Genomic DNA, 70,209 nt, shown 5'->3' on the forward strand with positions numbered 1-70,209 from the left:
GCCTGTGACCTCCCTCCTTCATTGTAGGATTTGTTTCCCACTGGTCTGTACCTTTGAGTGTAGTGCTATGGAAAGAAAGCTAAATCTAGCGTGAAAAACCTGGATTGACTTTGAAAGACTTAAGGCAGTGGTCCTCAAACTTTTGTTTTCAGTATCATTATCCTATTAAAAATTATTGAGTCTCTCTCCAAAGCATTTTTGTTTATCTGGGTTATATTTATAGACATTTACCATATTGGAAATAAAAACTATTTTTGAATTTGTAGACCTTTTAAAAGGATTTTAGAGATCCCCAGGATTCTCTAGACCATACTTTGAGAACTACTGACTTAAGGACTCACTCAATGCAATGATCAGCCATGATTCCATAGGACCGCTGATGAAGAAAGATACTACTCATTTTTTTGACAGAGAGGGGCGGACTTACGTTTTGGGGGAAAAAACATATATATATATATATTATATATATATATGTGTGTGTGTGTGTGTATGTGTGTGTGTGTGTGTGTGTGTGTGTGTACACACATATACATGTGAAACTAACAAAAGAATTTGTTTTGCTTGATTATTCATATTTCTCACAAGAGTTTTATTTTTCATTATCTTTTTTTTCCCTCCAATGGACAGAGAGAAGAGATGGGCAGGAAAGAAAATGAATTTTAATTAATTGAAAAAATAAAATTAAAACATTGAATATATCTGGGTTGAAGTATTACCTCTGCTTCTTCTTTGTAGATAACTTTAGACCAGTGACTTTCCCTTTCTTTCTCAGTTTCCTCCCTCTATAAAATAACCTAAGTTGCCTCTGAATTACCTCTGAGTTACCTTCCAGCTTGAGCTCCATGCACAGATAAACTATCCCAAAGTCTTTGATTAGCAAAATCCTTCTCAGAGAGTCACGTCATTCTTCTTCTTTCTTCCTGTTCCTTCTCAGAGGTTGGAGGTTCCTTGCACCCTCACATAGAGTTTGGAGCTCATGTGCTCTGTTTTAATTCTTTATAGAGGCCAATGTCAACCATGGTGACAGAAAGCAGGACTTCTGTGTTGGATTCCTAGCTCTTCAGCACCAAGGTGATACCACCTTCATGAGAGAACTTGGAAAACCCGATTTTAACAATAGGATGAGCGAGCTATAGGGAAAACAATGTTTTTTTTCTGAATCCCCAAGGCCATCAACTCAGTGGGTCACCTTGGTTGAGTGTAGGATGTTTGAGAAATTGGAATCAACATTCCCTATGTTGGTTGGTGGCTTCCATACTTCCTAGCTGTGTGATCCTGGACAAGTCATCAGTTTCTGCCTCAGTTTTCTCCATTATAAATGGGAGATAATGATGCACAGTGCCTGCCACTTAGGAGATTCTTAATAAATGCTTATTCTCTTTCTTTCTCTTCCCCGCCTCTAGTATTCTGTGTTTAATGTATGATGGCTTCTTCTAGGACTGATATTCCATATGCTATAGCAAGTGTCATTATTATATTATATTAATTATATTATAAAGAGTTTGTATTGGGGGTCAGATGACCTGCATTTGATGTCATTTCTTATCTGTGTGAATTTGGACAAGTTATTTCCCTAAGTCATCTCTTTAACTAAGTCTTAGTTTTCACATCTACCCAAGCGGAGTCCTTGGTCAAAATCCCACAATCCAGAGGGTACTGGAAGGGTTTGTGTTGGTTACATTAACCAACAGAAATGTGAGTGTCCCTGAAAATGAGAAAGTTGGGAGAAGAGGTACCTGGAAAAACATCACAAAAAGGGGTATTAAGAGACATGAGAGGCAGAAATAAAATGCTAAGAGATAAGAGAAAGACAAACATTGAGAGAGAAAAAGGGGGCATATAATAGGAAAGAAGAGACCTGGAGACTTTGAGAAATAAGAGAATCAAGGAGAACAGAGAAAAGGAAAAATCAGATGGGGAACAAGGGCAGCAAGTGGGACATTGGAGAGGAGAAGACTTGCTCCCAGAAGGAAGGAAGGATCCTTGGGATCACATGCTTTGGGAATCATCCTATGAACCTCATCAGTCACACTACTGATGAATCGGATTTTAGATTTAGAGTCAGGGGGTCCTAAGTTCAAATTCTTACCCACATGTTTGTGAGCAAGTCACTTAACTTGTTTCAGCCTCAGTTTCTTCATCTGGACCTGGAGATAATTAGGCTCAACAAATTCTTTGCAAACCTTAAAAGCCTTATATGGCAGCTATATGGAGCAGTGGATAGAACATGGGATTTAAAGTAAGGAAGAGCAATGTTTGAATCTTGTCTCAGACATTTTCTAGATATGTGTTCCTGGCCAAGTCACCTCACCCTATATGTTTGTTTCCTTATCTGTGTGACGATCAAAGAATTAATCATTGTAAAGTGTTTTGCAAATCTTAAAATATTAAATAAATATTAGCTACCCTAAGAGGGAAAAAAATGAGCCAAAAAAGCCTTAGACTGGGATTTGAATAGGAGTATAATCAGTGAAATCAATCCTCTCTGCAATTCCATGTACAAATTCTGATGGGGATAAATAAGAGTCCAAGAAATGTCTGCCCTGCCAAGTTTATTAGTAAAAGCTGGGCTCAGGTGGGCCCTTGAAGGGAGAAAGGAAGGGTGAAGAAAGAGTTACTGTGCAGTATTGTGGTCCCAAAGCTGGTTGCTTGAAGGCAGGAAATGGGAAAAGGCAGCGTGGGCAGGCCTAGGGTGTTCTGTAGCATCGGAAGGTGGAGGCGAAGATTGGGGCATCAGGAGCCGGTCCTACCCAGTGATCCCTCCAAAGCTCAGGAGTTGGGGTCATACACACGGCCCATGAAGATGGGGAACTTGTACTTCTGGTGCCACAGCACGAAGATGAAGGGCTGCCTCACCTCAAAGATAGACATGGTGCGGGCTACGGAGACGGTGGAGGCTGCCGACGCCTCTACCCCTGCTTCATTCAGCTCTAGCATGGTCTGGTGATGGGCAGTGGATACCTGAATCTCTGGGTCATCTGTCAGCCCGCACAGGTTGAGGTCATAGGAGAAGTCAAAGAATTCTGGGAAGAGAAAGTCAGCATCAGTGACAGGTGGGAGAGCCAGGCACATCCCTACCCACAAGGCTTGCCTTGTGCTCTCAGCCCTGGAGAATGAAGTCACTCCGGCATTCCTACCTCCCATGGGCGGGAAATGAGCTCATAAAGTCTGCCTCCAACCTCCCTCCCAGCTTCATTTACATTCCAGCCTAATTGGACTGCTACCTATTTCCAGAACTTGACATTCTACCTCCTTCCATTTTATATTCACAAAAAGGTAGCTGAATCCCTCTGCCCCCAAAATACTCCTTCCTCAACTGGGTCGGCTCTTTCTTCAAGGACCAACCAAGGTGCTACCTCTTCCATGAAGCCTTCCTTGATGTCCATGGCTACAACTCTTCTCTTCTTCCTGCAATGTCCATAGACCACCTGGTCTAGGCGTCTCGATCACCCTTGTCACATAATGACTTCTATTATGCTGCTCTCTGAATGTTATATCCCACAGGAAACTGTACATTCATTGAAAAGCTATCACTATTTTTTTGTCTTTTTATCACTAATGCCTTTATCCAATAGGTGGTTAATCAATATTTCTTGATTTGAATTGATTTGAAATTAGTTCCCAAAATTCTTTGAGCACCTTCCAAAAAAAAAAATTAAAGTAATTGCTTCTTCTCATCATCAGCCTTTAAAGATCAACTTGTTTACTAGCCACTTCCACCAGGAAGCCCCCCCGGCTCCTAACAGAAACTTTCATTGGATCTCACTTTGTTAGAATATAGAATATACACTTAAGAGCAGAAATTCGTTGTTTGTTTTGTTCTCTCTCTCTCTCTCTCTCTCTCTCTCTCTCTCTCTCCTACTTTATTTTTCAGCTAAGAAGCTTCTCTTTCCCTTCTCTCCCACCCACTTCAAATGAGATAATATTTGTAAAAGTACTTAGTTCAGTATCTGGCTGAGACATTTAAATGCTCATTTCCTTCCTTCCATTCCCCAACTTAAAAGTAAAAAAAAAAAGAAAGAAAAAATGTAGAAATTGTTTCATTCTTTTATTTGTATCCCCAGTGCCTGGCATACAGTAAATGCTTAATAAATGCTTATGATTGAGTGATGGATTACTCTATTGTGCTTAAGAAATAGTATATTTTCTAGTTACCTCTGTGTGTGTCACTTGACTCCTAGACCATAAAGTACTTAAGGGCAGAGTCCTTATGGAAATATTGTGTCTCCCTCAGGATATTATGAATGGGGAGAGGTTTGTACACAGTAAACATGTCTGTTGCATATGTTGTGATCTATATAACTCAGTTCCTGTGCGTCACTTACTCCTGTTTTTGAGGCTCCCTCTCTTTACAATCTACAAACATTCCCATCTCCTCTATCTGGGAAAAACCTTCACTATAACCCTCTATCTTTCCCTTTCTTTCTGGCCAAACTCCTTTTTTTAAAAAAAAGATGCTTATTTTCCTGGCCTTTCCTCTTACTTTTTTCATTCTTTGCAAAATGATTTCTTGTCAGGGCACTCCAGTGAAAGCAATTGCTCCACTAATGGCTCAATTATTAAACTGAAAGTGACTTTTTCAGTCCTTATCCTTCTTCATCTCTCTGGGGTTTTGGAAACTGTTAATCACCTTGTTCATCTGGACTCTCTTCCCCTTGGGTTTTGGTGACACTTCTCTATCCCAAGATTCCTCTCTGTCCTTTCTTTCTCAGGTTATTTTACTGGCTCATGCAAATCAAGGGCCATAAAGGTGAGTGTCCCTCACCACGCTGTCTTAAGACTCACTCTGTTCTCTCTCTACATCTCTCCTGATGACCTCATCAATTCCCATGGATTTAATTTTCATTGCCATGTACATGATTCTTTAGCTCCTGCTCTGCTCTCATTTTGTGTTTCCAGTCACCCACTAAACATTTCAAACTGGTTGACTCATAGATACCTCAAACTCAACATGTTTCAAACACAATTCATTGTATCGTTCCCCCAAACCATCCTTCTTCCAATATTGTCTATTTCTGCCAAGGGCTCTTCCATGCTCTCATTCTTCCAGGCTTGCGACCCCAACACTCTCTCACCCTCCTAATCAGTCATCACATCTTGCTGTTTCTTCCTTCACAAGCTCTTCCATTCATCTAGTCCTCACTGTTCACACAGCCCCCCCCCCCCCCATCATTTCTTCCATGGATGACTGCTATGACCTTTTCCATTGATCTCTCTGACTCATGTCTCTCCTTTCTCCAGTTCAACTGCTAAAGTGGTTTTCCTTAACTACAGAGCTGACTACGATACTCTCCTACTCAATAAACTATAGTGGCTCCCTGTTGCCTCTAGGATAAAATAGATAGTCCTTTGCTTGGCTTTTGAAGCCCTTTATAGCCTGACTGTACTCTAGTAGTTTTCAATTTCATTATAAATGACTCTCCTTCCCACAATCTGCTGTCTAGACAAATAGACCTTCCTGCTGTTTCTTATGAATAACATTCCATCTTATTCCTTCAGACAGAGACTGTGGGCTTTGGAACCCTAGTGGCTTGTACAATGTCTGCCTTATAAAAGACTTTTTCTTTTGTAGGCAATTGGGATTAAGTGACTTGCTCAGGAGCACACAGTTAGGAAATGTCTGAGGCGGGATTTGAAAGCTGACTCAAGAACAAGGTGCTCTACTTACTGTGCCACTTAGCTGTCCTTCATAATAGATCTTTCTTTCTTTCTTTCTTTCTTTCTTTCTTCCTTCCTTCCTTCCTTCCTTCCTTCCTTCCTTCCTTTTTCTTTTTTCTTTTTGCTGAGGCAATCCGAGTTAAGTGACTTGCCCTGGGGTCACACAACTAGGAAAGTGTCTGAGACCAGATTTGAATTCAGGTCCTCCTGACTTCAGGGCTGGTGCTCCATTCACTGTGCCACCTAGCTGTCCCCAGATAATAGATTTTTAATAAATGCTTGTTGATTGACTGATTGACTGACTAGCATGAAAAGGGCTTCTTAGACACATCCTTTCCATTCCCCTGCAGGCAATACCTATTCCTGGGGGCTGGACCCAGTTCTGAAAAGCCGGGGGAACAGTCTAGAATGGACAATAGCCATCCATTCCTCCCAGTGTCTTTAGCACAGTGAAATGGAAAGAATCCTGGGCCTGAGACCTATGAGCCATAACTTCTAGTGCTGGCTCTGGCATTAATGTGCAATGTTTTCTTGACCATGTACCGAATTCTGAGCTTCAGCTTCCTCACCTGTCAAAGAGCATCATGGGATGAGAATTGGAAATGACTTTAGAGGTCACTGAGTTCAACATTCTGATTGTACAGATGAAGAAACTTAGGCACAAGGAAGTTACTTGCCCAGGACCATGCAGTTAGTATCTGAGCAAGGATTTGAATCAAACCTTTCTGACTCGAAGTCCAGAGCTCTTTCCACGCTACCATGTTACCCATTTGGGGGGATTGTCGTGAGGGCCAAATGAGACAGTTAAAGCACCGAAGAGAGTCCCAAGGCCTATGTAGATGGACAGCATTCTTACTCCCTTGCCACCCCGGTCTGTTCTCTATAAGGAAAGCAATGAGGTCACAGAGCTCACCCATCTTCTCCAAGATCTGGAGCAGGTCCTGGCTGGTGTTCACCTTGAGTCGAGGCATGGTCACCAGAGTCGCCTGACTTTTACTCTTCTCCAGTTTCTCCAAGATGGCGCTGAAGACCGGGCTGCTGAGTCTTAGCTCGACCTCAGCAAGCTGCACGCCCAAGTGCTGAGGCAGCAGGATCACCAGGCTCAGGTCATCGGAGAGCTGCAGGAGACCAATCTGGGGACCAAGAGATGGGGCCCTCAGCCTTCCCATTGCCAACTAGGGCTATCCCTGCTGAGTCCCAAGTTGCCTTGGGAGCCACAGGCTGAGAAAACCAGCTTTGGGAGGGACCTCCGAGGCCATTTAGCACAATTCTCTCACTTTTCACAAACTTGGGAAATTAAGTGATTTCCCAAAAGTCACCCAAATATCAGAGAGAAGACTCCAAATAGATACAAACTCCTCCTACAACATTAACTCTAAAGCTTTTGAGAATTCTAAAGGAATAAGAGGCCTGCAGTGTGAGCATGTTGCTCAGGCAAACATTTGGTGGCCACGAAGGTCAGCACATGGAATCTGGTTGTAGGAGAAAGTCATGAATTAGCCATTTGGTACTGGGCTAGTCACTCACTTGATGTCACTGAGGCTTAATTTCCTATGTGTAAAACGGAGATAACATTGCCAGTACCACCCACCTTACTGTGTTGTATTGAGGAAAGTGCTTTGTAAATCTACAAGGACTTGTATGAGTCTGAAAGACCCCACCTGGAAGTAGAGAAAGCCATGAGAGGGCGTATACTTGAAGCTGGTGGACAAGCCAGGATACCACGCTGTATCTTCTCTGACTCCACAGGAGGAACAACCATTTGCCAAGACTCACTTTGGGGCGTCATTCTTAGTCATTCTTCAGAAGCCATCTATGACATCCCTTCCTCTAGAACAGGGGTCCTCAAACTTTTTAAATAGGGGGCCAGTTCACTGTCCCTCAGAGTGTTGGAGGGCCGGACTATAGTAAAAACAAAAACTTTGTTTTGTGGGCCTTTAAATAAAGAAACTTCATAGCCCTGGGTGAGGGGGATAAACGTCCTCAGCTGCTGCATCTGGCCCTCGGGCCTTAGTTTGAGGACCCCTAGAAATTCATCTTTGATTAAATCCTGTCTTCCCTTCCCACTACACAGGCTCTCTCTCCACTGAGCCTCTCTCCTCATTTATAGGCTACTCCCTGCCCCAACACCTAATCACACCTTCAGTGTTTCTCCACTTGTGGGCAGTGGGGTAGTAGTGGTGGTAGAAAAGGCAATGGAAAACCTGGGTTTAATCTAAGCTCCAACCGTGACCATCTGCATGGCCATGAGCAACTCTCTGAGGCTCAGTCTCCTCATCTTCAAAATGGGGGTGATAACCTTTTCACTCTCTATTTCAACTGCTCATAATGAAGAAGTGTCATACAAGTGAAATACTCTGGCCTTGGGAGACAGAAAACCTAGTTTTGAATCCTAACTCTTGTACTTCCTGCCAAGTATGACCTTTGGCAAGTCTCTTCCTTTCCCAGACATGAGTTTCCACATCTATTAAGTGAGGAATTTGGATGCGGTCCCTTCCAGTTCTGGGTTTTGATTACCTGCAGGACTTGTCTGTATTTGGTCTATAAAATGGACACTGTCTTCTTGTTCCCTATTCGTGTGTGAATCTTGATTTCTCCAAGGGAAGGGAAGCTCCTCAAGGGACTAGGATTGTGTCTCATGCTTTCTTTGTATCCTGGATAGCACCTGGGACAGTGCTGGACACATAGGAAGTAATGAAACAGAACCCTCCAGGCTTTGAGATATGTCTCACCTCACCTCTGGTTCAGAGATACATTTGCCTTGTCCATCTCAACTATTTCTGAGGTTCCGTGTGTCTGTGGATGAGCGACTTCAAATTTTCTCATCTCCAAAATGAGAGTGATAATCCTTCATCTCATAGAGGGAAAGTGCTACCTTAAAGGTCTGAACCGTTCTTGCTAGTCTCATTCTATTGAGGAATTCACCATCCACATGGACACACATATGTATCCACATGTACCACGTAGATACAGAATTTTCTCAGCTTTCTGGGTTCCCTAATGGTTTGGCCAAAAAGGGATACTGAGTCTCAATGTGGCTCGTGTGAACTCAATTGCTGCTGGAGAGGGAGTACAGAGGTCTCTGTCTTCCTCAGGGAACTACTGGAGAGAAGAAAGTTATAAAAAGCAGAGTAAAAAAAAAGGAAAAGGAGAAAGAGGAAGAGTGGTTGGAGTAGAAAAGATTCTTCTGTGTTTATGAAAACGAGAAATCCAGAAAGGATCCCAGGTGGTGACTGAGGATCAAGGTGGCTGCTGGCAAGACCCTTTGTACTCACCCTGGCTTTCAAGTTGGGGTCTGTGAAATGGGTCACTGGATACTTCTCACTCCTCATCATGGGCACCTTCACCTTTACCTTGGTGGATTTGGGGTAAAAGTTCTCCAGATAAGTTTTTTTGGGGTCAAAGGTCATCTTCCATTTGGCTGAAGGAAAGAAGAGAGTGTGATGATGGCAAGACAGAGGCAGGAAGACAAAGGCCTTGTGTTGGAGAAAACTTTCTAATAGCTCAAATTTATATCTTATTTTCAACTTTCTAAGTGTTTTCTTCATCACGACAAAAGAGCAAATGTTTATTAAATTCATAGTCCATGGAGAAGTTACTTAAAATTGTTAAGTAACTTTTAAAATCAAACTAAATAATTCATTGGCTTCAATGATTAAACAAATCGATTAATTAATTGTTGCATTTGATTGATTGATTTGCATGGTTGGAAATAATAAATCACTGAGTTCAAGTTCACAGCTCTACCAAAGTTCAAACATGGAGAAAGTAAGACTCAGAAAATAAAGCTGCCCATAGTCACAAGCTCATAAATGAAAGAGTGGAGACTCTTGACTCCATACCCAGCTGTTTCTGGAAGTCTTTTAGGCTTACTAGAAGGTCTGGTAGAAAGTAAACTGTTAGTTCTGAGACTAAGTCTGGAAAATTTTGAGGAAAGGATGAACTCGTGGACAAGTTCTAGTTCAGGAAGGTTGCCCCTGGGGGTCCAGCTCATTCAAACTTCCTGAAAGCCAGGAACACAAGGTTATAAAAAGACCTAGAGGTTTAGGGATTTTATCAATATAGAGAACTCTTGGTATGGGTATTTTCCCACAAATCCAGATTTCCATCCATTTGTGACTAAGGATAGAAATGAAATGACTTGCTAGGATCACACAATTAAAAAGACTCAGAGGAGTATTCGATTCCAAGTCCAGTACCCAATCCAGTGCATCAATGGCCTCTTACGGCAGGCAACGACAAAAAGTTGCTATTTAAATCAAACGGAAATTAATCATGAGTTTTACATGAATTCTCCTCCCATTTGATTTCTTACCATTAAGGTAGATAGTATTGACTAGGACAAGCCTGATGTCCGATGGCAGGCTCTTCAGGAGGTTGACGATCTTGTTATTGGTCCTGTTGGCCACCCACGAGTTGATCAAAGCCAAGTTCACCTCGCTGTCGTTGCTCAGAACCGTGGGCTGGTTGCCATACAGGGCCTGGGAGGCATTCACAAAGTCCTTCTTTAGAATCAGATCTGGGAGAATGATAATGGACAAGTCATGGTGAGAGGAGAAGAGGGAAGCTCCCCAGCTCCTTGCCAAGATGGCTTTTAACTTTACATGCATGGGCCAATCTACCCTTTCCTACTCCAGAAAACCATAGAAGCTGGAAAGGGACCTTAGTCTACCTTTCATTTCAGCAGTGAGGAAACAGAAGCCTAAGGCATTTGCCAGAGTGAATCAAGTTAGGAGCAGGGCTGGGCTAACAATAACAACAGTAGCATTATCCTTTTCTTATACATGAGGGAACTGGTTTAGGGACAAAAATCTTCCATGGGCAGAATCTGAATGGAAGTCTTCCTTCATCCAAGTTCAATTTTCCTGACCCTCCCCGTCTCTGAATTAACTTCATGTCTCACCAAGGTTTGGCTTACAAGATCTCCTCACTTTTAGTCTAGTGCTTAGCTTAATAATCATCCCTTTGGGCTCAAACCCAGTCTTGCTAATGTATTCTACGAGCACCTTGGCAATCTTCCTGCCTTGCTGTGCTGATGCTTCTGTGCCCTCAAACTGGAGACTATGCCCTGGAGGAGTTAAGCCACTCAGCTCTGGATCTCCCTTCCGGGGGCCTTCATTGATGAGAGCCCATTCTAGCTAGCTGGCACCCAATCATGCTTCTTTCCATCTATTTTCCCGCTATGCTGTGTTCTGTACCTGGCTTCTGCCCCTTTTTCCTTTTACTCTGGGAATGGTAATCAAATGAACACTAAATTGGTCTAGAAAAGAGTATACATGGCAACTGGTTGCCCTGTGACTCTCCTCCTTATGATCCCCCAGGCCAAATTATCCTTTCTTAGCCACCTCTTCTCAATACATGTTATCACTTACCATTAAAATGTAAGCTCTTCAAGGGAAGTTCTCTTTTGTATTCCTATCATCAGTCCTTATTACAATGCTTAGGACATAGAAGGCACTCAATAAATGAGCATTCATTCATTCATTCATTCAATATCATACACAGTTCTAAAAAAGTCCCATACTCTGGTATAACAATTCTTATCATATCTACACCTTCCCATCCTTTCCACTTCTGGATCTCAATAGCCAATCAGGATCAATGGCAGTTGAGAACCCTTAGGGCTCCCTTCAGAGATGGGGAGGAGGTGACTTGTCAGCCCTTGCAGATAGCATCTCACCAGGACTGTGGAAGATCTGAGAGGTTGAGATAAAGCCACTGGTGGATAGGTTCTTCAGGGTCTGGTGAACACAGTCAAAGTCCTTGGGGTAAGAGAGAACATCTTCCAGGTTTCTTTTGGTGGTGTTTCCAGCCCCTGTGGAAGATGAAATGGGGTTCAGAGTTAGTAGCTTCAGATTGGAGTCAAGGCTGGGATAGCTACCAAAGAGGATTTATTTTCATGTTGTGGAGGTTTCTTGTTGAAAAACCCTGGAAAAGGTCAAAACCTGAGGCTTCTCCCTTCTCAATCCATATTTTTCCCTCCGTCTCTCCTCAGTGCTCCAATGACCTACTTCCAACTAGCTATTGAAGGTTTCCAGGTGAATGTTCTGTTGAAATTTCAAACTCAGCTTATCTAGAGTCAAGCTCCTTCCTTCTTACACTGATCTCTCCTTTTAACTCCTCCAATCCTGTCAACAATTTTCATGTATCCAGCTACTAGAATTGCAATCTTGGAATCAGCTTTGACTCTTTTTTTCCCCTCAATATTTACATCTAGTTAGCTGTTGAGAAGGCTTATTCCTATTTTGGCAATATCTTCTTCTTCCATTCCCTGATTCCACCCTGCTCTTATACATCCTCATGTTAGGCGTAGAGAACCTTTTTTTCTGCCAAGGGCCATTTAGATATTTATAACATCATTTGCAGGCCATATAAAATTGTTGACTTATAAAACTCAAGCAGTGGGAGGATATTGTATCTAGCTTTCAACTCATCATTTCTTGGGGATGCCTTAGCAGATTTTTGTGGGTCTTATATGGTCCATGGGCTGGACATTTCCCACCCCTCACTTTAGCACTGTTATGATCATACTACTCCTCTATTCAGAAGTCTTTGGTGGATCCCCATTGCTTAACAAATAGAATAGAAATGTTTGATCTTGTCATCCAAGACCCTCTTTGAGCCAGTCTCTATTACTTCCTTTAAGACTTGACTAAAGTTCTATTTTCTTATGAGAAGCCTTTCCTGAGGCCCCCAGCTCCTAGTGCCTTCCCATCAAAACCACCTTTTATTAATATAGACCTTGATTCAGACAAATCTTTAGCTAAACTGTAGGTTTCCTCAGCTAAACTATAAGCTTCTTGAGGGCAGAGACTACTTTCTCTTTTATCTTCAGATTATCAGTACCTAGGACAGTGCCTGACATGTAGTAGGTATAATCACAGCTTGTTGATCTATCCCATATTATTCTCTTCATGAAATCAAAATTCCAGTCAAGCTGAACTGTTTTTTCAACTCTAGAAGAAGACACCTTTATAACAAACACAAAAAGCACCGTAAAGTACTAAAAAAGAACAAACCATGTATGCAAATATGTGTCACTCCCTAGAATCCATGAACTCTCTGCCAAGAAACAGGAGACATGCTTCCCTAATCTTTCTCTGGAGTATAACTATTCTCCATCCTTCATCCTGCTCCCGCTCTGGCTTTGTTCACCTTAGCCATCTTTAAGACTAGAATGAACATCTACCCCTTTATTTCTTTATTTCTAAAGTCCCTCCCTTTCCAGATGCCACCTGCTCCATAAAACCTTCCCTGATATTCATCTTTGCCTCATCCTCAACTTTCTGGACTGTGTCTTTCTGCCCATGGTTTCCCTTTCATTGTAAACTCCTTAAAGATAGGTTCCATGTACTATGTTACTCCTGTAGTCCCAGAGCCAAGTACAGCATCTTATAAACAGTTCGTACTTAACAAAGGCTTGATGAAATAAAATCAAAATCAAATGTTATATAGCTATAATTACCCAGTTTGACCCCAAAGAAGAAATATAAGATGGGACCTATGGGTGTGAAACACTTTATATAATGTCAGGCTTGGTCTATATGATGGTTTGTTTTGATGAATAACTCCCATCCATCATCTTCTTATTTTCTTTTTTTAATTCTTCGTTATAAGAAATGGCTTTTGGGTGGGGATGAGGAAGGCATCTATTGGGAAATGAAGGTAACAATCTCTCATGGGACTTAAAAAAAAAAGTTGCAAAGCTGGGATTTGAACCCATATGCAGCACTCTTTCCCTCTATATGATCTTCTCTCTCTACTCCACATCTGTCTTTATTTAAATTTTCTTCTTCCTTCCAAGTCTAGCAATAGTGTTTCGTTTTTCAAGAAATAGCCCTCGCCAATCATTCATTCTTCTCATCTCCTATAATATTCTATCCCACTTACAGTGTACCACTATATATAGTATATATATGTATACATACATACATATATACACACACATACTAGTGTACTTGGCTTTTCTCCTCTACTAGACTGTGGGATTCTTAAGGGCAAGGACAACATTTTGGCATCTTGGTATATCCTTGCACCTCCCACACAGGTGATTCTCAAGAAACTAGTCAGAAGAATAAAGGGATGAGCAGGAATAGGTTAGCACCTGGTGCAGTCACCATTATCTAGAAGCTTTCTTCTTGGAGCCATATTGTTCTGGCAGTAGGGAGCGTAAGCCCATTTAGTGTGGCTGTCATCAGGACAGTCATGAGGACACGAGGGGCAGCTATGATGGGAGTACACAGGGAAGACCCTTACCTAAGAGGATGTTGGTGAGAAGGCTTGCAATGCTGAATGGGGAAAAGACCATATTGGAGTCTATTTTCTTCACTTCTGAGAAGGTCCGGTAAAGCCTCAGGGAGAAATCTGTCAGGGCTGCTCCCAACATGCTCTCTGCTTCTTGAGTTTTCATCTCAGAGCAGGAAGTGTCAGGAATCAGGCAAGTAGGCTCAGGAGGGGCCTGAGTGGTTGGCTGGGAAGTTGGTTGAGTGGAGAGCTCTGTAGGGGATTGAGTAGGGAGCTCTGTAGGGGATTGAGTAGTTGGTTCAGTGGCAGACTCTGTGGGAGAGTCTGTTGGTGGGTGAGGGTTTTTATCTTTTACCACTTTCTGGGATGTGATGTGGCTTTGGGGATTATCCAGCTCAATCTCGGATTCATTCTTTCCACTTGGCTGAGCCAATAATGTTTCATTCTTAGTCGTCTGCTCCTCTCTGCTACCATGGTCCACCTTCAAATATCCGGAAGAAAGGGAGAAGTTGAGAATTAAGCACAAGGTCCTGGAGATGATACCACTTAAGTCATGGAAAGACTCATAGCATCAGGCTCAGAGCAGGCAAGGATTTCAGAGACCTTCTAGTCTAATTATTATCTAAACAGGAAACCTCAGAGATGTGACACCTCCAAAAATGGACAAGTAGCTTTTGTTTGAAGACTTTAAATGAGGGACCACCCTCTATCTTCAGAGGCAACTTATTCCACTTTGAAATGATTCTCATTGGTAGGAGTTTAGTCCTGACATCAAACCCAGAAGCACTGGTTTGAAATCAGACAATGGGAGTCCAAGTCCCAGCTCTATCACCTGTGTGACCTCAGCCGAGTCATTAACCTCTCTGGACCATAGAATCCTCATCTACAAAATGAGAGAGGGTTAGATCAGGTGACCTCTCTGATCCCCTTCATCTGGGCGTCCATGGGCTTATGTCTAAATTTGCCTTTTTGAAACTTCCAAGGAGAATGATGGGCCAGGATGGGCTCGTTAGTGAGACTACTCTCCTAAGCTCTGGAGGCCTGAAGGGGAGGACTGGGTCCTACTTGAAACAGGACTCCATAGATCAGCCTGACCCTACAGAAGGTGGGCACTGAGAATAATAGGCATTGAAAGTGAGAGGGAAGGGGCTCAAAGCCCCAGAAACCAACTTCAATAAATGTTTTTTTTTTTTCTATTAGAAATTAAATTTCCTTCCAGGTCTTAATGGTCCAGGGGGCTCTATCTGACCTGTAGTTCCCATCCCCCTTTCAGCTCTGGCCCCTCACCCCGCATATGTTCAGGAACCAGCCACCTTAAGGGGCCTGTGTCAGGAAAGGTCCGAAACCACACGTCCTGGCCCATGTTTTTAATGCTCCTCGGACCTCTCAGATTAGGAACTGGGAATCGGTCGGGTTTTATTTTGTTATTTTTTCTCCCCATGGGACTTGTCCAGGGTCACACAGCTGTCGGGGTCAGACTTGAACCCAGTAACTTAGAGAGCGTGAGGGCTGGGGCGCAGTGGAAAGAAAATCAGCTTTGCTGGTTTAAGGGATGGGTCCGAGGCCCTTCCCCTCCCCGGGCCGTAAAACCAGGGGCTCGGATGAGGTCAGAGAGAGGGGAGCTAAGGTTCGGTGCAGTGGAGCTGTCTAGGATCCCCACAAACGGGGCACGTTTTGGGCTGCGCCAAAGTAAGCTCTCGCCGCTGCGCGCAAAGGGTTAATTCCGTGCCCTTCTTCTCTAGCCCGCCTCCCTCCCCGCGCCCCCGCCTCCCGAGGAGTGTGTGTCGGGTGGGGGCACTTACGTCGGCCCGGGCCGCTAGAAAGAGCAGCAGCAGGGTCAGCAGCGGGGTCAGCCGGGCTGCCATCTGGGCGTCGCTGTCCGCCTTGACCTGCTGAACCAATGCCGGGGGGGTCCCGGGTCAGTCCCCTGCCCGCTGAGACCCAAGGGGCGGGCTCCGGGCCTGGGGGACGGGGGCGTAGGGGTGGGCCCCAGGCAGCCTCTGCCCTCCTTTCTCTCCCGATCCGCTCTCGCCCGGCCTTCCCCTCTCGGGCCCCTCCCCTCGGTTTTGTTTTCCTGTAATCTCTTCCATTTCCCAGCACAGCTGTCCTTCCTTCTCCCCTACCCCCCGCACCTCCCCTCCTCCTCCTCTCGCCCAGGCCTGGGTCTCTGTCCATCTGTTCAGCGGAAGGGGTCCGGGCTCTGGCAGAAAACAGAGAGAGGGCAGCAGGAGATGGGGCCCTGGATTAGGGGAGGGGGGGAGGAAGGGAGGCCGAGGGGCCCGAGGGGCACCGGGGAGGTCTAAGGAGCAGTGGAGAAAAGTTCCCAAGAAGAGCCCCAAGGGTCGGTGGGAATGGGATGGGATGGGGGCCCGGGGTGATCATTAAGCACCAGGAGCCCATCTTATTCTCAAATCCAGCACACGGTACCCTTCCCCACCTTTGCCCAGCACCAAACCTGCTCCCCGACTCCTGATCAGTGAGCAGCTTCAGAGCAGAGTGACCCCAGAGTCCAACCCAGATGGGGTGGAGAGGAGGGCCCGGCCCTGGGCCGGCCCTGGCCATTGGCCTGCCTGTTAAAAATTAAGGATGATTGATTCTGCTGTGATTTCCAGTAAATCAGACCGGGCCGAAGGAGGACCGGGGGGAGCCCCAGATTGTAACCCGCTGGCTCAAGGCCAGCGATGCAGCTAGGACCCCTTTGGATTGTGCAAAGTCAGATACACACCCTCCCCACCTTTTACAGGAAGTTTGTTTTTCTTTGCCAGAAATTCAGTTAGTAGAAAGGACACTGATTTTGAAGTTGGGAGTTCTGAGTTCAAATTCTAACCCGGCTTTTTAGTTTTATGAAATTAATTTCTTTAGTCCTCAATTTTCAAGTCTGAAAACAAGATACTTGGACCAAATGATCTCTTGACTCTTTCCCTCTTAACTGTGTGATTTCCTCATTCTACTGGAAAGGGAAACTGAAGCACAGAACCATGGGTGAGTTTGCTTTGTGTTGAATCAGCTAATCAACCCTCCAGGGTTCTGACTCTTGGATCTCACCTCTATTTAGCCCCCAGATGCAGGAGGAGATGCAAACAAAATGATGAGTTCCCCAAGATCACCCACAGAGTCTGGCTTAATGTCAGTGAATGAACTAAGGGGCCAGCTGAGCTTCAGGGAGCTGATCCATTCCTCTGGAAGACATCTGCCCCGATGGCCACTCTGCCTTCCATTTAGTCTCTGGGTATCTCACCTCCATTTGAGAAATGGAATGGGAACCACTATATATGGCCTATCTGTCCCCAATATTTTAGTAGAGGTGATGCTTTTAGCCAGCCAATATTAATTCAGTACCTCCAAGATTTGTCACTCTCGACGACCCTTACTCACTCATTCCTGGTGATTCCTGTGGGGACAAATGTTATTATCAGGAAGAACACAGAAATCATTGCTGAGGATCAATAAGCTTGGGTTAAAACCAAAAACCTTAGGGAAAACAGTGGCTTTTTTCATTATCGTTGTTATTATCATCATAATTATCATCGTCATATTATTATTATAATATAACATTATATTATTATCATCATCATCATCATTGTTATGGAAGGGTGGTGGTTCAGAATAGGAAGGCCGGCGTGGGAAGTGAACAGCAAGTTTAAGAAGATGGCATCTGAAGGTAGAAATTAGATTTCTGGATCGTAGTTAGTTTAAAATTCGGGAATAATAAACATTAGACCTAAAATTAAGTCTATCAAGAAACAGTCTGTCAAAATACTTATCAGGGGACTTTCTAATCTGATTAAGAGAATTTTTCATGGAAACAGGGAAGGGAAGGAGAAAATTGCCCACATATATCTCCAGAGCTTGGTACCAGAGATCAGAGTAAGTATAACATAGGGAGACCTGTAAAAGACGAGAGCTATTAATTCACAGAGGGACAACAACTAAGCGTCCCAGCGATACATGAATTGCCTTATAAGTCATGGCTCTTCCCTACCTTCCAGTTTCCTTATCTGTAAAATGAGAGGGTTGGATTAGGTGACCCCTGTGGACTTTCCTACCTCTAGATCCAAAATACTATGATAACATGAGATAATTTGCCTGATTCATTTGTATGCTGACATACAAATCCACAAATGCACGTAGGTAGAACTGGGTGAATTAGAGATCCCAGTGCAAGGAAGGAAAGTTGCTTATGAGCATTAGTGTGCCTTGTTGGGAAGAGATTCAAGTGGAATATCTGGAAGGATATATCGCAAAGAAATAAACAAGATAAAAAAGACAGGGAAATAATAGCATAAAATATGAAAGGCGAAGAAAATCCAAGAACTAGAGGAAAGCACAGGATGTTTGGGGGAGAAATCAGCATGGGAAGAAACAAAAATTATTTTGTTAAAGGAATGTACTACAGAATGTTTGAACAGAAGGAGAAATTAGCTGAAGACTTTGACGAACAGATCAGAAGTCTGGAACGAAGGTGTGATATAATGGTAGGAAGACTTGCCTAAATATTCTTTAGCTCTTTCTTCCTGATGAAAGCCAAGCCAACCAGCTTAGAAATTCTTGACTTGCCTAGATTTGGTTGTCTATATAAAAAATGGCAGAAGTGCCAAAGAGGACTGGACTGTTAGTCTGAATCTAGTTCTGACCAGTAAGGAGGAAATAGTTCCTGGGATGGAAATGGAACTTTGGGGGAAATTGACAATTCCATCATGAGAGAAGAGAAGAAAGCTAGACACCAGCTGTTATTGGGAAAGCTGATTTCAAAGCTCAGGAAAGTGATAGATAGGATCCAATGGTTTGATAATCTGCTGATTCCTGGAATCCTGATTCCTTTCCTTTTTCCTTTTTCCCTCCCTTGGGGTATCTATTAAACTACACTGACCGACCCCCAGGTTTATGAGGACAAGCTGATAAAAACCATTTATGAAAGGTAAACATGGTAGTAGGTTAAGAAGATTGACAAGACAACTCTCTCTTTAAGTGCTTTAAGGTCAGTAAAACATCTTTCTCACAATAACCCTATGAGACAGAGAATGCAAGTATCATTCTCATTTCTTAGGTTAAAAAAAAAAAGAGATTTATAGAGGGGAAGTAACATGTCTAAGATTATATAACTAATAATTATATGAACTGGAATTTGAACCCAGTGTTCATCACTAGTTCCATTATTCTGTGTTAATTTCCCTTTGTCAACTGCCAGATAGCTGTTCACCAGGCCCCAGATTCCAATCCTACCATCCTTCATATCCCCCTCCTTTTTAAAGCAATTCCTACAGTGAGTCCAGTAAACATGGAGCCCTCCCAGATGTGTTTCTCATAGAGTGTCCTTATCAGCTTTAAGTATCCTACTAACCACCACTCTCTTTAACCTGAAGGTGTTGAGCACACTTTCCTCAATCTGAGAAAGAGTGAGCCTTTCTCTTGATGTCATGGTCTTTTCAGAAAGCCATTTATACTTTCGCTTTGAGGATCTGGCAATTATGTTCCTTTTTTTCAATTTACAAAAAATTATTATTTTTTCTTCCCCATACTTTCCTGTTATTTGGAGTGGGGAGAGATGGGGAGTGAGGGAAAATCAAAACCATTGCAACAAATCTGCATAGTAAAACAGAACGAATTCTCTCATTGTCTATGTCCGAAAATATATGTCTAGTTCTCCATCTTGAGTTCCTTATTTCTCTTTCTGGAAGTGGACAGTATGTTTCATCATCAGTCCTCTGCAATTTTAATTAGCCTTTGCACTGATCATAGTTTTTAAGTGTATAAAAGTAATTAATCTTTATAATTTTTTTCTTACTCAAAAACCCTGAAGGATCTGAGAAGATCTTATAATGTAGCCCTCTTAGAAAGGAAGAACGGTTGAAAGGTGACTGTTTCGCTTATTTTAAAAGGTTTCCATAGAAGGAAGTAAGCAAAGAAGTCCAACCACTTTCTTTTCTGTGCCAGTGTTTAGTCGTGATGATAGACAAAAGTGCTTCCTCATGTCTAAGACTCTCAATGTAACATAAGCCCACTTGTTCCTTTTTAAAAGTGTTTTTTTTATTTAAAAAATTCATCTTTATTTTTATTTGCAAGTTCTTTCATTTCCATTTTCCTTTTCTTATCCACTGAGAAGACAAGAAAAACAAAACCTATTAGAAATATGGAAAGCAAACTAAATTCCTACATTAACCATGTCCAAAAAGAAAAAAAAATCTGTATTATGAGACCATCTGCTCTCTATCTGGAGGCACAGTACCTGGCATAGAGTAGGTGTTTACAGTATGTTGATAGATTGACTGATCAGTTAGCATAATTTTATCATGAATCCTTTGTGATGGGTCATTGTATTGATCAGAGTTTCTAAGTCTTTAAACATTATCTTTACAATATTATTGTTAATGTATAATTTTTCCCCTAGGTCTAGTCATTTCACTTCGTATCTGTTCATATAGGTCTTCCAGGTTTCCTAAAACCATGGCCCTCATCATTTCTCATAGCATCATAGTATTCCATTACATTCACATATCATAACTTGTTTAGTCATTCCCCTATTGATGAAAGTCGATTTGCTCTTATCCAGAGCTTTATTGAGACAAAGGGCAGGGCCTGAGGTTATAGCCACCATAGATGCAGTGTGTCTTGGTGGACCAAAGAGCCGGTAAGATTTATTTTATTTATTTGTTTGTTTGTTTGTTTATTTATTTATAAGACTTAGATTTATTTATAAGACTTATATTTAAATCTGCCTTATATACTTACTAACTAGGCAACTTTGGTCTCAGTTACAGAATCTATAAAATAAGAAGGCTAGAATCAACCTGAATCAATCAATGAGTATTTATTAAACACTTACTGTGTGTCCAGCATGGGGTGAGGTGTTGGGAACACAACTCTAAGGAATGAAACAACTCCTGATCTGAAGTATTTTCCTTGTAATAGGGGAGAAAATAGATAAATACAAAACATATACAGTACAAATATAAATTAATAATACAAGTATAAATTACTTATCTTTATAAGAAAAAAAGTGAAGTTCAAGGAGTTTTGAGAGGGAAAGCACTATCAGTTGGGGGAGGGGGAAAAACCTTCATGCATAAGATGAAAAAACTAGAATTTATATAGTACTTTAATATTTTCAAAGCACTTTACAAATATTTTATCCTCACATCCCTATGAAGCAGGTGCTGCTATCATCTCTATTTTACAGATTTTATAGATGAGGATCTGAGGAGGACAGAGATGGAATGATTTATTGTGATAAGCATCTGAGGCTGGATGTGAACTTGGCTCATCGTAACTTCAAGTTCAAACTTCAAGCAAATCTTAAAAAGAAAAAGGGAACCCTATGAAGTAGAGATCGGGAAAGAATCCACTCCAGGCATATAAAACTTCTAAGATCCCTTCCAGTTCTCTCATCATCCTTCATTTGTCTAATAATGGATGTTTTCCTTAGCTTTCTCTTCCTCCAGTTGAATAATCTCAAATCCTCTCTCCTGTCCACATAGAATTTATTTTTCATTTCTTATCATTTTGTTTTTCTCTCTTAAACTTCTCATTTTTTTTTAATTTAAAAAATGTGGCACTCTACATATGTCTGTACACCGACTATATACAATGTTCCGATAAAGTTCTGACCAATGACAAGTATAGTGGAAGGATCAGTTCCTGGCTTTGATACTTCGTGTTCCATGAGTCCATGGAGAGGGGCTCTGAAAGGGCAATGATCCAAGAATATTACCCACTTAATTCGGGGTTGCCTTTTAAGAACTCCAGTCTCTGTGACTTCCAAGGCCCCACAGTAAGTTGGGAGATTCTGGAAAGTGGGTCCAAGATGTAAAAGCAGTTCATGAACCATGGCCATGCTGAGCCTCTGTAGGTTGGTTTGTTTAAGTTGGATAGGTGTGGAAGAGATGTTTTTCCCAGTACAGATAGGATCACTGGATTCATGTTTATTTTACAGCTAACTTCTTAGTCATGTCTGAGAGCCAGAAAGGACCCAAGTACCACTGGAACTGGCAGGAATCATTAGGTCACATGCCCTTCTGTTGAAATCAACCCACGGACAACTTTTTTCAGTAGGGTGTCTTTGATGTGTTCAGCAACTTTACCTCTCCGGACAGAGCCATCCTCATATTCAGAACATTTATGTTTTCTTAGTCTTTTGAAGTCTTGGAGGCTGGAGTTGAGGTTGGGGTTGATCACATGATACTTACAGGATTTCTTCCCAGGGATCTTCTCTGATAGTTGATGAAATCTGACCCATGAATGAAGCTTATCTCTCAGATCAATGAGATCAATGCTGCTATAATGCAATAAGTGTATTCCTAAAGACTACATAATCTTGTGTAATAAGCCATGGGGAAAATGGGGATAGGGCTCCCACACTAAAAACTTCACCAGTGACACATAAAAAGGACAGGAACTTATTTAAAATGTCAGCATGGTTTGGATACATGTCATGTGATTAAGCAATACATAAATAGATAAAGTGGGGTCCACATCCTTGGATCACTGCTGAGCCTTTATCTTAGTTTTTTTTTTTTTAAATAGGGACCCACTGTTCTGCGTCAGAAGAAATGCACTTTCATTGACAAAGATTTGAAGGTCTCACGCAGAAGTGGGCTTTCCGGCGGTTGCAGTTTACTGTGAAGCAGTAGAAGGGGAAGCTGACCGGGAAGTTGTAATACCAGATGTGGATGGATGCGGCTCGATGTCCTCCAGGCGCCTCTTCCGTACCACCTTAAAATAGATATCCAGTTTCTGCTGCTTTGCTAACCTTCTCCTTTCATACAGAAGCTGCCTGTATGGTTCCAGGTTGGTGCGGATGCCGTGCACGACTATCCTGCTCCTTTCAGCGTTGTAGTCATTATCTTCCAGCCACTGCAACTGTTTTTCAATAACGCTTAAAACACCCGATAATTGTGAGGTATCGAGCTGTCGTGGAGTCACCTTCTGGATTTCGTTATCATCCTCATCCTCATCGTCATCATCTTCCTCATCTTCGTCTTCTGCTTCCGCTTGGCCATCGGCAAGCTGTTGTAAGTCTTCCGTGGTTAGATCGTTAGAGTGAAGCTCCAGCAGCTTATCGATGTCTTCGTCTTCGACCTCCTCAAACCCCACCTGTTTCGCCAGCTCCAGGCAACTGGTTTTGATTTGTTTTAATTGCTCCGAAGGTTCAAATTCTTCAAAATCGTGGATCAGGTTAGGGAGCATCTTCTTCCACGCTCGATGCAGACACTCTTTGGTGACATCGTTCCAGGATTCCACAATGATATCGATGGCCATTTTGATGTTGCATCTCTTCCAAAATTCGAGGGCGGTTTCCGCATTCTCACCTCCGGTAGCCGCAATTAGCATCTTCAGGGTTCTCTTCAGGTAGTAGGCCTTAAACAGGGCCATGATCCCCTGACCAAAGGGCTGGATCAGAGGGGTGGTTTCTTGAGGCAAAAAGACGAATTTGACTTTGGGGTTGAGTTCGGCTATCGTCGGAGGGTGGCTCGGCGCGTTGTCGATGATGATGAGAATCTTAAACGCCAGATTCTTTTTCTTGCAATAATACTCTATAACGGGGAAGAATTCAGCAAAAATATCGATGCAGATCTGAGCGGTCATCCATCCTTTCTTGCTATATCTGTAATGGACACCGAGACTGGCCTTCACGATGCCTTTTAAGGCCGGCGGGTTGTCCGAGCGATAAACTACCACCGGTTTGAGCTTCAAGTCTCCACTGGCGTTGGCTCCGAACATCACAGTTAAGCGATCCTTTGAAGCCTTATGTCCAAGGGGGGATTTTCCCCCCCTTGGGATGTGGTAGTTTCCAGGTATGCGTTTATAATAGATAATCGTCTCGTCGAAATTGAAAATCTGATCCAACGTGTAGCCTTCTTCTTTAATTAATTTCTGGACCACCGCTGGGAATTCCCGGGCAGCTTTGTGCTCCGCGCTAGAGCTTTCGCTAGAGAACTGAAGGTTATGGAAATTGTAGCGATGCTTGAAGCCGCTGAACCAGCCACAGCTGGCCCTAAAAGGGGCCACTTCCGCGGGATTGGGTGATTTACGCTTAAGGTCCGCGTAGATGGAGAGCGCTTTCCCTTTGACTGTGAGAAAGGTGGTTTTCGATTTCTTCCCTTCGATCCATATGCTCAGCAGCCTTTCCATCTCGGCTATTTCTTTAGGCCTGATTCTCACCGACTTGGAAGAAATCGTGGTTATCCCCGTCATAGAAGTCTCTTTGATTTTCACAGCGTTGTCCCTGATGGCCCTCAACGTGGACTCCTTTATGCCCGTTGCTCTGGCGATATCACATGTTCTCTCATTTCTTTCAAAACGCTTTATTATTTCAAGCTTCTCCTCAATACTGAAAGTTTTTCTTTTGCATCCATGGCCTGATGGGTTTGAGTCAGGACGCTTAGACTTAGACATGGTTGGGATGTAGAATGAGTGTTTTTATATATATATATATATATATATATAGGGAGAGAAAAGTTCACAAATAAAGAAAAAAAAACACAGCAAAAAACAACCTTATAGGATAACACACAGTGAACTGAAGAAGCTGATAAGATGTGTGTGTTTTGTTCCTCCACGGTTCAGTTCAGCTGGATACAGTTTTCTGCATTTTGCCTTTTTATTTTTTCATGGATCAAATTGAGCATGAGCAAGTTCAAATTAGTATTATGCTCAAATTGCTGCCTAATATTTCAATCGTATTGGTACAAACTCCCATTTTCAAAACAAGAGTTCTAGCAGATCTGACTGTATATATGGTTTTGCTCCAGTGTGGGGGCTTTGACATTTAATGTGTAGTATGATGAGTAAGGCTTTTCCCACACTGGAGGCATTTATAGGATATCTCTCCCATGTGGATTCTCTGGTGGGTAAGGAGGAACTGCTTCACACTGAACCCATCTCCACACTCAGTGGAATTTAGAAAGTAGGATTTCTTGCCCCTTTTGTATGTTTCAACTTTGGAGTTCTCACTAAAGGTTCTCCCACTCTTGGGGCTTTTTATAGGGCTTGGGAGTTTTCCTTCCTCCCTGCCAGGAGATGTTAACTGTACAAATATCTGTCAAGTGAACCCTTTTCTACAATCCACACCCTTGTAGCATTCTCCCCTGAAGGGATTTTGGGATACTTTTTTAGGATTGGAATGCTGACGGAAGATTTCCCATATTCACTAAAGACAGAGGTTTTCTCAAAACTTGATCTAGTTTTAGGGTCACTTACAATGAGGTTCCCCAGATCCCTTATCTTGGGGATGGATTTGTTCTGCCTGTTTCCTAACTGCTGCTTTTTGCCCTGCTGCTTTTCTGAAGTGCACTGACTCACATGGGTCTTTCCATTAATCCAGGAAGTTTCTTCTCCTCTTGGGATCTTCCTGTGCACATCCCTTGAGAGTACTCACACTCCAGACCTTTCAGCTCATAACCATTCTCATTTTTCTCCAGTCTTCAGCTGGAATAAAGAGATGAATAAATTGAGATACGTAAACTCATGAATGCCACCAGATAATTGCTAGTCAGGAGAGATTTAAAAAAAGAGAAATACTACATCCCATCTCCTTTTCAGACATGGTAAAGGACAGAACCTTCCCAGATTGATCAGTATGAGTGCCTGGAAAAATGATCTATTTAGTGTTTGAGGATTTGAGTTTCATTTCAGCTCTACTTTTTACTACTGATATGTAAAGTAATTATGAGAATTTTAAATAATTATAAGAATTTTAAAAGTCAAGTTCTTTTTCTTGCAATAGTACTCTATACCAGGGAAGAATTCAGCAAAAATATCAACGCATATCTGAGTGGTCATCTATCCTTTCTTAATATATCTATAACGAGCCCTTGGGAAAATCCCTTAATTTCATTGAACCTCAATTTCCTCATCTGAAAATGAAGGAAATTAGATTTAATGGTTTATAAACTCCTTTGTAGCTATAAACATATAATCATACGGTCAGAAGAGAGTTTCTTGTTTCCTTAGACTTGCTGGGTCTAGACCTGAAACTCTCAAGGACACTTAAAAGATTTTAAACTAATTTTTAAAAAATCAAGGCTCTCCCAGTGTTTATCTTTACACACTAACATATAACTACGTCTCTCCCTTCCCCAACTCCTTACCCAGTAGAATTCTTTCTTATAACAAATATATATAGTCAAGTAAAACCAAATCAACACAAAGGCCACGTCAGAGAATAACTCCTGTATCACTTAGTACACCCATTCTTTGTTCAAAGATGTGATATATTTCCTCTTCAGTCTTTTACATTCATGACTGATTACTTTTGGAGGGCAGAGTCCTGATTGCTTTCAAAATTGTTTTTCCCAACATCCTTTTTATGATCATCACATACATTATTCTCCTGGTTCAATTTCACTCAGCATCAATCTAAGCATAGCTTTCCAAATTTCTCTGAATCCATCATATCTATCATTTCCTATGGCACACTAAAACCCCATTGTGTTTATCTACCCCATAATTTGCTCGGTCATTCCTCAGTTAGTGGACACCTATTTTGTTTTCCGTTTTCTATTACAACGAACAGTGTTGTGATGAATATTCTTTTTATTTAATTTTTTCCCCTACATAATTAATATTCTTAGACATATCCATTTCTGTCATCAACATCTTTAGGGTACGTAGTTAGCAGCACTATTACTAGACTAAAAAGGGTATAGACAATTTAGTGGCTTTGGGGGTATAGTTGCAGTCATAGTTCCATTTGTGCCTGGAATTCTTTCTCTCTCTTTCTTTGCATCTTCCTTGGACTCCTTAAAATCCTGCCTTTCGCAAGACATTTTTCTTAATCATCCCTTAATTCTGGTTTTTCTCTCTGTGATTATCTGTAACTTATCCTGCATATATCCTCCATTATATTATGGGTTCCTTGAGGGAAAGAACATTTTTTTTTGCCTTTTTGTTTTGTTTTTGGATCCCCAGTATTTAGCACAGGGCCTGACATACAATACAAGCTTAATTAATTTTTATTGTCTTCTCTTGACAGTAATTTAGTCTCTCTAATAATGGCTATTTTTCTTCTTTTATCAATTTTGACAATCTGATGAGTATGAGCTGTTGCTTTGATGTTTATTTCTCTTAGTAATTTTTAATAGTTGTTGATAACTTGAATTTTCTCCTTGAAAGTTACCTGTTCATAGCCTTTGACCATATTATCTATCGAGAGATGGCTTTTATTCTTTTATATCCTAAGCCCTTTTTCTGGTCTCTATCCAAGGATGAATTATCCCTATTGCTTACCTCAAACAGACATTCAACTTTGGGTGGTCTATGACATAAATGCTTCAACACTGAATTCTTTCTTACTTTCACGTTTGTATTCTGCTGTTTGTGTGTTGTACCCATAGCAAATGTATATTTCTTAATTAATAAACCTACTGGGGGGCAGAGACTGTCAGTTGTGCTGTCTATCTATCTATGGAGCTATCCCTAATGTTTGTATGTATCATCTTTATCACATCTTTTTTTTTCTTTTAACATCATAGGCATTTAGGGGATTGATGCTAGAACTGATGATTATTAGAGTCAGAAATCATATGAAAGACCAATAACATATAATCAGAGATCTAGATCTAGAAAGGACATAGAAGACCATTAACATATAATCAGATATCTAGACCTGAAAAGAGCATGAAAGACCAATAACATATGATTAGAAATCTAGAACTGAAAAGGGTGTGAAAATGATAATGTATAATCAAAGATCTAGACCTAGAAAGGGCATGGAAGACTGATTACATATAATCAGAAATCTAGAACTGGAAAGGGTGTGAAAATGATAACGTATAATCGAAGATCTAGATTTAGAAAGGGCATGGAAGACTGATTACATATAATCAGAGATCTAGATCTGGAAAGAATGGGAAAGATCACTAACATTTCATCAAAGATCTAGATCTGGAAAGGCTATGAAAGACATATAATCAGAGACCTAGATCTGGACGTCATCTAGTTCAAACTCTTCATTTTATAGATGAGGAAATCAAAGTCACACAACTATGACCTCTTATGATTCTCTAGAGCACACAACTAATTTCTTATTGATTATATAGAAATGTACATTTGGATCCTATTGTGAGTCCTTGAGAAGAGGGATTGTCTTTTGCCTCTTCCACAGTGTCTGGTATATAGTAGTTGCTTAATAAAAATCCTCAAGGACAGCAATTCTAACAAAGGAGACAACATGCACATACAAGATTATATATATATATATATGTATATATATGTATATACATATATAATCAATGAAGGCAATCTGAAAAGAGAAAGTATAAGCATCTGGGAGGACCTGGAAAGGCTTCCTGCACAAGGTAAGCTATGTCAAGTCTTGAAGGAATCCAGGGAAACTGAGAGGTAGAGATGATAAGGGAAAGTGTTCCAAGTTTAAGGGATACTAGTGCAAAGACTTGGAGATTGAATGTCATATTTGAGGAACTCCCAGTAGATGAATGTAACTAAATCATAAAATGTATGGAGAGGAGTAATATATAGAAAAATTGGAAAGATAGGAATGAGTCAACTAATGAAGAGTTTTAAGTGTCAAAGATATATGTTTATATTTGATTCTAGAGATGATATGGAACCACTGCCGCTCATTCATTAGGGAGATGATGTAATTATATTTATGTTTAGAAAAATCACCTTGACAAATGAAAATTGAGTGGATGCCCAATTGAGTGACTGAATAAATTATAATATATGACAGTAATAGAAAATTATTCTTTTCTAAGAAATGAGCAGGCTGATTTCCAAAAATCCTAGAAAGAATTACATGAACTGATGTTGAGTGAAGTAAGCAGAGCCAAGCAAACATTGTATACAGCCACAACAAGATTATGTGATGATCATCATCAAACTATAATGGACTTGGATCTTCTCATCAATGTGATAATTCAAGGCAATTCCAGTAAACTTGGGATGAAAAATGCCAATCACATCCAGAGAGAGAACTGTGCAGACGGAATGTGGACTAAAGCACAATATTTTCATGTGTTTGTTTATTTTTTTCTTTGTTCTGATTTGTCTTGCACAACATGACAAATATGGAAATACGTTTAAAAGGACTGCACATATTTAACTTGTTATCAGATTGCTTGCTGTCTTGGAGAGAGAGAGGAGGTAAGCGAAGGAGGGAGAAAAATAGAGAACACAAGTATTACAAAATTGAAGGTTGAAAACTATCTTTATATGTATTTGGAAAAATAAAACATTGGAGGAAAAGAGAAAAATCGCTTTCACAGCTGAATAGAGGATAGATTATAGTGGGAAGGACATAGTAGGGAGATCAGGAGATCAGGAGACAACTGCAGTAGCCTGGTTGAGGAGTGATGAGGTTCTGAATTAGCTATGTGAAGGGACAGAAGAGGATGTGTAGGTGAAAGATGTTGTGAAGGTAGAAAGGATAAGTTTGGCAATGTATGTGGGGTAAAACTGAGGAATCATGTTAAAGGTATGAACCTCAATAAATAGGAAGATAGTGACACTCGATATTCATGAGAATTTAGAAACAGGGAAAGTTTGAAGGAAAGGGAATGAGTTCTATTTTGCACATGTTTAGTTCGAGATGATTATAGGATGTCTGAGGCAACTGGAGCTGTATGACAGTAGTTCAGCAGAAAGACTAGGGCTAGATGTATAGGCTAAGATCATCCGCATAGAAAGGATAATTACACCCATGGGAGCTAACAAGATCATGTATCTAAATAATATAGAGTAAAAATAAATAAATAAATAAATAAATAATATAGAGTAAAAAGAGAAGGGAGACTACAAGATCTTGGGTGATGTCCATGCTCAGTGGAAATGAGATTAATGGAGGAGCTTTAAATAATGCTTACAAAGCAGAGAATATACACACAAATGTGTGTGTGTGTGTGTGTGTGTGTGGAGAGAGACAGAGACAGAGACAGAGATAGAGACAAAGAAATAGTCATTACACCTTCCTAATTGCCCACCTCATAAAGTTTTCATTTCTCAGCATCCTTTCTAAAATGTGTAACTGAGAATTGAATACTGTAGAATAGAATACCCTCCTGCTTCCTCCTAATCCTATGGTAGATCCAAATTATGCATCCTCTTTATATGAGAAAAAAAAAACCACCTCATTTTGCCTGAATTTAATGGGAAAGTTTGTGAATGGGAGGCTCTTTGTAATAGTTGGTCTAGGCCACTTAGAATCTGAGATAATAGTGTTTGACAACAGGTGGATGCGAGACTCAGAAGGGAATACTTGGGGATTTACTAGGACTCACCTGGTCTCCCAAGTTCTGTTCCAGCTGGGGAGTCCCTTGGGAGCTTTTGTTCTTTTGGCACCTTCCCAATTCCATGTTTTTTCACCTTTCTCCATCTGAGTGATGAAGTCTGATTTGGGGAGAGATATCTACAAATGGAAGGAATAAACTATTAGAAATAATAGTTGGAAAGCAATATGGAATTATGTAAATAAAGTGGCTAAAATGTCGATAGTCTTTGGCCCAGGGATTCATTGCTAGGTATATATTCCAAGGAGATCAATGTCAAAAACAAAGGTTCTGTATAAACCAAAATAGTTTTAGCAACGCTTTTTTTGTGGTAGCAAAGTATTGAGAACAAAATAGATGCTCATGGATTATGGAATGGCTAAACGAATTGTGATTCATGAATATCATGGAATATCATGGAATAAGAAATGATGAATGTGAGGAATACAGGAAATCATAGAAAGACTACCGTGAAATGATGTAAAATGATCAAAGGAAAACGATATACACAATGACTACAGTAATGGAAATGTAAAGAACCACAATAAAAAAAAATTTTAATGAATACTGGAAAATTAATTTGAATTTTTATATTTAAGTGAATATTTAAAAGTTATTTGAGTTTGTTATGGCAATGAATATTCCTTTGAAATTTTAAATGGCAATGAACATTGAAAAATATCATTTGAATTTTTAATTGAAGATCAAATTTTGGTTGAAAATTAATGTTAGGACATTATAAGGAACAATCTTGACCCCCAAAGAAGAGATATGAGAAGAGATCTTCTCCTAATTAGTTTTATAGAAAGAAGATGGTCCAGATATAGAATTTTGCCTGTGATGTGTTTGTATCAGTATTTGGTGATTTTGCTGAATTTTCTCTTTTTTTCTTTCTAAATAAAAAAAAAAATCTTTGTTTAGAAGGGTGGTTCTTTGCTATCACAAGAATAAACTGTCTTTGTCAGATATATCTTCCTAGATCTTAAGGTTCTTAATCTTTTTTATGTGTCATGGATCCCTTTGGCAATAAACCAAGATCTAAGAACCTTCAGGCAGTCATCCAGTAAACATTTATTATGCAACTGCAATGTGCCAAGTACCTTGATAAATGCTGAGGATGCAAAAAAAAAGCAAAAGTCACTCTCTGCCCTCAAAGGGTTTAATCTAACAGAGATACAACAAGCAAACAAATGTATACAAATGCACTATTTATAGAATAAAGAGGAAATAATTAATGGAGAGAAGGCACTGGAATTAAAAGGAGTTGGGAAAGATTTCTTGTAGAAGGTGAGATTTTAGCTGGATCTTGATGGAAGGCGGGGAAAGCAGGAGGGGGAGAGGAGAAGCATTCCAGGCAAGGGGGACAACAGCCAGAGAAAAATGCCTGGGGCCCAGAGTTGGAATGTCTTGTTCTTGAAATAGCGAGGAGGCCAGGGTCATTTGATCAAAGAGAATTGTTGAGGCATATAATGTGTAAGAAGCCTGGAAAGATGGTGGGTGGGGGGCAGGAGTGAGGTTTGGGGTTTTGTATGATGGAGAAACGATTTTCTATGTGATCCTGGAGGTGACAGGAAACCACAGGAGTTTATTGAGGAACTAACATAGTCATATCTGTGCTTTCAGAAAATCACTTTTGGAGAATGGCTTAGAGTGGGAAGAAACTGGAGACAAGTTAAAATATGTAAATTAGGACATGTGATATTATAAACAAAATCAATTATATTGAAATACAGTTATTAAAATATTTTCCAGGAAACAAATTCATCGATGTGTGATGATCAGTTATGAAAGACTTGGTTCTTCCAGCTACACCCAGCAAAAGAACTCTGGGAGATGACTATGAACCACTACATAGAATTCCCAATCCCTCTATTTTTGTCTGCCTGCATTTTTGCTTTCCTTCACAGGCTAATTGTACCCTATTTCAGAGTCTGATTCTTTTTGTACAGCAAAATCACTGTTTGGACATGTATACTTATTTTGTATTTAATTTATATTTTAACATTTTTAACATGTATTGGTCAACCTGCCATCTGGGGGAGGGGGGGAGGGAAGGAGGGGAAAAATTGGAACAAAAGGTTTGGCAATTGTCAATGCTGTAAAATTACCCATGCATATAACTTGTAAATAAAAAGCTATAAAAAAAAAAAAAGAGTAAAGGGTAAAATTTGAAAAAAAAAAAAAAAAAGAAAAAAAGAAAGACTTGGTTCTTCTCAGTGGTTTAATGATCCAAAGCAATCTCAATACTTTGGATAGAAAATGTCATCTGCATCCAGAAAAAGATCTATGGAGATTGAATGTAAATCAACATGCCATGTTCACTTCTTTTTTTCTGGTTTTTTCCTCTCTTCAATGATTTTTCCTTTTTCCTCCACTTTTTCTCTCCCAACATGATTCAAAAATTTGTATTAAAAATTAAAAAAAAGAAAACAAGTTCATTGTTCTGAGAGTTAAAATTTTTACCCTAGAGACTGGTTATTTTTTTCCAAGGAGCTATTCCTTTAATTCTAATAATTGTAATCAGGTAGACAATGAGTCTCTTAGTTTCTTTCCCAAGCATTATTTAATCAATCAAAAAAGATCTATTAAACACCTATCAATACTATAGGCCAGGCATATTGCCGGGTGCTTGGGGATACAAGAACAAAAACCAAAATAATCCCCATTTACAATAAGCTTTTATATTTAAGAAGAATGTGAGAGAACATACTGGATGAAACCATTGGATTTGACTTTTTCTAGAGAAATATATACTAACTTTGTGAGAAGAAAAATGTGAATATCAATTAAATGCTAATTACCTACATTTACGACTCAAGTATGAGATGAAAGAAAATTTAAAGAAATTAAATATGAAATCATAGATACTTTCTCTTTAATCACAACTTTAATTCTTTTTTAATTCTTTAATTTTTAAAATTCTTTTTTTAATTCTTTTAATTTTTTTTAAATTTATTTAATTTTTTTTAATTCTTTAATCTTTTTTCTTCTTTACTTAATTTATCCTACTCCTGGGTTTGCTTTCCAAAGCTAAGCAGTAAGCTTAGCTAAGCTAGCTAAAGTTAGCTGCCTTTGAAATCAACCAAAATCATTTCTCATGATCACATGCTTGGTCAGATAAATAAGCTTCTCCTTGAAGTTCTAGCCATGGTTCCAGGCTCTGAACACATTCTGGCAACATTTCATTTCAAAATCTGCCTCTTCAGCTTGTTCTGTTCCAGCCTTCAAAACTTTAAGGATCAAGATTTTTTTTTTTCCTTATTGTCCCCCCAACCCAAAGGCATCTGTCTTCTGTTGTTATTTCTAATTATCTCATAAAAGTCAGCTATCTATTCCTTTACTAGACTTCTAAATTGGTTCTTTAACTTTGATCTTTCTTCTTTACAGCCGGGGCAGAAATTATGGGGAGGGGGACATAAAGGGAGGCATGGGACAGCGGGGGGACCATCTATGCTAGGTCTCATTCTCTCTGGTCTGTTACAGTTTCTTATAGTGGGCATGGTAACGAGTGACCACAGACAAAGTTAAAACACACATCCACACACAATTTTACAGTTGTTAAATTACTCATTAACTCATTTTTACAGCTGCTATAATTTTATAAGTTATTTGGCACTCTCTGCTTAAAGGGTTTCCTAGGATCCCTCCCCTCCTCCCAACTCCACAATTTTTTCTTCCTTAATGCTTTCAGACATCTGGAGCAGAACAGGACAGCTTCTTATACACAATTTTACAGCAGTTTTTTTCATTGACTAATTTTTTTTTTCTGAGACAATTGGGGTTAAGTGATTTGCCTAGGGTCACACAGCTAGGAAGTGTTAAGTGTCTGAGACCAGATTTGAACTCAGGGCTGGTGCTCTATCCACCGCGCCACCTAGCTGCCCCTTTTATAGACTATTTCAGAAATTTCCTTTTTAGGGGAAAAGAAAGGTTCATCTATAGGAAATTATCTGATGGAGAAGAAGGTACAGACCTAGTGGAGACCAGCCTCATCCCTGGGCTCTCTTTGGTTTTTGAGTGTGTTCTTGGGGAAGAAGATGTAGATTGGACTGGGGAAAGGGATACCAAAGTTCTTATCTGCCCCCCAAATTATGTTAGCCGGTAGGTAAAATGAAGTTCCATTACTGAGGAAGACACCACCTCACCCAAACACAGAAGGATTTACTAATGCTCCTGCATAACATCCCTGTGGAAGTCTCTTTAAATTGTGATCTGCTGTGGCCATTCCTCCTCCGAGAGGTGCACGGTTACATCCTCCGATTTTAGCATCGTCAGGGAAAGTGGGCCCAGTATCTAGGGAAGGATAGAGAAAAAAGACAGGAGTAAATGAATCAAAGTCAAGGAGAGAGTAAGGGGGCATAGGGAGGTCAGGAAAGAAGAGAGAACAAAGGTCGAGATGAGAAAGAAGAAAGGAATGGTCTATAAGGAGACAATGTGGAGAAGGGGATGTGAATGGCAACATTTTGTATGTAGAGCAAAATAATTCCCATTTTACAGATGGGAAGACTGAGGCATAGAAAACTTAAAATGACTTCCTCGAGGTCATGCTAATTAGTGAAAGTTGTACCCAGGTATCCTAATCCAGAACTGTAAAAGCCCAGTGCTTTTGAGAGAGAAACCATGTGGTTTTGTAAAGAGAGCGTTCCATGAATCATCGGGCAATTCGTTTTTGTTCAGCCATGTCTAGCTCTTCATGACTTCATCTGGAGTTTTCTTGGCAAAGAAATGGCTTGCCATTTCCTTCTCCGGCTCATTTTACAGATAAGGAAACTGAGGCAAATAGGGTGGAAGTGACCTGCTCAGGGTCACACAATTATTAAGTATCTGAGGTCAAATTTGAACTCGGCTCTTCCTGACTCCAGACCCAGTGCTTTATCCATTGCAGTACCGCCTAATGGCCCTGTCAGACAATTTGGGTTGAAATCCTAGTTCTGATGCTTGTGAGCTCTACAGCCCAGAGTAAATCACTTCTTTTTAAGCCTCAAGTTTTCTAATTATAAAATGAGGGGGTTGAACCTTCAACGATTGCTGAGTTTCCTTCCAGTTCTGGTCGTCAATGTATTATAAAGTCCTTTCCACTCTGGACAGTCTATTTCTATGTTTTAAGGATTCAGTTTTTAAACTTTTTATTTTATTTTTTGGGTGTCAGATTATTTTAGCCTAGTTAATTTAGCCTAATAATTTTAGCCTAGTTAATTTAGCATAGTTAATGTCTATGGGCTTCCTTTAACAATCATACTTTTAAGACAACACTAGATTTCAGTTAAAATCAAGATGTAGATATTTTTCCCTAATCATGTATATAGACTCTAGAACAACTCTTCAGAATATCTATAGATCCCCGTTCTAATGTCTCTTCCAACTCTTATTCTATGCCCTAAAGTTTTTTTCTAGCACTAACATTTCATTTTGTAAAGTTCCGCTTGACTTTGATATTCTATGGTCCCTCCCCAACACTGACATTTCTAAGATTCTGGGTTCTAGGTTCTAAAGTCCTAGTTTCTGTGTTCTAAGGTCTCTCTTCCAGCTCTTACATTCTGGGTTCTGCGTTCTAAAGTTCCTCCTCCCAGCTCTGACATTGTTTTTTTTTTTGTTTGTTTGTTTTGTTTTGTTTTTTAATCTCTGCCATTCTGGATCCTCTGTTCTAAGGTCCCTCCCCAGCTCTGCCATTCTGGATCCTCTGTTCTAAGATCCATGCCCAGCTCTGCTTTTCTGGATCCTCTGTTCTAAAGCCCCTCCTCAGCTCTGCCTTTCTGGATCCTTTGTTCTAAGATCCATGCCCAGCCCTGACTTTCTGGATCCTCTGTTCTAAAGTCCCTCCCTAGCTCTGCCATTCTGGATCCTCTGTTCTAAGATCCCTCTTCAGTTCTATCATTCTGGATCCTTTGTTCTAAGGCTCCTCCTCAGCTCTGCTATTCTGGATCCTTTGTTCTAAGATCCATGCCCAGCCCTGACTTTCTGGATCCTCTGTTCTAAGGTCCCTCCCCAGCTCTGCCATTCTGGATCCTCTGTTCTAAGATTTCTTCCCAGCTCTGCTTTTCTGGATCCTCTGTTCTAAGATTTCTTCCCAGCTCTGCTTTTTCTGGATCCTCTGTTCTAAAGCCCCTCCTCAGCTCTGCCTTTCTGGATCTTTTGTTCTAAGGTCCCTCCCCAGCTCTGCCATTCTGGATCCTCTGTTCTAAGATTTCTTCCCAGCTCTGCTTTTCTGGATCCTCTGTTCTAAAGCCCCTCCTCAGCTCTGCCTTTCTGGATCCTTTGTTCTAAGGTCCCTCCCCAGCTCTGCCATTCTGGATCCTCTGTTCTAAGATCCCTCCCCAGCTCTGACTTTCTGGATCCTCTGTTCTAAGCCCTCCCCAGCTCTGCTATTCTGGATCCTTTGTTCTAAGATCCATGCCCAGCCCTGACTTTCTGGATCCTCTGTTCTAAGTCCCTCCCTAGCTCTGCCATTCTGGATCCTCTGTTCTAAGATTTCTTCTCAGCTCTGCTATTCTGGATCCTCTGTTCTAAGGCTCCTCCCCAGCTCTGCTTTTCTGGATCCTCTGTTCTAAGGTCCCTCCTCAGCCCTGACTTTCTGGATCCTCTGTTCTAAGGTCCCTCCCCAGCTCTGCCATTCTGGATCCTCTGTTCTAAGATTTCTTCCCAGCTCTGCTTTTCTGGATCCTCTGTTCTAAAGCCCCTCCTCAGCTCTGCCTTTCTGGATCCTCTGTTCTAAGGTCCCTCCCCAGCTCTGCCATTCTGGATCCTCTCTTCTAAGATCCCTCCCCAGTTCTGTCATTCTGGATCCTTTGTTCTAAGGCCCCTTCCCAGCTCTGCTATTCTGGATCCTCTGTTCTAAGATCCATCCCCAGCCCTGACTTTCGGGATCCTCTGTTCTAAGATCCATCCCCAGCCCTGACTTTCTGGATCCTCTAAGTTCCCTCCCCAGTTCTGCTTTTCTGGATCCTTTGTTCTAAGGCTCCTCCTTAGCTCTGCTATTCTGGATCCTTTGTTCTAAGGCTCCTCGTTAGCTCTGCTATTCTGGATCCTTTGTTCTAAGGCTCCTCCTTAGCTCTGCTATTCTGGATCCTCTGTTCTAAAGCCCCTCCCCAGCTCTGCCTTTCTGGATCCTCTGTTCTAAGGTCCCTCCTCAGCCCTGACTTTCTGGATCCTCTGTTCTAAGGTCCCTCCCTAGTTCTGCCTTTCTGGATCCTCTGTTCTAAGGTCCCTCCCCAGCTCTGCTTTTCTGGATCCTCTATTCTAAAGCCCCTCCTCAGCTCTGCCTTTCTGGATCCTCTGTTCTAAGGTCCCTCCCCAGCTCTGCCATTCTGGATCCTCTGTTCTAAGATCCCTCCCCAGTTCGGTCATTCTGGATCCTTTGTTCTAAGGCCCCTTCCCAGCTCTGTTATTCTGGATCCTCTGTTCTAAGATCCATCCCCAGCCCTGACTTTCTGGATCCTCTAAGTTCCCTCCCCAGCTCTGCTTTTCTGGATCTTTTGTTCTAAGGCCCCTTCCCAGCTCTGCCTTTCTGGCTCCTCTGTTCTAAGATCCCTCCCCAGCTCTGCTATTCTGGATCCTTTGTTCTAAGGCTCCTCCTTAGCTCTGCTATTCTGGATCCTTTGTTCTAAGGCTCCTCCTTAGCTCTGCTATTCTGGATCCTCTGTTCTAAGCTCCCTCCCCAGCTCTGCTATTTTGATCCAGGCTGCTTTCCTGTGGCTTTATTAAGTGGATCTATTCCTGCATGCTTTGGTACAAGGAGCAAGGCTGGGGGTCTGGGAGTCCAGAGCCCAGGGTTCCACGAATGAGCTGTGTGAGCGGAGCCAAATCCCTGAACAATGAGAGGCTTAGAGGGGACGGGCAGTCAGGGCCCCTCGGAAAAAGGATGGGAAGGGCCCGCCCACCGCTGCCTTCTGGTCCTCCTGCACAAGGACTCGCCTCCGGCCCGCTCTCCACCCCCTCGGCCCCAGCTGCCTCGGGGGCTTCTGGGCCGGCCCTAATCTCCCTCTGCCCAGCTCAGGAGCCATTGCTTACCGCAAGGGGGTAGCGGGGGAGGAGGCAGAAGGAAGGGAGTCCTCTAAGTCTGGGCCCCCGGGAGCAGATAAAGGGGATGCCAAAATCAGCCCCTGAGCAAGAGCCTCCGATGCTGTTATCGGCAGCGGGAGCTGGAAACAGGAAATGCTCTTCTGCATCCGGTCGCCTGGGTGGCCTCTCTGGGATGTGGGGAGCAGGAGAGGGATGGGATGTGGAGAAATTAACTCTGCAGCTCCCAGCATCGAGGCGGGGGTCTGCACATCCTCCCGGCGAGCCCTCCCACGAGGCTGCTCTTTCCTGGGAGAAGGGAGGGAGGATGAGCAGGAGAGAGGCGGGATCTGGTGCTGGGGGACCCGGTTCTTAAGCGCTTGAGCAAATGATCTCCCCCTTCCCTAGCATAAGCACCTTCTCCTGTGACAAAATGATCAGCCCAGTTTCTCTGGCTCCCCCTTTTGTACCACTGAGCAATGATAGCTCCATTGATTCCCCAGTTACTGTTCTTTCTTTCTCCATTGAAGGGAAGCAGGTGCATTTATTTTCTCATCTTTTCTTTATGAGAAAATTTTTCTTTAAGTATTTATTAACTGTATGTGCCAGATAGACTTGCTGACTGACTGACTAAGTATTGGGGGCACAGAATAAAAAAAAAACTGTCCCCTATCATATGAACAGACAATTTTCAGGTGAAGAAATTAAAACCATTTCTAGGTATATGAAAAAATGCTCTTAATCACTATTGATCAGAGAAATGCAAATTAAGACAACTCTGACCTCTCAGATCGGCTAAGACAGGAAAAGATAATGACGAATGTCCCAGGAAAACTGGGACACTAATACATTGCTGGTGGAGTTGTGAACCATGCAACCAAGCTGAAACTGTGCCCAAAGGGATATCAAACTATGCATACCCCAAAGTGGATCAAAAGTCAGCAGTGTCTCTACTGGGTCTGAATCCCAAAGAGATCATAAAAGAGGGGAAAGGACCCACATGGGCAAAAATGTTTGTAGCAGCCCTTTTTGTAGTGGTAAGAAACTGGAACCCGAGTGGATGCCCATCAGTTGGGGAATGGGTGAATAAATTATGGTATATGAATATTATGGAATATTACTGTTCAGTAAGAAATGACCAGCAGGAGGATTTCAGAGAGACCTGGAGAGACTTATACGAACTGATGCTAAGTGAAGTGAATAGAACCAAGAGAACATTGTACATGGCAACAATAAGATTATATGATGATCAGCTCTGATGGACGTGGCTCTTCAACAATGAGATGATTCAGGCCAATTCCAATAGACTTGTGATGGAGAGAGCCATCTGCATCCAGGAAGAGGATTGTGGGAAATGAATATGTATCATAACATAGTATTTCACCTTTTTTGTTGTTTGCTTGCTTTTTTTTCTTTCTCATTTTTCCCCTTATCTGATCCGATTTTTTTTGTGTAGCATGATCATTGTGGAAATATGTATAGAAGCATTGCACATGTTTAACATATATTGGATTACTTGCCATCTAGGGGAGGGAGTGGGGGGGGGAAGGGAGGGAGAAAAAAATCTGGAACACAAGGTTTTGTAAGGGTAAAACTAGAAAACTATCTTGGCATATATTTTGAAAATAAAAAAAGTTTTAGATAAAAAAAAATCTCTTGAAAAAACAAAACAAAACAAAAAAATCTGTCCCTATCCCCTAAGAGATCACACTATATTGAAGTGATGAAGGGGGAGGTGCAGAACAGTTCTTAAGAGAAGAAATTAAACTTATCATTAATCATATAAAAAAGAGCTCTGAATCACCAATAAAGCAGACAAGTGTAGATGAAAACATCTCTGAAGTTCTTCCTTGGTGAAGTTGACAAAAGAGATAAATGAGAGAGAGACAGAAAGACAGAGAGATAGAGAAAGAGAGAGAGAGAGAGAGAGAGAGAGAGAGAAAAGAGAGAGACGGAGAGAGAGAAAAGAGAGAGAGAGAGAGGAGAGACAGAGACAGACAGAGAGATAGAGAGAAACAGAGAGATAGAGAAAGAGAGAGAGACAGAGAGACAGAGAGAGAGAGAGACAGAGAGAAGGGAGGGAGGGCGAAGAGAAACAGATATATAGATATAGATATAGATATAGATAGAGAGAGACAGAGACAGAGAGACACACACACAGAGACAGAGAGAGATTCATTATTGTCCTTTGTTCTCGAAGAGGACCAAAATGACATCACCACGATAGAGCTGAGTTACAGTGTGTCCTTCTGTGGCCGATCAGACCAATACGAGCTCAGAATGCTCCGCCACAGGTCAGACAGAAATAGTCCCCATGAACATTTGGGGGTGTGTGTGAGCATATATACATACATTTGCATATGTAACAGCTCAATTATGGTGGTAAAGGCTAGAAATTGATAGGGTGTTTATCAACAGGGCAATGAATGAACAAGTTACATTGCATGTATTATTGTGCCATAAGAAATGATGAAGGGGATAATCTCTGAGAAACCTGGGAAGACTTATGTAAGCCAATTTATCCGACAACAGCAAGAGCAGAAGATTTCAGAACTCTGAGTTACAATGATTTCCAGAGCACTGAAGCACACTAATCACCGAGACAGAAAGGGAAAGGACTCGTGTGCAGAAGAAGACGGACGTACCTTTGAGGTATGGCCAGTGTGGGGATTTGTTTTATCTGACTGCATATTTGTTGCTAGTTTTCTTTTTCAATTGGAGGACAGAGAGAAAAGAAATGCTTTTTAATTTGGAAAAAAAAAAAAACACCCAGTCAGAACTTTTTTTTTTTCTTTTCTTTTTTTGCTGAGGCAACTGGGGTTAAGTGACTTGCCCAGGATCACACAGCTAGGAAGTGTTAGGTGTCTGAGAGCAGATTTGAACTCAGGTCCTCCTGACTTCAGGGCTGGTGCTCTATCCACTGCACCACCTAGCAGCTCCAGAACTTATTTTTTTAAAACAAAAAAAAAATGTTGGATTTAAAGCAAGTTGAAGCCTTGCTCTTCTTACTCAATGTGCAAATGATCTTAAGTTCCAAGAACACAGGAAAATGGGCTCAAGTCATTTTTCTCTGGTTTCTCATTATCCCAAGGTATAAGGACATTGGACTAGACTACTAGATTGGTTCCTTCCATTTCTAATTATGAGTTAGGGAGCATACTATTTAATATTCCTATTTTACAGATGAGAAAACTAAGACTCGGAGAGCTACGTGGGCTTTTTGCCCACAGTCACACAGTTAAGTGTCAGAAGTGGGTTTTATGAAAGTTTCATTTTCACCTTTTATGCTATGATGGATCTTTTTTCAAAACACTTTTGCCTGGAATAACTCAGTGTAGTGCTGTGGGAAGAGCACAGGTTCTGGGAGAGAAACCTACTTCCCATCTCTCTTGGGAGAGTAACTCAACTCTCTTAGTTTGGGATTTCTCACTGGAAGAGATGGCATGCTTTCCTATCCTGCATTATTAGCAAGGGTTTCCAGTTTGGGAGACATGGAATAACTGATAACTATTTTGGGATGAGGATATAGACTGGACCTGGAATTTCACTAGTCTGGAAAACTCAGTAATAAGGAAATTCCCTCCACAATTGCAAATCAACTTAGGATTTTAGGAAGTATCCTGCAGCACTGGAAAGTTAAGGGACTTATTCATCCGGGGTTACATGGATAATATTTTTCAGAAGAAGGACTTGAACCCCATATTCCCTGCTTCGGAGGCCAGCTCCTTATCCACATACTACTCTGCCCTTCAAGAACTATGATATACCATTAAAATATTTCAAAAGTAGTAGTTAATGGGAAAAGTTTGTGGATTGGATAAACTGATAAACACCTAACTTGATGATACAAAATGTTACCTATCAAATAAAGACCACTTTAATTTCTATTTTATTTCTTATATATATGTTCATGACAAACAATAGAATTTATTTATTTTTCATGTTGAATAGGAAGTTTTTGCTGAAATCCAAAGAAGACAGGGACTAAAATTGTTAAAAACCCTTGGAAAAGAATTCTGAATGTGGAGTCCAGTTTGGGATGATGGGACCTCAGAAGTAATATGATCTAACCTCCTCCTATCACAGATGAGAAAACGGCCTCACACAGCTGAAGTGATTTGTACAAAGTCACATAAGCACAAAGTACACAGAGAGAGTTTGAAGGCAGATTCTTTGACACTGACAGCTGAGCCACAATAGGTTTGGGTTTGAATCTTGCTTCTCTATCTTGTAACCCTGAGTTAGTTACTTTATATATCTTAGCCTCAGTGTCCACATCTGCAAAATGATATAATAATAGCTCCTGTATCACAGAGTTATGGGAAGATCCAGGGAGATGATCTGAGATATTTTGCAATCCTCTAGATGCCCCAATGGGTCTAAAACATCACAGCATAATATCCACCCTACTTAACTCTAAGGTCCATTGGGAGAATAGTGCTTTGGGAAGAGATGAAGAAATGGAAGTTATTAAAACCTCATTATCACAAGGCCCCCATGAGGTGTTAGAACTTATTGTCAATATTTTGCAGTCTTGGAGAGCTTAAATGATTTGCACATGGCTACCAAGTAGCAGAACCAGAATGATTGTATTTATTTTTTTTGGTACAATTTTTTTTATTATAGCTTTTTATTTGCAAGTTATACGCATGGGTAATTTTTCAGCTTTGACAATTGCCAAACAATTCCCCCCTTCCCCCCACTCCCTCCTCCGGATGGCAGGTTGACCAATACATGTTAAATATGTTAAAGTATAAGTTAAATATAATATAAGCATCCATGTCCAAACCATTATTTTGCTGTACAAAAAGAATTGGACTTTGAAATAGTGTACTATTAGCCTGTGAAGGAAATCAAAAATGCAGGAGGACAAAAATAAAGGGATTGGGAATTCTGTGTAGTGGTTCTTAGTCTTCTCCCAGAGTTCTTTCGCTGGGTGTAGCTGGTTCAGTTCATTATTGCTCCATTGGAAATGATTTGATTCATCTTTATTGCTGAAGAGGCCACATCCATCAGAATTGATCATCATATAGTATTGTTGTTGAAGTATATAATGATTTCAACCAGAATGATTTTAGAGAAAACTGGGGAAACTTGTATGAATTGACACAGAGTGAAATGAGCAGAACTAAGCGAACACTTTATACAATGACAACAGTATAAAGAAAAATAAGTTTGAAAGACTTAAGAACTCTGATTGATGTAATAAGCAACCATAATTCCAAAATACTAGTGATGAAACATGCTAACTAACCACCTCTTGACAGAGAGATGATGGATTTAAGATGCAAAATAAGATATGTATTTTTGGAAACAGCCAATGGGGGAAATATATTTTGTTTGGCTATGAATACTTGGATTTGCCTTTCCTTCCTCTTCATGAGGATGGAAAGAAGCTAGTTAGGGATCGAAACATTTCCAACCCACTACCCCAAATGAGAAGAGGAGAACAGAAGGAATCAAAGACAAATAGAACTGCTTTGAAAGTTAGATGTTGAAATTATAGGTACTTAGAAAGAAATATAACATATTGCATATAACGTTGAACAGCAAAGAACTGCGTTTCATGTACAATCCTTACTGTATGTTCCAAAAATATGCAAATTTTAGTTTTACAGAATATTATTGTTCTGTAAGAAACAACCAACAGATGATTTCAGAGAAGCCTGGAGAGACTTATATGAACTGATGCTGAGTGAAGTGAGCAGAACCAGGAGATCATTATACACAGCAACAATAAGACTATACGATGATCAATTCTGATGGATGTGCTCTCTTCAACAATGAGAGGATCCAAATCAGTTCCAATTGATCAGTGATGAACAGAACCAGCTACGCCCAGTGAAAGAACACTGGGAAATGAGTGTGGACCACAACATAGCATTTCCATTCTTTCTGTTGTTGTTTGCTGGCATTTTTGTTTTCCTTCCCAGGTTATTTTTACCTTCTTTCTAAATCTGATTTTTCTTGTGTAGCAAAACAACTGTATAAAGATGTATACCTATATTGTATTTAACATATACTTTAACATATTTAACATGTATGGGACTGCCTGCCATCTAGGGGAGGGGGTGGGGGGAAGGAGGGGAACAAGTTTTTGCAAGGGTCAATGTGGAAAAATTACCCATGCACATATTCTGTCAATAAAAGGCTATAATAAAAAAAGAGGTTTTCCCAGTGTTCCACAATATATGTGGGAGTCAGGGCTGATTCTAGGGTTTTCTTCACTCCATCTTCAGTGGTAGAAGCTTCAATCAGAAACCCAAGGGGAGTAGGCAGAGCACGAAGTGTCAAGAAAGGTGGGAAGGGTTAGAATCAATTACTCTGCTTGAGGACCCTCACTAGCTGACTTTGCAGCCTGTCCCCATCCTAAGGGGATGAGTGCTGGAGATAAATGCACACTTAAAATTGTTGTCTCTTGATCTGACATCATTTGGGGGGGGCACAGTTCCTGTGATGTCAATAGTATCAGAGACTGCTCTATGAATGAAAATGGCAACTGTTCTGCCATTTATTACCTCACAAAGTATCCTCAGGCCACAAGAAATGAAATGACAAAGTAGGATCTCAACCAGTAGGTTCAGAGGAAAAACTTGAACCCAGGTTTTTCTGACTCAGAAGCCAATCCCTCCCTCTCTCCATCATTTCTGCCTCTCTTGTGGTATCCATTTGCGAATATATCCCTTTCCTCCTCCCCTTCCCTCAAGTAATTTTGGTTTAGTGACTTGGCTAGGGTCACACAGCTAGTAAATATTTGACTCAGGTCTTCCTGATTTCAAAGTCACTATTCTATCCACGTCCACACCCCAACCCCTTTTTTTACCAATAGGAACATTTCTTAGAGTTTTTTTTTCCCAGTAAATTTATTTATTTTTTATTACCTTATGAATCGTATTGGGAGAGAAAAATCAGAGCAAAAAGGAGAAACCATAGGAGAGATTAAAAAAAAAACAGAAAAAAGAAGTTAACATAGTATGAATTGATTTACCTTTAGTCTCCTTCATACTTTTGTGGTTGTAGATGGCATTTTCTATCCAAAGTCTATCAGAATTGCTTTGGATCACTGATCCCCTGAGAAGTAAGCCTTTCATGGTTGATTATCATGTATTTTTTCTTTCTTTCTTTTTGTTTTTTTTGCTGAGACAATTTGGGTTAAGTGACTTGCCCAGGGTCACACGGCTAGGAAGTGTTAAGTGTCTGAGGCTAAATTTGAACTCAGGTCCTCCTGACTTCAGGGCTGGTGCTCTATCCACTGCACCACCTAGCTGCCCGATTATCATGCATTTTTGCTGTTATTGTATACAATGTAGACCTGGTTCTGCTTGTTTCGCTCGGCATCAGTTCACGTAAAGACTTTCCAAGGCCTTTCTAAAATCAGCTTGTTCATCATTTTTACAGAACAATAATATTCCTTTATCTTCACACACAACTTGTTGTGCCATTCCCCAATCGATGGGCATCTACTCATTTTCCAATTCTCTGTGACCACAAAAAGAGCCGCTACAAACATGTTTTTTTTGCACACATGGTTCCTTTTTCCTCCTTTAAGATTTCTCTGGGATACAGACCCAGTAATGGTCCTGCTGGGTCAAAATGTATGCATAGGTTGATAGCCCTTTGGGCATAGTTCCGGATTGCTCTCCACAATGGTTGGATCATTTCACAATTCCACCAACAATGCATTAGTGGCCAGTTTTCCCACATCCCTTCCAACATTTTCCTGTCATTTTAGCCAATCTGAGAGTGTGAGGTGGTACCTCAGAGTTGTTTTAATCTGAATTTCTCTAATCAATAGCAATTTAAAGTGTTTTTTTTTTCATATATTTATAAATGGCTTTAATTTCATCACCTGAAAAATTGTCTGTTTGTATCTTTTGACCATTTATGGAGTGGGGAATGACTTATATTCTTATAAATTTGACAGACGAATATTATATATTATATATATCATTTATATAATATTATATATAATAAAATATATTTCTTTATATATTTTAGAAATGAGACCTTTATCAGGAATCCTGTTTGTAAAGATTTCTTCCCCCCAGCTTTGTACTTTCCTTTTAATCTTGTTTCTTTTGGTTTTGTTTGTGGGAAACCTTTTTAATTTAATATAATCAAAGCAGAGGGACATTTCTGGGAGCAAAGACTGAAAAATAAAAATTGTCCAAATCAATGAGCTTATCTTCGGTGTGACAGTACTGCAACATCACACGCCCGTGGGCCCCCACCTCTTGAGGAAAGAGGGGGAATACTAGAGACTTTATTATTTTTCACGGTCTCTCACAGTCGTTTGCCGAGGTGAGTGAGGCCCTTGCCAGCTCCCCAGATGTGCGAGCTCGAAGTTCTCTTAAGCTGCTGGGTATCTTCTCTGCCAGCTGTGCACCTGCTGCCGGGACTTCGGGGGGCGGTGCCCCGGGGGAAGAGGCGGGGCGTCCAGAAAAACCTCAAAGGGACGGGAGACCTCAGAGATTATCCCAGTCACGCAGGGAAGCAGGAACGGAAGACAGAGAGGGTCTAAGCCAGGATCACCCCGAGGATTCTCGGGAGGCAGAATCTGAACGCAGTTCTCGACGTGCTCTGGCCAGGCAACCCCGCCCTCCAGCTCCGGCCCCGGCCCGACGTCCCAGTCCCTCTCGGCCCGGCACTCGTCTCCGGAGATGACAGCAAGCAAGCGCGCGGCCAAGGTAAGCTGCGGTGAGCTGGGCAGGTGTGGGAGGGGGAGGGGGCGTGGCCCTCCCCCCGAGGATTCAGGGGCTCCGTCTGCCCCAGCGCACCTGCTCTCTGACACCCCATCCTCCCGCCCCCCCCCTCATCCCCCCGCTCTTCCCTCCCTCTGCCCTCCTTTGGGGCTCCCTGTTCTGCCGGGGCACCGGGCAGGCGCTCGGGTCTCAGCGCAAGGAGCCTCTCTCTGCTCCTTCCCTGCTCAGTCCATCCGCGCATCCCAGAAGCGGGCGGGAGGCGGGCGGGGCGGAGGCGGCGGGAGCCGGACCCCCGCGGGTCCGCTGGTCCCCCGGCTGCCCGCCCAGGGAAAGACTAAGCTTGGGCGGGGCCTCGGTCCGCCTCGGAGTCTCTTTCGGTTTCGTTTCCTGGCGGGGAAGTAATGGGACAAGCAGCGTTTGTTTGGTACCGGCTTCCTATGTGCCGGGGATGGGCGAGGCGCCCGGGAGGCTAAGGAAGGCTGCCTCCGAGGAGCCCCCCCCCGTCCAGTTCCGGAGCGACACGGGGGAGAGGGCCGCTGCTGGGCCGGGAGGCCGGGCCACCGGCTTCCTTCCCCTCTCCCGGGCCTTCAGTTACTGCCGTCCGCCTGGGGACCGCCTGGGCCGGGATCCTGGCCCTCAGTGTCAGACAAGGACGGGCCGTCTCAGCTTTGACATTTACTACAAAGGAGAAAATAAAGGGATCCAAAAGTAGTAGTAGTAGCAGCAGCTGCATGTAGTGGTAGTAGCAAGTAGTAGTATAGTAGTAGTGGTAGTGTAGTAGTAGTGTAGTATAGTAGTAGTGGTAATGGTGGATGGCACGGCTCGTGTGGGGGTGGCAAGTAGTGGTGCAGTGAAGTAGAGTGTATGGAATGATGGTAGTAAACTGTAAGTGTAATAAAATGGTAAAGTAAAGTGGTAAATAGTAACAGTGAATGTAGTGCACAATGAGTAGATGTAAATGGTAAGTAGTATAGTAAGTAGCTTAAGTAATAGTAATTTAGCAGTATAATAGTAATTAAGTAGTAAGTAATGTGAGTGAAGTAATGCCTTTAGTAATGTAAAGTAATAGTACAGTAGTATAGTAGTAGTATAGAAAGTAGTAGCACCTACAATGTAGTAGGAGTAAATGTAGAGTAATATAATGAGTAGCAACAGTGAATAATAGTAAAGCAGCTACTATGAATAGGATAGCAAGTAGTAGTAGCAATAGTAGTAATAGCACAGTAAGTAATTAGCAAGCTACATGAGTGGGAGTACAAATGGTAGTGCATAGTAGTAGTAGTAGTAACAGTGAGTAGAGCAATGGTAGTATATAGTAACAAAGAGTTGCAGCAGTAGTGTTTCAGCAGCAGGTAGTAGTAGTACACAGTAGTAGTAGTAGTGGCAGTAATAGTAGTAGTAATAGCAGCAGCAGCAGCAGTAGTAGCAGTAGTAGTAGTAGTAGTAGTATTGGAGGAGAAGGGGAGTAGTTGTTAAGGAATGCTGTAGAGAGCTGACTTCTCAATCAGTAACACCATGGTTCACATCCCACCTCAGCCATACACTATATAACCCTGGGCAAAATTTTTAACCTGTTAGGCCATGACTTCTCAGAGTGTGTCCAAAGACTTTTTTAGGGGAAGACCCTTTCAGGGGAACTGAAAGATCAGAACTTTTTTTTCATAATAATGCTAAGATGTTCTTTGACTATCTAAATAATCCTCCCTTTTTAAAGCTATGTATCTGTCCATGTGTCCCAAGATAGATTTTTTTTTCATATATTTAAATTGAAACACCAGATCACAACAGATTGAATGAAGAAACAGTTAAGCTTAAGTGAAGCAGCAGTCTTCTCTTAAGTAAGCTAGTCATTAATGAAATGTGTATATATAAAACTATAAATCCTCATTAAAATGTTTTTATTTGGAAAATTTTTATTTTGGAAAATTAATTATTTTTCATAAACGAATACTAATTGGTTAACATTTTCATTGAATGAATTTATTCATTGTTATTTTCATTGAATAAATGTTTTAAATGATTCATTTTAATTTTAATATGATTATTAATAGCTAAAGACATACAAATATTTCTTTTTCTTCCTCCTACTCTTTCTCTTCCTTTTATTTTTCTTCATCTTTCTTTTTTCCTCCTCCTCCTCCTCTTCCTCCTCTTTCTCCTCTTCCTCCTCCTCTTCCTCCTCCTCCTCCTTTTCCTCCTCCTCCTCCTCCAGCTTTGAAGCTGCATTAAGGGTATTAGAATGAAGTAGCTAGGATCCAGAGCCAAAATGGCCAGTTTCACTTTCTATTCTTCTAAATCAGTTGATTTCCCCGGTTAATGAAAAGCCTCAGGAAAGAACCGGAGTGCAAAGTTCTGGTTTGGGTTGTGTTTCCTGCAAAGGGACTCTTAAACTTATAGCAAATTTTCTTCCTCTCTGGGACTGCCAGAAGGATCCTCAGGATTCATGCTTGTGAATTTGAGCCTAGGTTTTTTTTAACTACAGGTCTAATTCCATCTATTACCTTATACTTTCTTTAATAATGATGAGAACAGTAGATTTAGGATGGGAAACGCCAATCACATCCAGAGAGAGAATTATAGGGATTGAATGTGAATTGAAGCATAATATTTTCACCTTTTTGTTTGTTTTTTTTCCTTTTTTTTTTTTTCCCCTTTTGGTCTGATTTTTCTTATACAACATGACAAATATGGATATGTGTTTAAAAGAACTGCACATATTTAACCCATATCACATTGCTTCCTTCTTGGAGAGGAAGGAAATAAGGGAAGGAGGAAAATTTAGAACACCAAGTTTTACAAAAATGAATCTTTAAACTATCTTTACATATATTTGGAAAAATAAAATACGATATTATCACAAAATGTTTAAAAAAAAATAATGATGGCAAAATTGAACTGGGTGATGTGACCATAAGTTTTCTAGCTAGAAGGGGACTTCGAGATGTTCTTTGTTTACTATTTACTTTGGTCCCTCTCCCTCTCCCCAAGAGGGCTGAGTCTGACCCTCTCCTGCCATTGTCCCAGCCAGAAGAAGGCTGGCTGTGAAGATGGAGGGTTCAAAGAGAGAAGGGTAGAGTTGGTGAAGATAGTGGTTCTCTTGGTGTTAATCCTACAGGAACTGGAAGCGCTTCAGGAAAACCTTCCGAGTTACCTTCGGGACCTGCGCAGTGAAAATTCCAATGTACTTATATGGAACGCAGTGCTCCTCCCGGTGAGTCCAGATGTGGCACTTCCCAGATGTGTAATCTTGACCAGGTTACTCTAGGTCCCTAAACCTCAGTTTCCTGTGGAGATATTTATCCTTATTCAATCACCCGGCAGGCTTGTGAGGAAAGTGTTTGGTAAAATGTAAAGTGGGGGGTACTAACATTATTCTTATTCCCACAAACCCCACAATCACTTCCAATTCAAATGGGTCCAGTGGAAAGATTTAGATCAGGATAACCAGAGATGGATCTGGACGTGGTGGGAGTCTTTCCCAGGTCTCAGTTTGTCTAAGATTGGATAATCCAGAGGTAGAAGAGGGTGGCTGGTGCTGTGGATTTGGGTTGCAATTGCTCCCTGTCTTTCCAACTTGGTGTAGTGGAAAGATCATTGAATTGGGAAGCTGGGTTTCAATCCTGTGGCTGCTGCTAACCACCTGCAGAACTTTGGACCAGTCACTCTGTATACCTTGACCATCTACAATGAGGAGATTAGGATAGATGACTTTTAAGGTCTTATTCTCTAGTCCTAAACAGACTCAGTTGCATGGTATAAACTATGGAGAGACATGACCTCTCTCTTCTTTTTTTTCTCCCAGGACCGAGAACCCTACAACCTTAGAGCTTTCAAGTTCAGAATCACCTTTCCCCGGGACTATCCCTTAAGCCCTCCCCATCTGAAATTCATAACCAAGATGTATCACCCCAATGTGACTGAGGATGGAGAGGTGTGCCTGCCCAGAATCAATGGGAAGTGGATGATCTCTACTAAAGTCTATGAAGGTGGGCTCCAGAGCTTAGACCATCCGCCAAGGACTGGGCTTTCTTTGGGAAGTGACACAGGGGGAAGGACAGACTCATTTGATAAGACTCGTGTTAGATTTTGTTAGAATTCGTAGAATTTGAGAGGACAAGGATCAAATTAGGTACCTAATAATATAACAATAGGAAGGCACATTTAGGTCAAAAAAGGATCATGAGGTCCTCAACTGGGTTGAACTGAATGGTCCGGAACAATTCCTGGTTGATTCTGGGTTAGTTTTGCTTTTTATGAAAAATCAAGTTTCACTGATGCTTTTTGTTTTTTTACACTCTTACCCTTTCCCAATACTGTCTCGCTTCCCACAGAGCCCTCCACTGTAAGAAAAACAGTTAACCAAAACAAGCCAACATAGTGACTGTGACTGACACCATATGCAATATTCTGCAATAATAGTCCGCCACCTTTTGACAAAAGGAAGTATGTTTCATTATCAAGTCTTTGGAACCTATTGGAGTTTTTTGTTTTCAAAACATAGGCAAAGGGGCAGCTAGGTGGTGCAGTGGATAGAGCACCAATCCTGAAGTCAGGAGGACCTTAGTTCAAATTTGACTTCAGAAACTTTTAATACTCTCTAGCTATGTGACCCTAGGCAAGTCACTTAACCCCAATTGCCTCAGCAAAAATAAATAAATAAAAATAAGCAAGGATAATTTTTCCACACTGACCCTTGAAAAGTGTTTTGTTCCCATTTTCCCTCCTTTCCCCTAGATAGCATGTAATCCAATATATGTTAAAATGGTAAAATAAGGTCTTTAGAACCAAATGAGATGGCATATATAGTCTTAATTCAGTTCCGTTTTTGTATTTTCAGTTTCATATTACAATCACTGCGTAAATTGTTCTCATAGTTCTGCTTTCTTCACTTGCAATTAGCTGATAAAACTTTGCCATCTTTCCTCAAGTCCCTCATACTCATCGCTTCTTATGACACAAAAATATCCCATCACCTTCATATACCACAGTTTGTTTGACCATCTCTCCCAGTTGGTGGGTTGCCATTTTGTTTCTAGTTCTTTGCAACTACAGTAAGCTAATTTTTAGTGGGAAGTGTCGTGGGCAAGAGTGACAAGGGAAGGAGTTAGGACTTTGGTCATGATCAAGGGAGCTAATTGATGCTGGGATTCCATGGTACCATCTAGGATTGGACTTCTTGGGAGGTACCATTAACAGTACAGCTGGGAGGATGCTCTGAACTTTGAGATCATAATATGGTGGAATGGTTGTCTCAAGGACTGGGCGGCCCCTGGCTATCCCTCTGCCGATGTCTCTTTGCTCAATTCTGACTCCTAGGTCTTTCTCAGAGCAAAACACTTCCTTTACCTTCATTTCCCCAAATGTATGGTCTCTCCCATTAGAATGGAAACTCCTTGAGGTCAGGGCTGTGGAGCTTTTTATTTATATCTCTAAGACTTAGCATAGTGCCTGATATATGATAAGCATTTAATATAAATAATATATTATTTATTTATTATTTTATTATTATTTATTATTTGCTCCCCAGTGCCGGAGGATCTCAACTCACTAGTACTATAGTATATAGAAAGTATATAACTATAAATAATAAGTTATATTATTTATATATATATATTAATGTTATCTATAAATATTATGTAATATCTATAAATAATGTCATAGTATTTATAGTAATAATAAGTAATAATAATAAGAAAGTAAATAATGTTATATTATTTATAGTATATATTATATAGTATATATTATTTATTTATTATTTTATTATTATTTATTATTTGCTCCCCAGTGCTGGAGGATCTCAACTCACTGGTACTATAGTATATATAGAGTATATATCTATAAATAATAAGTTATATTATTTATTAATATTAATATTATGGAATATCTATAAATAAATTATATTATTCATACTATATATTATTTATTTATTATTTTATTATTATTTATTATTTACTCCCCAGTGCTGGAGGATCTCAATTCACTGGTACTATAGTATATAGTATATAGATAGCATATATCTGTAAACAATATATTATTTATTTATTCATATTAATATTATTTATATTATATATTATTTATTTATGATTTTATTATTTATTAAAACAATAAATCATATTATTTATTTATTTATGATTTTATGATTTATTATTTGCTTCTTAGTGCTGGAGGATCTCAACTCACTGGTACCATAGTATATAGAAAGTATATATATCTATAAATAATGTTATATTATTTATTTATTAATATTAATGTTATTTATAAATATTATCTAATATCTAGAAATAATCTTACATTATTTATATTATATAGGATTTATTTATGATTTTATTATTATTTTTTGCTCTCCAGTACTGGAGGATCTCAAGTTGCTGGTGAACACGCCAAACCCAGATCTACCGCTTCGGGTCAAGCTTGCTGACTTGTATATTCAGAACCCAGAACAGTTCATGAAGAATGCCAAGAAATTCACTCTCCAGTTTGGGGAAGACAGGACTACTGGCCAATAATTCTCTTTGTCTCCTCCCCTCCCCTGTCCTTGACTTTTCCCCAGAGAACCACTTGTCCGATGAGTGGAGCTGTTTTCCTGGGTTGCAATGGCTTTCTTGATTCTAGTTTCAAGGTCTGGCCTTAAGAAAATGGACTACGGGAGCCAGAAAAATCTGAAAGGGCCGGCCTGGGTATGATGGGAATGGGTGTGGTATCTGTAGATGATATTTGGGGAAAGTTTTATAGCAATTATTTCTATTTTGACTAAAGGATTTTCGCCTCCCAGACTGGATTTTTTTTTTTTTTTTTTTTGATTAGGTAAGAGAGGCCGTTCTTTGTGAGAATCATCTTTTAAGACTCAATTCAAATAAGTATCATCTCATTTTACAGATAGGGAAACTGAGGCACAGAGGGGCGAAGGTACTTTTTTTAGCTGCAATCAGCTAGTGTTCGATGCTGGGATAGAACTTGGGTCTCCTTATTCCAAAGTCAGAGCCATTTCGACCACATCACGTGGCTCCTCTCAATTGGAGGTGGGAGAAGTCCTGATGAGAATGAGAATTACTTTTGGCAGTTCATTTCTTCCAGAACCCAGATTTAGAGCTGGAAGAGGCTGCAAGAAGTTATCTGGTCTGGCTTCTTGTCTCGAAACAAATAAAAAGATTGTTTTCCCTGCCTGATGAAAGAAGAAACTGAAGTTCTAAATAGCTGGGGTCAGATAGGGAGGCGTTTCCAGATCATCTTTCTCTCTTCCCTTTTCCCTCAGGTTTTATAGATGGCAATCCCAGATGTTAGCAATTCCACCTCTCTAGTCTCTGTTCCCTCTGCTTCCCACAGGCTCCTTAACCATCTCCTTGGACTATTACTGTTGCCTCAATGGTCTCCACCCATGGATCCATGGACAGAGTAATCCATTTTCTGTATAGATCTATTCAGAGTCACCCGGACCATCTTCCTAGACGACAAACTCCCATGGATCCCTATCATATCCAGGGCCAAACACAAAATCTTTTGCTGGCTATTCTAAGCCTTTCATAACCCAGAGTTCCCTCACCACCCTCCGTTGCTCACCACTGCCCACGTCTTACTTTCTGACACCCTTCCATTCGCGACTCCGACTTCCTGGTTGTTCCATCTCTCTGCTCTGCGTATTTCTTTGGGGGGAATTGTGCTTCACGCTTGCAATACACCCATTTTTTTTTCTCTCTGTCTCTTGGCTTTCCTGACTTCCTTCAAGTCATAGGAAAACTTTCCAAACCTCTCTTAATTCTAGTGCCTTTCCTCAGTTAAGTATTTCCTATTTATCCTGAACAGAGTTTGCTTTGTATATATTTGTTGGCTTCTTGTCTTCCCCCTTGGATTGTGATCACCTTGGACTATCTTTTGTCCAAGCGCCTGGCACATCATACGTGTATAAGAAATGCTTTCTGATTGACCAGATCTGATTATACTACTCCTTTGCTCAATAATCTTCAGTGGTTCCCTATCACCCTTCTGGCGAAATCCAAGCTCCTCTGATGATTTTTGCAAATTACTTTCCATAAGCAGCTGCCTCTTCTCCTTCATCTTCCTCTCATGTTATTCCTCCAGCTGTACTTGCTGATAATTAGGGGGCATTTTTAGGGAGCAAATGGTCAGACTGTAGCTAGAGGGAACTGGCGGCAAGAGGTTCTTCCTTGCAGAGCTTTCTGGTGAGATATCGGGGGATCTGGTCTTCTGTCTCCTTACCTGGGTCCTTATCATGAGCAAGTGTGGACTGGAGAAAAAGGAAGGAAGCAAAAGGGAGCTCTGGGCACATCCCCTGCTTTTTGATGGTAGGGCAGGTGGCAGGATGGGTAAACAGAGTAAGGAGCTCCGATACTAGCGATGGTGGAAGGCCATCAGGAAACACAGGAGGTAGGGTTCTGGGCCTGGAGTCAGGAAGATCTGTCTTTCAAAATTCAAATCCAGCCTCAGATACTTCCTAGCTGTGTGATCCTGGGCAAGTCACTTAACTCTACCTGCCTCAGTTTCCTCATCTGCCAAAATGAACTGGAAAAGGCGACTGCAAACTACCTTACCTTCTTTGCCAAGAAAAGCCCAAATGAGGTCTCAGAGAGTCAGACATAATCAAAGCAGGCCTTAATAAGCTATAGTGGACAAGCCATTCTACCCTTTAGAATCATAGATTAGAACTAGAAGATCTTAGAAGTGGAGTATGATTACTTTAGAGGTCAAACACAACGACCTCAGTTTGGAGAGTAGGAAACTGAAAGGCGGGTTAAGAGACGTGAGTCAGAAAGTCATCAGTAGGTGACTGTGGTAGAATTTGCATTCAGGTCCCCCCAGACTCAAAGCCCATCATGCTTTATCTTTTTTGTCTCCTTTTCCTGATCTTTAAAATCTGGATACTGAATACCGTTGCAGAATGGGATGGCAGAAGCATTGTGGGGAATGGAGGATGGAGGACAGAGGATGGAGGATGGAGGATGGAGGATGGAGGATGGAGGATGGAGTGACCCCTCCTCTGTTAATTAATTATTGGAGGCAGCTGGTCCAGTGACAAGACTGCCAGTAAGCTATCTTAGAATCTGTGGCCCACATGGAGTTAAGTTCATTTCCAGCCCTTGGAAGACCTTGACCTAGCAGCTGCCTCTCGTTGGGCCTCAGTTTCCCCTTCTGGAAAAGAAGGTTGGACTGGATGATCAGAAACTCAATCCTCTGTTCCCTCTGGCTCTGCCCTGTGATTGCCTGTCCAGGCCCTGGACAGAGATAGGGACAACAGCTGTTCTTGCCGGATCCTTAGTGGGACCCCTCCCAGTCCCAATCTTTTTCTGGAAAAGCCGTTCCTCACCCGTCCCTCCCACAAAGGCAGGGGGTGGGGAGGCTACACTTGTTGTGGACACTCAGACCCTGACATTTCCCCCCTAGCTCCTCATTGTTGTGTGGAGAGTCCCACCCTGGAATGATGGAGAGTCACTGCTGCATCTCTCCCTTCCCCCCGGGCCACCCAACCCTCAGAATCCCTCCTTGGGTGGAGGCTGTCCAAAGCAACTCCTAATCCTCCCCAAGGAAGGCCGGGGATCTGCTTTCTCAGTCCCATCCTGTCCCTTTATGGTTGTAGAGGAGGCTAAATGGTGCCATCTCCCATAAGCAGCCTCTAGAGGCAGCGAGAGAGCCATGGGAAGAAAGCCATGGAAATCATTTTCCATATCCGGGCCTTCGTTTCCTCATCTGTAATACGAGAGGCTATTTTTTCTTGAAATCTTTGAAGTGATGAGCCACCTGAGATTCATCTTTTCGGCTCTGTCCTCTGACACTTCCTAGTCAGGTGACCCTGAGCAAGTCACTTCACCCAGTCTGCCTCGGTTTCCTCATCTGTCAAATGAGCTGAAGAATAATTGTATATCACTTTGCAATTTTTCAGAGCGAAAGCCCTAGATAAAGGGTAGCTGTTATTATTAATAATTATTATCTCAGGTCCTTTGTGATTCTAAATCCTCATGACTACTAGCTCAGGGATGGATAGGATCCCTATCCTTGGCACTTGAAGAACTGAAGGAATATGGAAGGGAGGTTCCAAGGGAGTTTCAGGCAAGGAAGAGTGGAGAGGGAATGTTTTGTTTCTACTTTGGGAAATCCGATTTCTGATAACCAAGTGTCAGTGTTTCTATGCTCTATGAGATACAAGGGATTATCGTATAACACCTCGTGAGAATCATCTTTTAAGTCTCGATTCAAATAAGTATCATCTTCTCCTCTCACCATTTTACAGACAGAGAAACTGAGGCACAGAGGGGCAAAGGTACTTTTTTTTAGCTGCAATCAGCTCTAATAAATACATATCTCTAAAAGTTGGAAGAACAGATGGCATTCTGTGATTTGGAAGGCATCTCATGGGCCATTTAACCCAACCCCCATCAGGAATTCCCTCTATGATATCTATTGCACCCCCACCCTCACCAAATGGTCATCTGATCTCTCCTTGGAAATCCTCAGGGGGAGATAATTACTAGTTCCCCAAAGTGCTCAGTCCAATTTTAGGATACCTCTAGTCATAAGAAGGTTTTCCTTACAGCTAATGATTCTGCTCATTCCCCCACAACTACCCATTAATCTGCCCTCTGGGGCCACACAGTTTCCTATATATGAGTCTGCTTAGCCATTTTTTTTTCAGTCTTGTCACATGCTTCATAATCCCATTGGGTTTTTCTTAGCAGAGATACTGGAGTGGTTTGTGTGCTATTTCCTTCTCTAGCTTATTTGACAGTTTGAGGAAACTGAGGCAAACAGGTTAAATGACTTGTCTAGGGTCACACAGCTACTAAGTTCCTGAGTCAAGATTTGAACTCAGGTCTTCCTGCCTCCAGACTCAATCCTCTAGCCTCTTCACTACCCAGCTGCCTCTTTTCCTATATAAGATCCCTTCAAATACTCGAAGAGAGATATTAACTCCCTTAATAGTCTCATTTCTTTCACAGACCCTTCATAAAAGGGTCTTCTCTCCATCCTGACGCCTCTTCTGGATCCAATCCAGCTCATCAGAGTCCTCCCCACAATATGGCGGCCAGAACTGAGCACAACGGTCCCCACGCAGCCTGCCTAGGGGAGCGTACAGAGGGACCGCTGTGCTCCCATCAGTCCAAGCTTCCATTAGTTTTTTTTGGCCTCAAAAAAAGATGGTTTCATCTTGAATTTGTGTTCCATGACAACTCTCCATCTTTCTCAGATGAATAGTGAATGAATGGAGGATTGATGGAATGAATGAATGGGCAAAGTGCTCCAGAGTACATTTGTCATTGGCTACAGAGACGTAGCCTAAGTCTCAGGTTGATGGGAAAGCAGCCATGTCCCATCTCAGTTATTGTTGGGGGGCTGAGGGGGAGGGAATTGGGATTCAGTGATTTATCCAGGGTCACACAACTGGGAAATGTCTGAAAACAGATATTACATAATAAAAGTTCCCTTTCTATGCTCCCATAAGGGATGGTTCCTGCCATGGGCCTAAGATCTCTGAAAGAGCAGAAATTTGAAAGGTAAAAGATCTGGGTTTTCTTTTCAGACCCACCCCAAAATTAGCCGGGTGATCTTGGGCAACTCATTGGCCCCTCCTCTGTAATTTGGGGGCTCTAATACCCGTCCCGCGGACCCCCCAAGATTGGTGTGAGATGGAATCGCTAGAGAGGCGATGGAAGAAGGTAAGCAGACAGGCAGGAGGGTTCTCAGGAGTTTGTTTGGCCTGGGAGGCCGTTCCTTATCTGCGGTGGGGGTGGGGTGCTTGGAGGGCATGTTCCCCGAGCCCCAGGCTGTGACCCCACTGCCCCATCTGCCAGTTTCCTCCCCCGGCCTTTAGTCTTTTCCTAAGGATCTTAGGATGCCCAAGAACAAGAGGAAGCCCCCTGGGCATCCTCCAGGTGTCCTTCTGGGCTGCACCTGCAGGGGGTGTCCGAGGCCCTCATTTCTTCTTGGTTTTCACCAGTCCCTTCTGCACCAGGCTGCGGTACAGCTCCTGGATGTAGGTGTAGACACATTTGGAGTCGGGGACACTCAGCCGGACCATGTCATCGACTTCCAGCAGCTGCGCACAGTCAGCCAGGTTCCTGAAGGTGGGAAGGGCGTGAAATCAGTGCGACTGGGCCATGGCTGCTGGAAAGCCATTGATCTGACAGGGACTGCCCCCTCCCCCATCAGCCCTACTCACCCCCATAGTTGGGCAAGACTGACATGTCCGTTGTCCTCCGCAGCAGGATGGATTTGGGGGGAAATCTCTGCTCCCAGTAACTACGACATTGCCTTTCTTCCTCAAAGCATCACAGTGACAGAGATGTCTTTGTGCCATTCTCTGAGACGCTCCCACCGGGAGCCCTGTGGTCTCACATCTTGCCCAGAGGTGCCCAGCAACAGCTCACATTATTGGCCCCTGGGGGCCAGAGGCCTCAGCTCAAATGGCAGCTCTCCTCCTCACGTGTGAGGAGCTAGGTCTCTTCCCTGGGACCGGGGAGGCTGCACTGGGTGCTCTCCAGGGTCCTTCCTAGCGCTAAGTGACAGAGTGCCACCCAGGTGATCTACAGATTGTATGTGGGTGTGTGTGAGAGAGAGGGAAACAGAGGCAGGAGAGATGGAGACACGCAGAGAGAGTCAAAGAGAGGCAGAGACAGAGAGAGAGAAGTTGAGAGACAGAGACACGCAGAGAGAGTCAAAGAGGCAGAGACAGAGAGAGTAATAGAGACAGAGAGAGAGAGAAGTTGAGAGACAGAGACACACAGGGAGAGTCAAAGAGAGGCAGAGAGAGTGATAGAGACAGAGGAGTTCAGAGACAGGAGAGAGAGAAGTTCAGAGACAGAGAGAGAGAAGTTCAGAGACAGGAGAGAGACAAGAGACACACAGAGTCAAAAGAGAGGCAGAAACAGAGATACAGAGAGAGTGATAGAGACAGAGAGAGAAGTTCAGAGACAGAGAGAGAAGTTCAGAGACAGGAGAGAGACAAGAGACACACAGAGTCAAAAGAGAGGCAGAAACAGAGATACAGAGAGAGTGATAGAGACAGAGAGAGAAGTTCAGAGACAGAGAGAGAAGTTCAGAGACAGAGACAGAAAGAGAGAGAGACAGAGACACACATAGGGAAAGTCAGAGAGACAGTCAGAGACACACAGAGAGAAAAACAGTCACAGCCACAGAAAAACACTCCAAGTATTTTTTCTGTCTTTAGGAGAATTCAGTCCCTCAGAGTTGTAACAAAGGCTTGTACACCTTTTTGAGTTTCTGAGACATACCAGGGATTCAGCAGATGTTGGAGCAAGTTTTTCACAGCCACAGAAAAACACTCCAAGTATTTTTTCTGCCTTTAGGAGAGTTCAGTCCCTCAGAGTTGTAACAAAGGCTTGTACACCTTATTGAGTTTCTGAGACATACCAGGGATTCAGCAGATGTTGGAGCAAGTTTTAATTGTATTTTTCTTCTAAGCAAAGTCTAATCAGCAAAGAGGTGCTACAGGTTTCAGGGGTCATGTAGGACTGTGGGGAAGGTAGGAGTACTCATGGGAAAGGAAGGAGAAAAGGTATTGCTTATTTATGGGCTGCTGTGAGTCCTTCGTATGCTTTCTGTGCGGCAGAATAATGACCGTCCCATACTCTATATACACGTTGTTGCCTCGAATGCTCCTATAGGAGCTTTTACTTCTATTTATGGAGAGGGAGAGAAGAATGATATTTGAGTTATATTCTGAGATTTCCCAGAGACAACGAAGGCAATATATTCCGAAGATAAGTTAGTCAGGGGAAAGGAGGTTGCCTCTAAAATTCAGGGGTCCTCAAACTTTTAAAATAGGGGGCCAGTTCACTGTCCCTCAGACTTTTGTTGGGCCAGACTCTAGTAAAAACAAAACTTTGTTTTGTGGGCCTTTAAATAAAGAAACTTCATAGCCCTGGGTGAGGGGGATAATCCTCCTCAGCTGCTGCATCTGGCCCGCTGGCCGTAGTTTGAGGACCCCTGCATCCATGTAAGCTCCCTCTTTGATGTCCCTCTGTCTCTTTCACACCTGTTACTCTCAAGGAGTTCCCTCCTTGACTTTCATGCAAACCCACTTTGCCCTTGGGATCTTATTTGGTGAGGAAGTAGGACAGCCAATTGTTAGCCAGAAGATCATGGTTCAAATCCCATGCGGTGACTTTTCATGATTATTTTACCTCACTAATTCTCAACTTTCCCACATGGATAATAACTGTGCTAAAACTTGTATTATTAATCTTAAGTGGGTGTTGAACAGATTAAATAAGATAGTAAATATATGAGATTTTAAATTATATATGTATATATATTTAATCATATGTATGTATGCACACACATATGATACTACTGTTTTCTCCTCTGAGGAAATTCACCTCTAAAGTCCAGGGTGTACCTAGGAATGGGACCCAAGTGTTCTGTGTCCGTGCTCCAGTGCAGAAGTGGAACACACTTCTGACATCTTGCCCAGAGGTGCCCAGTAGCAACAGCTCACATTATTCACTAATTTACTAGTGTCCCTTTAAGCTGTCTCAAAAGTCATGAGCTTGAAGAGCTTGAAATTTTACTATTTTAAGGACATCTTGAATAGGCTTCAAAGTTTACAAAATACTTTTCTTGTATTCTCTTATTTGGTCCTCGCAACAACCCTGTGAAGTAGCTGCTATTTTAATTGCTCTTAAATGGATAATGAAGCTGAAGCTGCAAAGTAAATCCTTGTTCAAGGTCTCACATTTACTAAGTATCTGAGGAAGGATTTGAATTCAGTGCCTCCTGAAGCCAAGTAAGGCACACTATCCACGGTACCAGACTGCCATAAGGAATAGCTGTTCACCTGGGATAGTTTTTCCCAAGTCTCCTTGGGAGAAAAGAGGGCATGATTAGAGACGCTCTTCTGGGGATAAACCAGCTGGGGTAAACCTCAAGCTTGGAGCCTTGTTGCCCGGTAAGTCCCACCACAAGGCTCCCGGTGGGAGCGTCTCAGAGAATGGCACAAAGACATCTCTGTCACTGTGGTGCTTTGAGGAAGAAAAGCAATGTCGTAGTTACTGGGAACAGAGATTTCCCCCCAAATCCATCCTGCTGTGGAGGACACAGGACATCTCAGTCTTGCCCAACTATGGGGGTGGGTAGGGCTGATGAGGGGGCAGTCCCTGGACTTTACGGATTTTTTGAAGGTTTTTTACACTCTTCCTTCCACTCATTACATCTAATTTGGGAAACTTTCACATACTTGGGTCAGGACTCGCCCTCCGGCCTTTGTGGCAAAAGGTGTCAGAAAACATACTGTTAGAACTGGAAGGGATCTGAGAATGTGGAATGTTAGAGATGGAAAGGACTCTGGAACACACAGAACACAGAATGTTAGATCTGGAGGAGACAGCAGAGCGTAGGGGGTCAGCCCTGGAAGGGACATTGTTATACAGTTCTAAAGCTAAAAGGGAACTTAGCATTCAGAATGTTAAAGCTGGAACATAGAACACAGAATGTTAAATCTGGAGGAGACAGTAGAGCATGGGAGGGGACATTGGAAGGGACATTGTTATACAATTCTAGAGCTAGAAGGGAACTTAGCATTCAGAATGTTAAAGCTGGAACACAGAACACAGAATGTTAGATCTGGAGAGAACATTAGAATATGGAAAGTCAGCTCTGGAAGGAACATTGTTACACACAATAGTAGAGCTAGAAGGGACCTTAGAACCCAGAATGGTGAATGTTAAAGCTGGAACATAGAACACAAAATATTAGATTTGGAGGAGACATTAGAACATAGAAGATCAGCTCTGGAAGGAACATTGTTACACACAATAATAGAGTTGGAAGGGAACTTAAAACCCAGAATGGTGAATGTTAAAGCTGGAACATAGAGCATAGAATGTTAGACTTGGAAGAGACATTAGAATACAGAAAGTTAGCTCTGTAAGGAACAGTGTTACACACAATACTAGAGCTAGAAGGGACCTTAGAACCCAGAACGGTAAATGTTAAAGCTAGAATATAGAACACAGAATGTTAGATCTGGAGGAAACATTAGAACATAGATCAGCTCTGGAAGGGACATTGTTACACACAATAGTAGAGCTAGAAGGGACCTTAGAACCCAGAATGGTGAATGTTAAAGCTGCAATATAGAGAACAGAATGTTAGATCTGGAGGAAACATTAGAATATAGAATATAGAAGATCAGCTCTGGAAGAGATATTGTTACACACAATAATAGAGTTGGAAGGGAACTTAAAACCCAGAATGGTGAATGTTAAAGCTGGAACATAGAGCATAGAATGTTAGACTTGGAAGAGACATTAGAATACAGAAAGTTAGCTCTGTAAGGAACAGTGTTACACACAATACTAGAGCTAGAAGGGACCTTAGAACCCAGAACGGTAAATGTTAAAGCTAGAATATAGAACACAGAATGTTAGATCTGGAGGAAACATTAGAACATAGATCAGCTCTGGAAGGGACATTGTTACACACAATAGTAGAGCTAGAAGGGACCTTAGAACCCAGAATGGTGAATGTTAAAGCTGCAATATAGAGAACAGAATGTTAGATCTGGAGGAAACATTAGAATATAGAATATAGAAGATCAGCTCTGGAAGAGATATTGTTACACACAATACTAGAGCTAGAAGGGAACACAGAATGTTCAAGCTAGAAAGGATCTTAGAACACAGGGTTAGAGTTAAGTAAGCCCTGAACATCACAGTACAGTGAGCTTGTTGTGTGTGTGCCTATAACAACTGATGTTTATAGAGAACTTTACATAATACACACATTTCTCATTTGGGAAATCTTGGTGCATGAGCTTCACAAGATATTGTTATCTCCATTTTTACAAAAAAAAAAAAAAAAAGAAAGAAAGAAAGAAAGAAAAAGAAAAAGAAAAGAAAGCTAAGCTCACTTACCCAAGCTAGTAATTCTCAGAAGTGGATTTGAATCCAGTTCTTTCTGGGTCCAAGTCCAACACAGTGTACTTGACACACATGAACATCCGAGAGACCCCCACTACTTTTTGCCTTTGCACCCCCTATCCTAAGGGAAAAGAGCCCCATCCTTTTTGAGTTCCCTGACTTACTCAGCCGTAGAGAAAGCCAGGGTGAAGTTTTCCCGGCGCTTCTTGGGATCAAGGGTGGTGTAGTCAAAGGCATCGGGGAAGAATTTGTGGATGAGGGCACAGAAGGCCATTCCACTGCTCCAGCTGGAGGAGAAGTTCTGAATGTCCACGTGCTACGGAATTGAGAAGTTGGCGCGTGTGAGTCCCTCGCTCTGGACCCTTAGCCCCATTCAGAGTAAGACTGTTCCTGGGCTCTGTTGCCTTCCTCTGCACTGGCTCCTTCCCACCTCTAACTCTCACTTGCATGTGCAGAAGCCATCCTAGAGAAGGGGCTTCCTGCCCTCCCCCAGGAGTCGGCCCGAGCTTTCCCTTGGGCCTGTTGTGGCTCCCACCTCATAGTTTCTGGTCATGGCCCGACTCCACTCAAGCAGCATGTTCCTGACGCTGCCCACAGCTGCCCCGGCTGCCTTGGCGTTCCGGAAAAGGGGGGCAGGACCCGTGGCTGCTCTGTTTGGAAGAGAGGAAGGTCAAAGGCAAAGAAGGGATCGAAGATCAGAGAGTTATCAGACAGAGAGGGACCTCTGGCTCTCTAGTCTTCAGCACAAAGGACTCTGGGATTTAAAAGTGACCCTGGGGAGGCAGCTAGGTGGTACAGTGAACAAAGTTCCAGGCCTGGACTCATGAAGACTCATCCCCCTTAAGTTAAAATCTGCCCTCAGACTTAAAAGCTGTGCACCTTTAAGCAAGTCACTTAACTGTTTGCCTCAGTTTCCTTATCTGTAAAATGTATTTTTTCCCAAGAAAATCCTCAAAATGGGGTTAAGTATTGAGCAACAATAACTAGGGAGGCCCCCTACTCTTTCCCATTTTACAGATGAACAAAATGAGACCCAGAGTAGTGATATAATTTCCCTAAGATTATAAGGGAGAATAATATCATTTAGAGAAGTGCTTTGTGGTTTGCAAGAGGACTTTACATAAGTTATCTAATTTGAACTTCATAGTATAAAGGAGGGATTACATCTCCAATTTACACCCAAAGAAACTGAGGCTGGGGGTTAGGGAACTTTTCCATGGTCACATAGCTACCAAGTAGCTAAGGTAAAATTTGAACTCAAATCCTGACTCCAAGCTCTTTTCTCTGGATCCCTGGCTGCCTGAGCAGGGGTGGGGCTGGTATTCCAGGGCACGGTTTCTGATTCCCAATCAGGGCTGCTGTTCTTTTACCACATTGCCTCCTGCCTTTCATCGTACAAGGGAGGAAATTGAGGCAGAAGGAAGAAAATTGCCTGTTCCAAGCCTTAGAGTGGTGCAGTTGGGACTGGAACCCATCTCTCCTGATTATTGGTATCAGGGAGCTTCAGCCTGGACCTCATTTCCGCTTTCATCAGTCCAACCCTGGCCCCCTGAAAGGCTCCCTCTGTACCTTGGGCTTGGCCATCTGTGACCCCGTTTCTTACCCCCCAAATTTGTCCATGATGGCCTTTCGGTTCTGAGCCCTGGGTCCCCGGGGTCGAGCTGGAGCAGAAACTCTATGTTCCGAAGGCTTCTCCTTCTTCTTCTCCTCAGAGGGTGAGGGGCCTGTGGGACTCTGGGGCACATCGCTGAGGGAGGACTCACTATAGACAGAAGGAAGTCAAGAGTGAGATTCAGAAAGTCTGGCCCCTGCAAGCTGAGGGGACCAGACAAGTCTCCAAGGTTAGAGGCTCATGGGAGAAAAGGGGGTTTGGGGAGAGGAAGGCTTTAAAAAATCAATGAATCAACACTAAGTGCCTCCTATGTGCCAGCTATGGTGCTCACTCCTGGGAAAATAGACTGATGGGAAATAATACCTGGCCTTAGGGAGCTTAAATCCAGTGTGAACACTAGTCAAATTGTCCTTGTTATTCCCCAAACTTAACATTGCAGATTCTGCCTCGAGAATGGGGACTATCAAGGTAGCTACATGTCACAGCCCTGAACTCAGAAACTTACCACTTGCTAGCTGTGTGACCCAGGCAAGTCATTTAACCCTAATGCCTTTGAAGGGAAAAAAAAAAGATAGGGACTATCTTTGCCTTCTTTTGTATCCCTAACACTTAGCACAGTGTCTGGCACACAGTAAGGGCATAATAAATGTTGATTGATTGCTGCCTTCCATTCTTCAACAGTGGGAATGCTCTCCCTTCTACCCTTTGCCTCTTAGAATCCCTCCTTCCCTTCAAAACTTAGCTCAGAGCTTAGATGCGATCTCCTACTACTCAAAGCCTTTTTTTTGATCTCTTGATTCCTCCTCCTTAAATCATCACCATGCTTATCTGTCTGTACTGTTTTATCCTGCTTTCTCCCTCCCCAACAGAATATAAATTCATTAAGTCAGTTTGCAGTTGTTTTTGTAGACCCAGAACCCGGCAAAATGTTTGGCACGTAATGGGTACCTAACGAACAGTTGTTGGATTTATTTGGGACTCCTGAGTCCTCATTTTAAAAAAAATCCTCATAGCTAAAGCGAGTGTAGTCTAAATTGTACCTAACCAAGGGCAAGGGGGTATTTGTCACTGGGGATTGGCAGTAGAATATGTTGACACAATCGAGTCTGATGGAGAGCAGGAGATGGAAGAATGACTTATAAAAGATGAGGGAGAATTGGGGCAAAGCTTTGGGGCTTGGAGACCTCCCCAAGACCCAATCTTACCTGGCTGTTGGGCTCTCTGGACCAATAGAGTCTGAAAAAAATTAAAGGAGCCATCTGTGGCTGTTGGAAAGCTTCTTTCTTTACCTCTTCTTAATGTTATCATATTTCCATCCATCTTCCCCACTCCCGCACCCCGATTTTGCCCTCTTCCACTCTACAACTCCATTTACCTGGGCTGAAGTGCTTACCCTCTCCAGTGGGGCTCTCAGGCCACTCTGGTGAGCTAGGAATTGCTCCTGAGTCTTCTCCCTGCTCCTTCTCAGCTCCCTCATTATCACCTTCCTCCTGAGAGGACACACCACATGCATAGGTGTAGCCAATTCCCAGGAACCCACCCACACAAGGTGTTTGGGGAGGGGGTTTAGAAGTTGTGTCCTCTCTCCCCCGTTGTCCTGTAGTCCCCTGGACCAGATCACTCTCTCTTTGGGGCTACGAGTGAGTGTGGAACGAGACCCACAAACAGGAAAAACTGAGCTTCCTCACCTGGGTAATCTGAGTGTCAGAAATGGTTTCTGCCTCCAATTCTGAGCAGGAAGTCTCCTTATTCTCCTCGGACTCCTTTGTTGCCTCCTCTAGTGAGTCACATTTCACTTCTCTGTCAGCCTCTGTTTTGGTTTCAGAATTAGCCTCCTCTTTCCCTTCAGCCTCTTTTTTGGTTTCAGACTTAGCCTCCTCTTTCCCTTCAGCCTCTGTTTTGGTTTCAGAATTAGCCTCCTCTTTCCCTTCAGCCTCTTTTTTGGTTTTAGATTTAGCCTCCTCTTTCCCTTCAGCCTCTTTTTTGGTTTCAGACTTAGCCTCCTCTTTCCCTTCAGCCTCTTTTTTGAGTTCAGACTTAGCCTCCTCTTTTCCATCGCCTTCTTCTTTGGTTTCAGATTTGGCTTCCTCTTTCCCATCAGCCTCTTTTTTGGTTTCAGATTTGGCCTCCTTTTTCTCATTGGCCTCTTCTTTGGGTTCAGACTTGGTCTCCTCTTTCCCATCAGCCTCTTTTTTCAAGTTAGATTGAGTTTCCTTTGCCCCATCTGCCTCTCCTTGGGATACAGGTTTAGTCTCCTCTTTTTCATCAGCCTCCTTTTTGGTATTGGATTCGGCTTCCTCATCATTCTCTATCTTGGCCTTAGACTGGGCCTCCCCTTTTCCATTTTCTTCCTTCTTGTCAGACATCTTCTGCTCCAAGTCTTTGGCTAAGTCTTCCTCCGTGGTCCCATCCTGAAGGGGCTTCCCATTTTCCTTTTCCATCTCTAGAAGGAGACAAAACATAGCAGGATTTGGCTACTTGCAGAGCCCTGGCACAGAGCAAGGAATACAAATATTTATTAAGCACCTACTATGTGTAAAGCAAGATGTTGGGAAAGATTCAAAGTTTAAATAATAATAGCTAACATTTACTTAGTGTTTTAAAGTTTCCCAAAGTGCCAAGCCCTGCCACAGAGCAGGGAATTCAAATATTTATTAAATACCTACTGTGTGTAGAGCTCAGTGCAAGATGGGGAAATTCAAAGTTCCTACTGTGTGTAAAGTTCAGTGCAAGATGTTGGGAAAGATTCAAAGTTTAAGTAATAATAGCTAACATTTATGTAGTGTTTTATGGTTTCCCAAAGTGCTAAGCCCTGCCACAGAGCAGGGAATACAAATATTTATTAAGCACTTCCCGTGTGTAGAGCTCAGTGCAAGATGTTGGGGAAGATTCAAAATTTAAGTAATAATTGCTAACATTTATGGAATATGTTTTTAAGTTTCCCAAAATGCCAAGCCCTGCCACCAAGCCAGGAATACAAATATTTATTAAGCACCTACTGTGTGTAAAGCTCAGTGCAAGATGTTGAGAAAAATTCAAAGTTTAAATAATAATAGTTAACATTTCTGTAGTGTTTTAAGGTTTCCCAAAGTGCCAAGCCCTGCCACAGAGCAGGGAATTTCAAATACTTATTAAACACCTACTGTGTGTAGAGCTCAGTATAAGATGGGGAAAATTCAAAGTACCTACTGTGTGTAAAGTTCAGTGCAAGATATTGGGAAAGATTCAAAATTTAATTAATAATAGCTGATGTTTATGTAGTATGTTTTAAAGTTTCCTAAAGTGCCAGGTCCTGCCACCAAGCAAGGAACACACGTTTACTGTGTATAAACTTCAGTGTAAGATGTTGGGAAAGATACAACGTTTAAATAATAATAGCTAACATTTATGTAGTACTTTAATGTTTCCCCAAGGGCTTCATGTGGATTTATTTATTATCTCATTTGATTTTTATAGCAGTCCTGTGAGGGAAGTGCTATTATTTATCCCTTTTTATAAATAAGAAATCTGAGGTTTGGGGAAGTTAAGTGCCCAGGATCACTAAGTGTCTGAGGCTGGATTTGAACTCAAGGTTTCTTCATTCTAAGTCTAGAATTTCAGCACCTACATAACTAGATGCCTCAGAGGGAAGGAGAAACAGGCTTTGCTTTTTCAATGGTTACAACTTTGTAAGGGATATGATGTATACAAAATAACTATAACTAATAATAGGATGCGATTGGTGCACAAAAGAAGTGTGGGAGGTTATGGAGAGCTGGGGAAGGTCCTTGGTGGCCATGGAATCAGGGACTGCATCTGGGTTGAGCTTTAAAGAAAGCAAAAGCTTTCATCAGGGACCAAGGGAGAGGGCAATGGGATATTGGATCTAACTAAGAAGGATGGTTTTGGAGTGGCAGCTCCTGAATTTGAATCTGCTACCTGGAGCAGTCACTCATCTCCTAAGGATCTCAATCTCCTCTTCTATAAAAAGAACTGGACTAAAGGCTTGACCTCAAGATCCATGATTCTCTGAAGACATTCCAAACATAGGGAACAGTGTGAGTAAGAGCCCGGAGAGAAGCAGGGAAGCATGGGATGTAGGAGAGAGAGAAGGGTCAGTCAGGGGGATCAAAGGATTTGAAGCTGGAAAGACCTCAGAGATCACCTAATCCAAGCCTCTAAATTTTGAAGATGAGGAAACATTGGATGCAACTCGGAGCATCAGGAGGAGAAGAAGCACGAGCCCACGTGGGAAAAGCAGGTTGGTGCCAGTCTAAGTGTTTATACAGGTCCTATGGACCAGCTGTGACTTGGACCAGGTGTCTGGGGCTTTGGATCGAAGCACATGATGTGTCTTTTCAGTGTGAACCTAGGGCCCACATCCATATTACAGTTAAGTTTAATTAAAAGCTTTAGTTTCTTTGTAGAGTGAAAATCATATCCTCTACGGGCAGAGCCAAGATGGCAGAGTAAAGGCAAAAATAATATCTTCTAAGTGGGGCCTCCAGGAAGTGGTCCCCTTGAATTTCACGACCGCCGAGAGCTTTACATAATTTTTATTGGTGGGTCATTTCACTTGTGACCAATTCTTTGTGGCCCTACTTGGATCTTTCTTAGCAAAGATACTGGAGCGTTTTTTTTATTTTCTTCTTGAGGAAACAAATAAGGTGAAATTGCCCGGCTTCACAAAGCTAGGAAGTGTCTGTGGTGGGATTTGAATGCATGATTTCAGGACCGCTGCTCTACCCATATAATATCATAATTAAAACTATAATAATTTTAATACTATAGTATTATTTTTTTAATACTATAATAATTAAGGCTTCTCTGGTATAAAGGGAAGGTCAAAAATCTGATGGGGATTTTCCAGATTGATGGAGTCCCATGCCCCTAACCCACTAGATGTGGAA

The 70,209-nt window shown here is 41.8% G+C and overlaps 4 protein-coding genes across 9 annotated transcripts in view; 1 reads left to right on the forward strand and 3 right to left on the reverse strand.

Annotated features, from left to right (window-relative positions):
- Window positions 1-2,532: 2,532 nt before the first annotated feature.
- On the reverse strand, window positions 2,533-16,435 carry SERPING1 (serpin family G member 1). 4 transcript variants are annotated; one of them, XM_023506407.2, is made up of 8 exons: window positions 16,340-16,435; window positions 15,705-15,791; window positions 13,915-14,383; window positions 11,339-11,473; window positions 9,974-10,177; window positions 8,934-9,079; window positions 6,572-6,791; window positions 2,533-3,023 (listed from the first exon to the last, which is right to left on the reverse strand). In XM_023506407.2, exons 2-8 carry the CDS (start codon window positions 15,765-15,767, stop codon window positions 2,770-2,772), a joined length of 1,491 nt encoding a protein of 496 aa, XP_023362175.1. In that variant the 5' UTR covers window positions 15,768-15,791; window positions 16,340-16,435; the 3' UTR covers window positions 2,533-2,769. The 4 variants fall into 4 exon arrangements, with proteins under 4 accessions (XP_023362175.1, XP_012408176.1, XP_012408175.1 ...); XM_012552722.3 differs by having other exon boundaries at window positions 15,705-15,794; window positions 16,358-16,432; XM_012552721.3 differs by having other exon boundaries at window positions 15,705-15,794; window positions 16,340-16,421.
- A 4,262-nt stretch (window positions 16,436-20,697) lies between these two features.
- Window positions 20,698-38,474, reverse strand: LOC100931259 (tigger transposable element-derived protein 1-like). Of its 2 annotated transcripts, XM_003773952.2 has the most exons (5): window positions 38,133-38,472; window positions 34,271-34,418; window positions 30,138-30,265; window positions 25,201-25,326; window positions 21,972-24,257 (listed from the first exon to the last, which is right to left on the reverse strand). In XM_003773952.2, exon 5 carries the CDS (start codon window positions 24,091-24,093, stop codon window positions 22,513-22,515), a length of 1,581 nt encoding a protein of 526 aa, XP_003774000.2. In that variant the 5' UTR covers window positions 24,094-24,257; window positions 25,201-25,326; window positions 30,138-30,265; window positions 34,271-34,418; window positions 38,133-38,472; the 3' UTR covers window positions 21,972-22,512. The 2 variants fall into 2 exon arrangements, with proteins under 2 accessions (XP_031799614.1, XP_003774000.2); XM_031943754.1 differs by having other exon boundaries at window positions 20,698-25,326; window positions 38,133-38,474.
- Window positions 38,475-46,539: 8,065 nt separating this feature from the next.
- Window positions 46,540-53,593, forward strand: UBE2L6 (ubiquitin conjugating enzyme E2 L6). The gene is made up of 4 exons (XM_003773872.4): window positions 46,540-46,807; window positions 49,938-50,033; window positions 50,625-50,808; window positions 53,171-53,593. Exons 1-4 carry the CDS (start codon window positions 46,781-46,783, stop codon window positions 53,326-53,328), a joined length of 465 nt encoding a protein of 154 aa, XP_003773920.1. The 5' UTR covers window positions 46,540-46,780; the 3' UTR covers window positions 53,329-53,593.
- A 4,008-nt stretch (window positions 53,594-57,601) lies between these two features.
- Window positions 57,602-70,209, reverse strand: part of SMTNL1 (smoothelin like 1) — a 13,619-nt gene continuing 1,011 nt past the window's right edge. For both annotated transcript variants that reach the window (XM_023506434.2, XM_031942289.1), the window contains exons 2-8: window positions 67,009-67,763; window positions 66,714-66,810; window positions 66,526-66,556; window positions 65,312-65,470; window positions 64,244-64,358; window positions 63,873-64,024; window positions 57,602-58,887 (exon numbers count right to left, since the gene is read on the reverse strand). In XM_023506434.2, the coding sequence (XP_023362202.1) occupies window positions 58,743-58,887; window positions 63,873-64,024; window positions 64,244-64,358; window positions 65,312-65,470; window positions 66,526-66,556; window positions 66,714-66,810; window positions 67,009-67,761 (1,452 nt within the window). In that variant the 5' untranslated portion in view covers window positions 67,762-67,763 and the 3' untranslated portion in view covers window positions 57,602-58,742. The remainder of the gene's footprint in view (window positions 58,888-63,872; window positions 64,025-64,243; window positions 64,359-65,311; window positions 65,471-66,525; window positions 66,557-66,713; window positions 66,811-67,008; window positions 67,764-70,209) is intronic.

This window comes from Sarcophilus harrisii, chromosome 6 (assembly GCF_902635505.1).
Source record: "Sarcophilus harrisii chromosome 6, mSarHar1.11, whole genome shotgun sequence".
Classification (NCBI taxonomy): domain Eukaryota; kingdom Metazoa; phylum Chordata; class Mammalia; order Dasyuromorphia; family Dasyuridae; genus Sarcophilus; species Sarcophilus harrisii.

Excerpts from the sequence above, each read along its gene's own strand:
- SERPING1 (XM_023506407.2), bottom strand. The coding sequence starts at position 15,767 with ATGGCAGCCCGGCTGACCCCGCTGCTGACCCTGCTGCTGCTCTTTCTA. Across the intron at positions 9,080-9,973 it reads CAATACTATCTACCTTAATG|CCAAATGGAAGATGACCTTT; the intron begins GTAAGAAATCAA and ends TCTTTCCTTCAG. Across the intron at positions 6,792-8,933 it reads ACCCCAACTTGAAAGCCAGG|ATTGGTCTCCTGCAGCTCTC; the intron begins GTGAGTACAAAG and ends CTTGGTCCCCAG.
- LOC100931259 (XM_031943754.1), bottom strand. The coding sequence starts at position 24,294 with ATGTCTAAGTCTAAGCGTCCTGACTCAAACCCATCAGGCCATGGATGC.
- UBE2L6 (XM_003773872.4), top strand. The coding sequence starts at position 46,781 with ATGACAGCAAGCAAGCGCGCGGCCAAG. Across the intron at positions 46,808-49,937 it reads CAAGCAAGCGCGCGGCCAAG|GAACTGGAAGCGCTTCAGGA; the intron begins GTAAGCTGCGGT and ends TTAATCCTACAG. Across the intron at positions 50,034-50,624 it reads GGAACGCAGTGCTCCTCCCG|GACCGAGAACCCTACAACCT; the intron begins GTGAGTCCAGAT and ends TTTTTCTCCCAG.